This window comes from Ornithodoros turicata, chromosome 3, assembly GCF_037126465.1.
Source record: "Ornithodoros turicata isolate Travis chromosome 3, ASM3712646v1, whole genome shotgun sequence".
Classification (NCBI taxonomy): domain Eukaryota; kingdom Metazoa; phylum Arthropoda; class Arachnida; order Ixodida; family Argasidae; genus Ornithodoros; species Ornithodoros turicata.
The window spans coordinates 34,009,180-34,081,268 of record NC_088203.1 but is presented as its reverse complement, the minus strand read 5'-3'; the positions used below and the strand labels follow the sequence as shown (position 1 = coordinate 34,081,268).

The window sequence follows — 72,089 nt, the reverse complement described above, 5'->3', positions numbered from 1 at the left end:
TATGTGAACAGGGGGCGGATCTACTTATTAAGAAAAAAAGGAATGAAAGAAAAAGTATGTAAACGGATATGTAAATGAGTAAACTGGTATTAGCGAACAGCATTTACTAAGTCGACTTGGCATTATTACATCTTTCACCGCAAGTAGTGCCCAAGGTAACGTTATTGAATTGACATCATGTTGAAAAATCTATCCTTTGAAAATCTGACGGTTCTTTGTGTTTGATGCAACACGTGTCACATAGCAATCAACTTGAATGAGCTCAACAAATCACGCTCATCCAACAACATCTCCAATAAGGCAAATAGCGAATGTTTTGTGTTTATTGTTATTTTGTGTATATGGAGAACATTATGCGATGCTTCAACTTGGTTTTCCACGGGATCCAAGATGATCCAAATGAATCCTGTGCGCAGTCTGAGACAAACAAAACCTCGGGAAAACCGTTAAACCTGACGATATCGAGCGCGCTCACCGTTTTTGGTAGATACCGTCCAGGTATTAACCGACCGATCATGGTCAAATTCACATCTTCACATTCACAGAAATTCTTGGTCAAGGTCACTTGTTCAGGAATAGTCAGTATTCCATGAGTAGCGACTATTATCTCAAAGTCCGAACCGACCGTAAGCATCTTATCCAATATGCCAAAGCGCAAGGGAAACCATACAGATTCGTTTCGACAAGCTGCTAATAGAGGGAAAGATGCATTCTTGGCAAGAGAGATCACCTTGAATATGGGAGAAGGGGTGGGGGTGTGCTCATTGCCGTGAGAAACACCTTTTCTTCATATACCAGTCTCGTCTGTTCTTGAGATTGTCTGGGTGTGTGTACAGTGCGGGCTCACAAATGTACCGTTGGGAGTATGTTACCGCCCGCCGGATTATGTCACAGATTTTGTAAGGGAACTGTCTCTTGTTATATCTGATATTACTATACGCTTCCCTAAACACAAACTCGTGCTTCTTGCCGATTCTAACATTACTGGTATCGACTGGAATATACCTTGTGTCATGCCCGGTTGTTCCACCCTCGCTATAGATTCTTTTTTTTTGTGTGTGTTTGGATTTTCATCTTCACCAAATCATATCGTCCCCAACCAGGGTCACAGACAGCACTGCAAATATTTTAGATTTGGTGTTGTCCCCAGTACCATATATTGTTAGTTCCGTTACATGCATGGCTGGCATCAGCGACAATAGTGTCATTCACTTTAATATACGTTCTGAAACACCGAAGTGTCGTACCACCAAGAAGGTGATTCGACTATATGACCGTGCAAACTTCGCTGCCAAAAACGATGCTCTTTCTTCATCTCTTCAGCTATTTCTTTTAAGCCAGCCATCTCGCTCTGTCGAAAAGAATTGGCTCTTCTATAAGTCACTGTTGTCCAGCCTTGTCAAGAGATACATGTTGTCTATGACCATCATAACCTCATCCCGCGCCCCATGGCACAACAAGTCCATCAAATCATTACTGAATAAGAAAAAGACTTGTTCAGAAGAGCGAAAACTAGGAATTCCGCCGCATTGTGGGAAAGGCATATTTCATGTGCCAAGTCCTATACAAGCACGCAGTCAGAGATACGAAACGCAAGTTCTTTTTTTTGCAACCTTCCGAAGCTCCTTGTTCAGAATCCCGAAAAATTTTGGTCCACTATAAATCCAGCCAGACCAAACAATAATGAGATATTACTTCACAAAGGCAGGGGCACTGTCCCGCCTGACCAGTGTGCTAAATTGCTTTGCTATACTTTCGCGCAGGCCTTTTCAACTGAAAGCCCGTCTGACATACCAAGCTGTCCTCTTTGTCTTGTCCCCCCATGGAGCCGATCGTCATATCTGAAAGCGGTATCCTAAAGCTAATCGATTCGTTCCGCATTTCTTCGTCATGTGGTTTCGACGGCATCAACAGTAAAATTTTAAAGGACACCAGTATCATCTCCTTTTCCTATCTAACCGCTATCTTCCAGCAGTCGTTATCTTCTGCTGTCGTCCCGGAGGACTGGCGGGTGGGTAAAGTCACCCCTATCTACAAGAAATGTGACAAGCACGACGCTAACAGTTATCGTCCGATATCACTAACGAGTGTGCCATCTAAAATTCTCGAACATATAATACATTCAAACATAATGTCCTTACTCGAGTCTAATGGCCTCATTTCGCCCTATCAACATGGCTTCCGCAAACATTTTTCCTGCAAAACCCAACTCGTCTCGTTTGTTCACGACATTCATACTAATTTGGACAACAGACTACAGACAGATTCCTTGATTTCTCTCGTGCCTTCGACCGGGTTCCTCATGGCCGACGAATGACCAAGCTGCGGAGCTTTAATATTAATTCCACGACATTAACTTGGATTGCTGCATTCCTGAGTTCCCAGTCATATTATCACTCGGCAGTAATACGTAAAGATCACAAATTTGCCTAAATAGGCAAATAAAAGCATGTAGCATACAGGGTGTCCAATGCTGACTGTAGAAAGGATTTTTCAGAAACAGAGCTACAAGAAGAAAACTAATGTCTCTCCCGCAAGGCTTAAGCAAGCAAGGCTCCCGCTGCTCCATTATGAGACTCGCCTGTTTGCTTTTCAAGTCTTGCGGGAAGGTGATCAGCTTTCCCTTGGCACCTCTGGTTCTGAAAACCCATTTCTACACTGAGCACCGGACACCCTGTATAAGAGCAGTGCTGGTTTTGCGACGCATTAAAATAGACCCTGGCGCATGCGACGTGGACGAAGCTCTCGCCGAGATGCTGCATGTGGGAACCAGGCTTTACTCCGTCAAAGATGAAGCTGTTATTAAAAAATCCACGTAAAATTGTTAACAGCGACGCCGCTACCCTCTTCAGCTATGCCACTCTGATGGGAAGTCTGCCCTTGAGATAACAGCTGCGCAAGGTAGATGACAGCGAAAGGTGCCCGTACCATGGGAATTGCCAAGGACCTTTTCGAAGGGCCTTGTTCATGATTGCCACAGATACAGGTGCAAGAATTAATTCTGCTGTTTCTCTGTACGCTTATCTGTATCTCACCAGCATGACTAGCACTTTTGGTGTCCATTATGGCTCCAGTGTCTGGATAGGAGCCCAGTGTGTCAAAACCCGGCTCGGCTGGCATTCCGTGACCCTGATGACATGGATGGCAGCGTTGTGAAAAACGGCAATGCTTTTGGTGCAAATACATGTAACATACCGCACGTATAAACATAGCAATCTGAAAATCCCCTTTTCATAATACACATTGCTTTATGCAGATTATAAGGTAGTAGAGTCAATAATAACTATTCATACCTCATCAACTCTCATAGTGGCATAGTGTTGGCTGGGCAGTGGTGCATTTGTGAACATTGACTGCTCCTGAGCTGCCTGGGTCTAAAAGAAGACAGATTTTCTCTGAGAGCTACGCAATAACTGACAAAGGTTCCAGGGTGCGAAGTCAACTGAAACACTTACCAGTCCCGTGAAGGCATCTTCACTCATGCACCTTAATGGACTTTGAAGGTTTGTAAAAGTGACGGGGCTCCGTCCTTTTCCTGGCCGTGGGCTTGTAGGAATACGTTGTGTCCTCAAACCAGCATCTATGAAATAAAATATTTATGTGCGCATTATAACACAACTATACAAGATACTGTGCAGCATGTTACAGAGTTAAGGCATTGACTTGGGCAAGTCAGAACATGTTCATAAAACAAGACAGCGTACAAGAGGACACCACAGAGGACAAAAGCAGTCGTGTTGTGTCCTTCCCTCCATCCCCGTCTCTTTTATGCTGTTTTGTTTTATGAACATGTTACAGTGAGCTTTGATGTACCACAGCACAAGCACTCTCTTCATTGAATCACTAGGAAATGCAGTAACATTGTCAACAATGACGTATTACGTTACCTATCTTGTTGAGAAGAGCATCATCCAAGTGGTGGCATATTTCTTTCTCACGTTTTAAGTCTTGATGCAACTGCTGTATTTCATCCTTGAGCCTTGTCATTTCCTCGTGTGCCTCATCGAGCAACCTTTTTGGTACCAGCTCATCATCTGGAGTGTTCTTCCGCAGGATCTCCCTAAGGCCCTTATTTGGTGCTGTACGAGCACTGGCCCGCCTTTCCTTGATTGAAGGTGCTTGAGATGGCTGTAAGAATGCGCTTGTTACAATCTGTGCTTTTCAAACACCTTTTTGTTCTGATGCTGAGGTCAGGTGCAACCAAGGCAACATACCTGGCTTGGCAGATCATCAAAGAGATCTCCATCAAAGATCGTTGGTATCGGCTTGCGCTGCCGTGAAAGTGCTGCAAGCAGTTGCTTTTTTGTGTCTGCATAAATAGAGCGCCATCACATGTAACATAATGATGAGATGAACTTCGCGTGAAATATCCTTCATTTGACAAACATGCGCAAACCGGGTGCTGATCACTGATATTTATGTATAAAGGCTGGATCGCGCATAGGAGAGGGGCGCGTGGGAGAGAGGTGCGGGAACCGGCCGCCATGTTGGAGGGCCCACTGGCCCCGGCTGTCCCCATAGGAAACAATGGGAAGCGATTTGATTTGGAGTATTTATTGCGCTCTAAACGCTTCTCATTGCTGATAAGCACGCATCTTTCTTAGGAATCAGTGTGTTGATGTATTCCAAACGTGCTTCAGCCGTGTTCCTGTAGTTTTTAATAGTAATTGCCTTCTTTTTCTTCTCCGCTGCCTGTATTCCGAATAGGGGGTCGTAAGTGTCGTGCACAGAGAGTATACGCATGAAGGTGAATTCGGTGAATGTCAACCTATAGAATTAATTCTTTTGCTCAGAAAGGTTTCACAATGTTTGTTATTGTAAGGAACTTCCGCTTTTATAATCTTTGCTTGTTTTCGTTTGTTGTTCGGTTTCCGTGTGGTGTTCCGCGGTTCTCGTTCGTTGTTGTGTGGTTTCGTGTTATATGGTTCTCGTTTGACTTTTTCCATTATCGTATTATGTTCTACGAGTGTCTCTGTGTGTGTTCTACAATAAGACCTCGATCCTTGTTGTGAAGGGACTCATTATTTTATTCACCACATGACCGCCAGCAATGGGGTGGAGTATAGCCCCTGGCGATGAAACTCCCCGTTCCTCATCTTAAAGGAACTGTAAAGTGAAATTTGACCCCCCTGTTTCTGTGTGCGACCTGGTAGTGTTTGCCTGTGTGATGCCTCACGTAGAGCCTAAGCACTCAAAGCGGGTTAATTATTACACAACATAAATTAGAAAAATTAAATCGGACGGTAGGTTGCGCCCTGTAACAGCTAAAAAGTCATGATGGGAGTACTCCTGTCACGTGATACCTAAGTAATACACAATGAACTTACGACCGGCTACTAATCTCCAATAAACACTACTTTTAGAATCCCAAGAATTACCGAGACAATTCTTCAAAATATCGAAGAAACAGTATACCAAAATACAGCGCGGTCAGCGCCCTCTGTCTTCTCTCCTCCCAACCATATTGCACGGCGACGGCGTTTATTGCGGCCCTGCGAGGTTTGTGTACGCAAAAAAGTTCATTTCGTGCCGAAATTGAACAAAGCTTCACCTGAGACGATGCCAGGTATCTACTGTAATGTTCGGGGATACACCAAGTGTCCTCTTTCGACAAGGGACGTTGTGTACCACAAGATTCCAATGGAAAATGCACGGAAACGATAGCTGTTGCAAGCGCTTGGTCAAGACATTTGTGAGCCACGCCGTATTTGCTCAACCCATTTCTATGACGACTCGTACGAAATGGTAGCAGCGGACGGTCGAGAACTACTCACACGGACGGCAGCCCCGACACCAGTGTTTCAACATGTGACGTCTGAGGATGCGAACACCAGTGCAGATGAGGTATGTATTTACCGATACACAGGAATAATACATATGTGTGGTTCACTTGAAATTCAAATCGATTTTTGTGATGCCTACGCTGCGTAATGTACCAAACGCAATATCCCCCTTCCCTGGGGAGCCCTGAGCTCTCGCAGGAGAATATAAGTGTCAAATAAATTATGCGCTATAGATACTGATTGCATTCTTCATTCATATCAGCGACACAGGCTTCCATCGTGACTGACAAGAATGTGAAACTCAGAAGTAAAAGCGTGTCAACGCATGATTTACCGTCAACACCTCTCAACCTTTATCTAGTGATGAATTCAACACCTATTGTCCATACACACTCATGCTCACAGGTGGGTCAAGTTCTTCTTTTGTTTAACATTTTAACTTCTGCATGCCTTGCAGGTGCATGATATATGACAATATCTTCACCACTGCTGGAACCAGCTGTTGAGTCATTCTGGAAATCTGAAGACAACAGTTTTGAATGGCCTGCTGATACAAGTTTGCAGATACCAAAATCTATTCTACTTTGCAGTGTTGTGCTCTCTGCTTCACCAGACCAGAAGTAGTACATCAAATGTGCATCATATTCAGAACTTCCGGTGCACCTAACAAAGAGGCCACAGATGTTCGAGTCACGCTTCTCACCACAAAAGCAGAGTGCCCAAGTGAACACAATTTATCTTGGAAACGTCGGCCAGAAGTGAACAAGATGGCTGCCGTCGAGACTAGCCGTAGCCGACACGAGCCAACCCAGTGTTGTGTCTGAGGGAGTACTGAGCTTTGCGCTCGAATGCAATCTTTGAAATTCGATTACTCAAAGAAAGAAAGGATTTAAAAAGAAATATTTCGTAACTGAGATGTACTTTTCCTAGGCTTTCATAAAATCATAAGATAACCCTGGGTTGAAATTCACTTTACAGTTCCCTTAAAATAACGTTATTGTCACGAGTGCATTGCATTTGTTCAGCTGTCAGCGTATTTCATTACAGAAATTCGAAGCGCTGTGCACGAAGAGCACGCACTTGAATGACTTATCACACACGCTGCACACGCTCAAAAATGAACTTCACCGCACAGCACGCTCTTAGCCAACCATCACCTCGAATGATATCGTTACCTGCACTGATATGCTGAAAACGGGAGGTGTACACATTTTTTGTGACAATTATGAACAGCATAAGTGTCACAAAAAAGGTGTACGCCTCCCGTTTTCAACAAATCAGGGCAGATAACGATATCATTCGAGATTATGGTTGGCTATAGGTGCGTGCTATGTGGTGAAGTTCATTTCTAAGAATGATGGGAGCGACTGCACATACGAGGTTTACTTACAGTTTATTTACTTCCACCGTAGCTCACAAATTAAAAGAACAGTCGAACAAATTGGCATATTGGCGCAGGTTCTGCGTCCGCTTCTTCGGCGCACCTGAGCGACTGGGCCCTGTATAGCACAAGCGCATTGTTTATAGAAAATACATGGTTTTGAGATTGATAGGAGCAGCCACACATACTCGCTTAGTACGTAATGGCACCAGTGAAGTAGCAATGCAAGCAAGTCCGAGTTGTCATGCATGCGATACGAATAAACAAATTTTTCCTCAGAATAAAGAGCTTACCTGTGAAAAATTATCCCTCTTTCTCCGTCCGTGTGAAGTGTGCTCAAAGCTGCAAAAAACGAGCATGACATGCCCTTTAATTTAAAGGAAATTTTAAAAAATACGGGCAGCCCTGCTTGAACTAAATGCAGACGACAAGATGCCTTGCGCCCACCAATATGGCGGCCGGTGACCACGCTGTCGAGCACCCTATGCGCAATCCAGCCTATACTATAGAGATCAGTGGTGCTGATAAAAATCTGACGAAACCCCCCTCATGAAAATGAACATTGACTCCGTATTGACTCTTTATTTTAAGTCTATGTATTATATTGACATCCTATTGCATTTATCAGTTTATTAACTTCTGTAAATAGAATGTTTATGTCCTTCATATTGATTTGCTATGTATGTACTATTGTATATACATGGGCGATACAAATTCTATTGACACCCTATTCCAAATTGGCCACCGTGTATGTATTGAGAAGTGTCAATAGACATTATACAATAGAGACCCCATACAAAAATACGGAAAAGCGAGTTTGGCAGCTGCCATTCGCTACCAGACCTGTAAAGTAATTAATTACAAGTAATTGAATTACTGTAATTAATTACTTCCGGAATTACATTAGGTTCTATGTAATTGTAACTGTAATTGAATTACTTTTACAAGTAACGCGTAACATATTTTGAATTACTTTCGGAATTAACCTTGAACGCTATCTGGGAAGGCCCAATGTTTAAAGTTTGGGTCAGTTCCACACCATTTTTTTCTTGTTTTTTCAGTGATTACCCAAATACTCGATTCAGATCGGTACATTTTTCGGTACAGATTTTTTACATTTGAATGTGGAAGGAGAAAAACTTTTGCGCCATGGGAAAAGGAGTACGAATTGTGGGTATCGACCCGCACTTCAGAGTCGTTAGAGTGCTTGAAAGATATTCCTTGTGTGCTCGAGGTGTTCATGAAGTACAATGTTGGGCTGCCCAGCAGTTCACCAGTGGAGCGTCTGTTTTCGGTTGGTGGTCTTGTTATGACAAGGAGACGTGGCAGCCTTACAGACAAGAGCTTTGAGAATACCTTACTCTTGAAAGCCAATGGACGTTACAAGCTGCACTCATGATCTGCACTTTGTTCACATACCTGAAGAAAGAATGCCTTTTGACTGTGATGTTCGGTGTTTCTTTAACATGGCAAGAGACTCACTACTAGAGACAAACTACCACCATCTTTCAGAACATGTGCAATAAATGAAATCTTGAAGTTTGCACGTCGTTTGCCCGTTGCAGTCAGCTTTGTGAATGTAATTCAGTGTAATGCAATTACTTTTTTTTCAGTAATTGTAATCGTAATTGAATTACAATAGAAAATGAGTGATTGTAACTGTAATTTAATTACTTTTGTGAACATGTAATTGTAATCGTAATTCAATTACTCTGGAAAAGTACTTTTTACAGGTCTGTTCGCTACACCCTGGCATGGTTCATCTTGTGTGTGTGTGTGATGCAAAATACAAAAGCTACAGCTATGTAGTTACTCTTACTTTGTTTTATTGCACGTTCCACAACGCAGCGTTGCCGCAGATCACATTCAGGACGTATACCCTCCACGGTGAACAGGGGTCCGTGGGAGTAAGATATTCTGGACCTCGGCCACCACACATTTGCTTTTGTGTTTCTCTTTGTTCGTTTCTGACACTTCCCATAACGCAGAATGAGCGCACGTTGTTTACGGAAGCTTAGAAAGCAAAGAGCGAAAAATATAGTGAGAGAAATAACCAACATGTCCGAAAAAGTCACTTCGAAAGGTTATAAAAAATCTTCCCAGTAGTGCCCTTCTTAAGAGAAAACGGGTACTACGTATTATTTGCCACGCGAAGGGCAAATAATACGTAAACATAGGGGGGAAGGTGCTGTCAGCCTGCTCTGGAGTGGCGGCTTGGTGCACCCATAGATATTATTTGCCACGCGAGAGGGGCGGGTGATGTAGGGGAAGGTGCTGTCAGCCTGCTCTGGAGTGGCGGCTCTGTGCACCCATAGATATTATTTGCTACGCGAGAGGGGAGGGTGATGTAGGGGGAAGGTGCTGTCAGCCTGCTCTGGAGTGCCGGCTCTGTGCACCAATAGATATTATTTGCCACGCGAGAGGGGAGGGTGATGTAGGGGGAAGGTGCTGTCAGCCTGCTCTGGAGTGGCGGCTCTGTGCACCCATAGATATTATTTGCCACGCGAGTGGGGAGTGTGATGTAGGGAAAACGTGCTGTCAGCCTGCTCTGGAGTGGCGGCTCGGTGCACCCATATATATTATTTGCCACGCGAGAGGGGAGGGCGATGTAGGGGGAAGGTGCTGTCAGCCTGCTCTGGAGTGGCGGCACTGTGCACCCATAGATATTATTTGCCACGCGAGAGGGGAGGGTGATGTAGGGGGAAGGTGCTGTCAGCCTGCTCTGGAGTGGCGGCTCTGTGCACCCATAGATATTATTTGCCACGCGAGAGGGGAGGGTGATGTAGGGGGAAGGTGCTGTCAGCCTGCTCTGGAGTGGCGGCTCTGTGCACCCATAGATATCATTTGCCACGCGAGAGGGGAGGGTGATGTAGGGGGAAGGTGCTGTCAGCCTGCTCTGGAGTGGCGGCTCTGTGCACCCATAGATATTATTTGCCACGCGAGAGGGGACGGTGATGTAGGGGAAGGTGCTGTCAGCCTGCTCTGGAGTGGCGGCTCGGTGCACACATAGATATTATTTGCCACGCGAGAGGGGAGGGTGATGTAGGGGGAAGGTTCTGTCCCTGCTCTGGAGTGGCGGCTCGGTGCACCTATAGATATTATTTGCCACGCGAGAGGGGAGCGTGATGTAGGGGGAAGGTTCTGTCAGCCTGCTCTGCAGTGGCGGCTCGGTGCACCCATAGATATTATTTGCCACGCGAGAGGGGAGGGCGATGTAGGGGGAAGGTGCTGTCAGCCTGCTCTGGAGTGGCGGCACTGTGCACCCATAGATATTATTTGCCACGCGAGAGGGGAGGGTGATGTAGGGGGAAGGTGCTGTCAGCCTGCTCTGGAGTGGCGGCTCTGGGCACCCATAGATATTATTTGCCACGCGAGAGGGGACGGTGATGTAGGGGAAGGTGCTGTCAGCCTGCTCTGGAGTGGCGGCTCGGTGCACACATAGATATTATTTGCCACGCGAGAGGGGAGGGTGATGTAGGGGGAAGGTTCTGTCCCTGCTCTGGAGTGGCGGCTCGGTGCACCCATAGATATTATTTGCCACGCGAGAGGGGAGCGTGATGTAGGGGGAAGGTTCTGTCAGCCTGCTCTGCAGTGGCGGCTCGGTGCACCCATAGATATTATTTGCCACGCGAGAGGGGAGGGCGATGTAGGGGGAAGGTGCTGTCAGCCTGCTCTGGAGTGGCGGCACTGTGCACCCATAGATATTATTTGCCACGCGAGAGGGGAGGGTGATGTAGGGGGAAGGTGCTGTCAGCCTGCTCTGGAGTGGCGGCTCTGGGCACCCATAGATATTATTTGCCACGTGAGAGGGGAGGGTGATGTAGGGGGAAGGTGCTGTCAGCCTGCTCTGGAGTGGCGGCTCTGTGCACCCATAGATATTATTTGCCACGCGAGAGGGGACGGTGATGTAGGGGAAGGTGCTGTCAGCCTGCTCTGGAGTGGCGGCTCGGTGCACACATAGATATTATTTGCCACGCGAGAGGGGAGGGTGATGTAGGGGGAAGGTTCTGTCCCTGCTCTGGAGTGGCGGCTCGGTGCACCCATAGATATTATTTGCCACGCGAGAGGGGAGCGTGATGTAGGGGGAAGGTTCTGTCAGCCTGCTCTGCAGTGGCGGCTCGGTGCACCCATAGATATTATTTGCCACGCGAGAGGGGAAGGTGATGTGGGGGAAGGTTCTGTCAGGCTGCTCTGGAGTGGCGGCTCGGTGCACCCATAGATATTATTTGCCACGCGAGAGGGGAGGGTGATGTAGGGGGAAGGTGCTGTCAGCCTGCTCTGGAGTGGCGGCTCGGTGCACCCATAGATATTATTTGCCACGCGAGAGGGGAGGGTGATGTAAGGGGAAGGTTCTGTCAGCCTGCTCTGGAGTGGCGGCTCGGTGCACCCATAGATATTATTTGCCACGCGAGAGGGGAAGGTGGTGTGGGGGAAGGTTCTGTCAGGCTGCTCTGGAGTGGCGGCTCGGTGCACCCATAGATATTATTTGCCACGCGAGAGGGGAGGGTGATGTAGGGGGAAGGTGCTGTCAGCCTGCTCTGGAGTGGCGGCTCTGTGCACCCCTAGATATTATTTGCCACGCGAGTGGGGAGTGTGATGTAGGGAAAAGGTGCTGTCAGCCTGCTCTGGAGTGGCGGCTCGGTGCACCCATATATATTATTTGCCACGCGAGAGGGGAGGGTGATGTAGGGGGAAGGTGCTGTCAGCCTGCTCTGGAGTGGCGGCTCGGTGCACCCATAGATATTATTTGCCACGCGAGAGGGGAGGGTGATGTAGGGGGAAGGTTCTGTCCCTGCTCTGGAGTGGCGGCTCGGTGCACCCATAGATATTATTTGCCACGCGAGAGGGGAGGGTGATGTAGGGGGAAGGTTCTGTCAGCCTGCTCTGGAGTGGCGGCTCGCTGCACCCATAGATATTATTTGCCACGCGAGAGGGGAAGGTGATGTGGGGGAAGGTTCTGTCAGCCTGCACTGGAGTGGCGGCTCGGTGCACCCATAGATATTATTTGCCACGCGAGAGGGGAGGGTGATGTAGGGGGAAGGTGCTGTCAGCCTGCTCTGGAGTGGCGGCTCTGGGCACCCATAGATATTATTTGCCACGCGAGAGGGGAAGGTGATGTAGGGGAAGGTGCGGTCAGCGTGCTCTGAAGTGGCGGCTCTGTGCACCCAGGGGAGGGTGAAAGAGGAAGAAGAGAGATGATGGTGGCACAGGAGAGGGAGGGAATGTGTGAGCCCTTTTGTTCTGGGATTTGAGCAGTGAAGTAACTACCCACCACCGATAACATGCGAGATCCCTCAGTAGTCTTCATTTGGATGCTCCCTGTACCACGGTAACCACAAGGATCATTTGCGAAGCCACCCCACCTGCCACGCGCGCTTCCGCTAATTTCAGAGTCTTGCTCGCCTGTGACTGAAAAAGAAGGGTGAGCCATGTAAGTCGAATTCGATTACGCACACAAACAACATTTAAGCAATAAATTGTTGGGAGTATTAACCCCCAATGGGAACCTAACGTCTGTGTTGCCTACTGTCTTTCGTTTGAGCCATTGAGTAGGTCGATCTAAAGCCAAGCTTAAGCAGTGCTACAGTCGCGCATTTCTGTCGCATGTAACATCTTAGTGAACATCTCAGGGAAATCTTACACAGGATCGCCCTTTGCTCCTGACAAATCTCATTCTGTCTTCCTGTGGCATGTACCGGTACGTGCCACAGACTAAGAAACACAGACGTTACGTTGATTGAGAGTTAATACTCCAAAGAATTCCTTCCTTGACTGTTGTTTTTGTGCGTAATCGAATTAGACATAGATAGCTCGCCCTTCTTTATGAGTCATAGGCGAGCAGGATTATCGAATTTGCAGAAGCTTGCGGGAAAAAACATTATATAATACCTGTTTTCTAATAGGAAGGGAATGCCAGTACCTTTCGAAGTCGCGGAGCAGCACTGCTTGTACTAGTGGCCCTGGAAAGAATTTTCTTATCCTTTCGCAGTGAGCATTTTGGACTTCTTGGTTGTCTCTATATTTCTCTGTCTCGTTTTTCAGCTGCCGTGCTTCTTGTTTGATACGGGGATTTGCGGAAACAGATGTAGAGAAACAGAAAAGGAAATGTGATGTCCGATTATCAAAACAATGGAGAAATATCTTGCATGCCAGGGTGTACCGAATGGCAGCTGTCTGAACCGCTTTTTAGCATCTTTGAATGGAGTCTCTATTGCATAATGTCTATTGACACTTCTCAATACACACACAGTGGCCAATTTGGAACAGGAAGTCAATAGAATTTATATAGACAACCTACCGTGTTTCTTTAAACTCTTATTGAGATTTGTCAATAGTTTTTTTTTTCTTCAGGGACATTCCAGAGAGGAGAAAAAGACAAGGACGGGAGCTACCAAAAGGACCTGAACACAGATAAGGAATAGGAATACTTAGGGAACAGAGCAAGCATTGATGTCATTTCTTAAAGATCCAATAATATGTTTCAGAGACGCGCTGTATTAAAGCATCTTCTTCTGAAGCAGAAGGAATGTCAGCTAAACAACGTGGGCACAACAAAGGAGACCGCCCTTCTTTCCCTGTTGTTAATGTGCTAACTCTCTCTGTGGTGATTGATGTACACTATGGTAACCAAAAATAACCGAACTGAACACCATGGGGTACATGCAGAATGACCAATGCTTATCGTATGCAAAGTTTCGACATGGAAACAGAAGTCACCTCCTAAAAGGAGAATCTGGGCACGATAGTACCCTTGGACAACGCCGTCAGTCCAAAACGCATCCTTAGCGGCAGTCCCAATGTCACTCGTCTCTTTCGGTTGAAAATTATTTATCTTGGAGACAGGCAGAACAGCTTCCAAGCCGTCAGAGTATTTTATGTACGCATACATAGCAAACTTCCTCAAAGGTAAAAGTCGCAGATAAAAGTTACGTCGAGCACGCGGGCACCACAAACGACTGATTACTTGAAGTGAGACTTGCCTACATCTCTCTGAAGAAGTGAAAATCACATGAATCGGTAACTTGAAGCAAAATCCAAATACACATGGAGAAATAAGAACACACTGACAAATAGAAACTAGCGCCAGCGGTATCAAAGAAGCTATTTGCACGTCATGAAACAAAACTTTTCGTGGCACCATACCTGCATCTCAGATATATTACGTTATTGGACTATAAAACGACAACCTTAAATTGCATTTTAACCGTGCAGCTTAGTACTTATTGTAGTGTAGCGTTGTTAGTCCATCCCACGCTTTGTCAACTAACATGGCGGCTTCCAGTTGACGCGCTAATGGCTAGTTTATTTGTGTTTGTTCCCGTAATATCTGTAGTACCGGTTCATACATTCCTTATTAGATGAACACGAGCGTACAATGGACAGAAGGAATCGAACTGCAAAGAAGAAACTGTACATGTACAGAGGCAGACAAGTTGAAGTTCCGCGATCGACACTCCACTACAGGACGAAAAGGAGCTCACGACTTCGCGCAACAGCCAGCGCAAACGACATCGATAGCTCTAGATTGGTGAACAGTCCACCGAGCACGAGCACACCGGGCAGGGAAAAGATCAGCGTGGGAAGTTCTCTTCTTCACAACAGTCAATTTACGCGCCCTGTGGGGCACCTTCATGGACCAAGCGCCGACGACGTCTTCCTCAACGATGACGGGACTATGATGAATTATAACGGTGCTAGTGGATCCAGGAATGACCACACATCATTCAGCACTGACCACTAGCCTGTAGGAGGTTTTACTCAAGGCATCCACAACAGCAACAACTTTGGAGAAGGTTTCAACTCAGACCAGGATGAGCAAACGGTGAATGGCAATGGTGAATCAAGCACCGAACCACCAGGGCCAGGTGAGAGTCATTTGAACAGTCCACATCAGAACGATTATGAACAACAGGAAATGCCAAATGAGGAAGACGACACGCTGCCTACCTTTGAAGACGCAGAGCTGCTGGCAAATTGTTTGAGGGAATTTGGAGATGAAACACTCCCAAACTCGCCAACAAAGAAGGCTGACGCACTTGCGCTGTTAATGTCTTTTGCCGTTGGCCATAGTCTCACATGGACATGTGTAGAAGACCTGCTTAAACTTGCTCTTTGGAAGCGATGTACTGCCACGGACAAAGTACTTGCTTCGGAACTCATGCAACGCATGGTGCGCTAGTATACGTCTAAAAGACATCTAAACTTTGGCCTTACCCACGGAACAAACACGGGCGGTGAGTGCGGGAATCAGAGCTCTTATCAAAAACGAGGTCACCCGACGGCTTGTAACCCTTTCCCCCCTCGTGTGGCGTGTCAATGTAACCTCCTTTCTTCGCAGTTTTGCGCTCAAACTACGAGCCGTCAAAAAAGAGGCGGAGCCAAGGGCTCATTTCCACGGATTTTCGGCGAATTTATTTCGGCAATTGCCATTGCATTACGAGTGGGATTATGGGCTATACTAAGCAAAATTAACCACGGGGAACCCATTTCCGCAAAGAAAACGTTAGGTTGCCATGAGAAATTTCGAAGTTCAATTCAAGAAATTAACTTTCCGTCAATTGAAATGAAATAAAAATGTTACCAATATGTGGCAAAAGTTATTGCAGAAAAAATCCCTTGACCACATGTCTCTCCGGGGCCTACGTTTTTTACTATGAATTTCTATCATGGTTGGTGGACCACCCTGTATAAAGGAGGCTTCTGTGTCACCCATAGCAAACTTTGAGGCCCTGGATGTAGACCACATTATTGACGCAGTGCTTTTCATGACGTTTCCTGCTGAGGAAAGGTCATACGTGTGTGATCTACCCAACCTGATTGAACGCGACAAAGTGAGCCACGTCATTCATCACTGTGTCATCAGCTCTGCTCACCTCTTTTGGAAGTGTCAAAGACTGCATCTAGTTATGTGCCCTCACAGGATATGTTGGTGCAAGTTGGTTGTTTCATACTGTAAATAAATTGGAGCTCAGGTTGGACAGACTGGACCACAATATGTCAGAAACAGGAGCTGGTGATATTCTGAGTGTACACAACCCTTCAATGAGTGCAGCTGAAAAGCGCCCTCTGTCCAAAGTAGCCAGCAGTGCAGCATGCGCTCCCAATGCCCAGGGCAGGAGGAGTATCGCGTCCTGTAACTGAGTTGTTAATTTTCACATGCACACACATTAACTGAAGAGCATGTGTAATTTCCATTTCACTGTAAGGGGGTATGGTTCTGCCCTGTGCCACCTGTTTATTAAAAAAGTGTTCGTGTATTGTAATTATTAAAAAAAATTCTTCCATGAAACATTTTACGGGACGTAGAAAAAAAGCAGTATACCCATTATGATTTTGTTTAAGGTATCTGTTATGCCATCCAACATGTCAGTCGATAAAAGGATAAAATGATAAAAGGAAACTGGAAGCTATCTTTGTGGAACTTCAGTTATAAACAGGTGTTGTGTTTGGTATAGCACCCGCTTGTAGCTCAAGAAGCAACAAAGTAATGTCTGCTTGCATTTTATTGTTCTCTTTGAGAAGAGCTCTGTTTCGAACAATAAAAACAAACAAAAATGAAGGTCTGTTACGGAAAAAGAACCTAATTTTAGTTCCGACGCAAAGCCGCAACACAGGTTTCTGGTAGAAATGATACGCCCCCCAGAAGTCTACTCCCTGGGCCACGGCCCACAAAGACCCCCCCCACACACATTTCGACAGCTCCTGTTCCTGAGATTCGGCACCTCTGTCTGTTCCATACTGGGCATATACAAACAGAAGCTTTCCGGTGTATGCAATAAGTGAGGGGTTATGTTTATTCATGAAGACATAAATGGGGGGGAGGAAAAAATAAGTGCATTAACGGAATAAATAAATAAATTTAATTAATAATAAAGTAATTAATGAAATTATTAACAAACAATTAATTAATAAATTAAGTGCAATAAATTAACGGAATGAATGAATGCTCCCTTCCTTCCTCATTCATCGCTAGCATATAATCATTGTAAACTGTCTCACTTCACAACATTGGGAGAACACGATCTGCAGGATAGTGACGATAAAACGAAACACGCATAAACCAAAAAGCCACTACGAAAACTCGGGTGATAGACACGTACAAGCCAAAACAAAGACGAAATCACGTGCTCCACGCGAACCTTGACAGTGCCTTATAGTGGGCTTCGCCATACGCTTTGATGGACGAGGTGAAGCCAACTAGCGGACATGCCACGGCTGCAATACTTTGACATTTTTGTTCTCGCGTTGTTTCAAACGTATTTTAAGTGTACGACTGCTATTCGTATCTGTCGAATATGCGGAATCTTACTGCACTTCGAATATCCGCGCGGAACTAATTTTAACGTATCGCGACGAGATGCAGTGCAAAATTATTAAAATATAGTCGAAATAACCTTAAATTATCGGCAAACACGAAATAACACGGGTGGCAGTTCGTATTTGTTGCGTAACACGCACCAATGGCCATACATCTGTGCTCATGGGCCGTGGGCCTACGGCCAGTTCATACGCTGAATGTGCGATCGTATAGCGTCCAAACCAGTCCTTAGGAGCAGCGTATGGACACCATTCAGCGACCATATACAGTCCTTAGAAGCAGTGTATGAGCTCCGTTCAGCGACCAAACTGTCCTTAGGAACGGTGTAAGACCTCCGTACGGCGTCCAAACAGTCCATAGGAGCAGCGTATGGTCTCTGTAAATCGACCATAGCTGATTCATAGATGGCCATTCAGGTCCATTGGAATCCGTAGTAATTCCGTTCAAATCCGTACACTCCGTACGTAATTTTGTATGGATTTCGATGTTTTTTTTTCAACAGGGATATCAGTTAATCTAAACCGAAACCACAGTCTGGGCAGGAGTAGAGTCACTAAATAAGGTACTCTTCAGGGTATCGACACCGAGTTCCAAGAGCGAGCATGCGCCATCTTGTTTCGGCTTCACGCTACTAACGCACACGCGCACTGCGCACTTTAGCGAACGATGCCATCTATCGTGCGTGGGAGAAATTTTCCTTTCGTTTAGAAGTAGCAGTTGACGTCTTTGAGCTCACCTTGACATCCTCGGGACGCTCTGGTTGACAATACTTGGATAATCACACACTAATCATACACGCTTCTCTATCCCACAGCGAGCATTATGTTAGCCGTCTTTGTTCCTCAAATGGGGATGGTACCGGTGTGGTGCGGAGACAAGATGACGCTCCTGCTCTCCCTTGGACCTCAGTGGCGATAAGTGAAGCTTATTTAGTGACTCTAGGCAGGAGGAGGCCAAAATTCCCTTTTCCAGATCGCCCGCAAGAAGCCAATGCATGACGTCACCTGAAGCAGCCGAAGTACGCGTGTGTCGCGGCCGGTCATAGCGGTTTTGGAGCACGGTTCCGTTATGGGTGCAGGTCATTACGACCCTGTATGCTTTTCGTCTGAGTCGGTCGAGTGCGAGAAAGTTTCTTCGGAGCCACAGGTGGACGCGGACAGGAACCTCCGTGCCGCATGGGTGTTCGCCGTGTACGACGAGTCTTCTTTCTGAGGCCCATCTATAGTCTGTATATATTTAGTTCTATCAAACTTTTGTCAATTATCAAAGGAGGTAATATCAGCACCACCTTGTATATTGGTACCTCTTTGAGTCTTCTTTTAGCGTACGCACCCTGTTGAGTTGCCATAATATAGGGTGCATTCACATGACCAGCGACATGGCCGAGCGGGTTAAGGCGTCCCGCTCGTTTGTAGCAGTCAAGGTCATGCTGAAAACTGGGAGGTGGTGGGTTCGAATCTTACCACCGGATGTGCTGTCTGAGGTTTTTCCTGGAGTTTCCTGAGACTTTCCAGGCGAATGTCGACACAGTTCTCCCTGAAGTCGACACAGGACGCGCTTTCTCACTAGATGTTGCACGTCATTTTACATATGCAAGTGCAACGTGTCGCCACACTGGGCAGACAAGCCTTACGTGTAACATCACGACATCATTATTATTACCTGTTCCACTTATTACTAGTTCAAGGCAATAATATAATTTATCGTAAAACATGCTAAACGTGAGCGCGTATGGTCTCGTTACTAAAAGTGTTACGGTTTATACTGCACCGTTGAACATCACATGTATACGCATTGTTATACCCAGCAACGTGCCCTGAATCTGAAGAGGAAGCTGTAAGGACACGCCCTTACTGAGACTTGGAGGCCTTCCTGTCCACTGAAAATCAGAACGAGTCTCATATAATGCGCGATAAGGGCATTGAAAATTCGGACAATGCGCGGCTTGAAATGCCATGCGGGATAGAGAAAGTCGTCTCAGAGTGAACACCGAAACTCCAAGGGAAAAGTGGTCGGGATTCATGAGAATGCACATTGACTGTTCGCGAAGACGCGCGAAAAATTACAGAGATGTTGCAGTGAAATTTATGAAACGTTTTCTTCTTTGTAAGCACTGAAGTAATAGTACACAAAAGCAAATAGCGGGTCACGATATTCGACCAGACACACCCCTTCTATGCGAATGCCATGAAGAAAGTCCTTGCCGTTGCTGGCGCTCGTGCGCACGGCGTGGATCTACGTCGAGAGTGGAGGACACAAAGTTGTTCGTATCAGCCCTAAGACGAGTCGCAATTCGACCACGTATATTAACTCGTTCTCTTTCGGGAAGTCCAGATATGTTGATGGTCGCAGGCGTGCCTGTCCCTTGCGGGTTGTTCGGAGACCCCAAATAGACACCGAATGTGGCTGGTCGTGGGCGAACTTCTTGCGGGTGGGTTTGGGAGGGCTGAGTGACTTGAGGAGCGGGAGGTTGGATCACTATAAGTGGAGGGACCATGATCTGCTGATGTGGAGCGGGCAGCGGAAATCCTGGGAAATTATCTGATTGTACTTCGGGTGGTGAAGGCATATGGCTACAATAGTAAGGCGACATGGCTGTCGGCGGCTGCTGAAGATATTGGGGTGGCGGATGACATAGTTGCAGTGAGGGGTACAGCGTCTGTGCGTGGACATGCTCCGGTGTTACATGACATTGATGCTCCTGCAGCCTGGGAACCATGCACGGCGGAACACCGTCCCGACAATGATCGAGTGTCAGTCTTAGTGCCTCCAAACCGTGTGAGTCGTGAGGGAACGATGTCTTAATGCTAATAACTGACGGCTGGTCTTTCTGGGTCTGTATAGCAGCATTGGCTGTTGCTCTCGTCCTTTTACCCGACGCCACAGATGAAGAGGTGGCACTGCTAGTGGAGGAGGGTGTACCGCTTTCTGGCATGTCTTCCTGCGCTGAATGCTTTTCTGCAGGTTCTGTTTTGAAGGTGAAGGATCGTGTACCTGAAACAAGTGGAAGTGGAGCAAGTAACGTTGGCGACGGAAACGGTGGCTGAAGCGACGGATACGCCGATGAGTGTGGCAGACGAGAGTGTGTAGTCGGAATGAACGTGGCATTTAGTGACGTTAGCAACGTAGGTGGGTGCATGAAATCAACCTTGGATTTGATTCGGCTGGGCTTCTCTATGTGCGTTCCTATAGCGATGCCCTTCTCTCGTACTAGTGTACTGCTCGTTCGGATGAAGTATTTGGATAGCGCCAAAATCAGAGGTATAGCTATGAAGCTGATAGGAAGAGAAACCAGGTGAGCAAACCAGTGGCCGACGAGGTCTGTTATGAACATCCCGCATGTCACATCCATGACAGCTGAGAGAATATTGAGGAGAATGAAACAAGGGCCAATTACATCCATGGTGCCCTGAAGTATCTGTTTCGCCTCAGCAATAACCCTTTCTAAAAATGCAGTATAATAGGAAGACATCAGGGGTCCTACGATATTCAGGGTGCTGCTCCGGCTCTGTGGCTGAAATTCCATAGTGTCGACGTTCAACCATCTCTTATAAATGTCTCTCACAACGAATTGGTCTGTGGTTATGTTACGCACTCTGGACATATTGGTTAATCCCCACTGTAACGTCCGCACGAGCTTGCTCAGTCTCTCTGCATCCCGCCTTGTTTCTCCAAATTCCATGTAGGCCATGCAGAAGGGGTGAATGCGTACCTCCGAATATGCCACATATTCTGAAGGGCTGGCACCAATCGGCCTCAGGCTGCCCTTAAGGTCTAAAATAGATACAGATTCGTCGTTGCATTTCGCGTGGATCTCGCTGGCCGTCAAGTGCGCAAACAGGTCTGTCCTCTCGTTCGAAGGCCACAACATGGCGAAGGCATCGTCCGTGATATTATACCGTCCTGTATGATACGGGCGGCAAAAATAGCAGTGTGGTAAAGTGCAGTAGGCAGCGAGAAAAGTCACCCAAAAGACTGTCAGTATTACGTACACAGCCACAGCGAACGCTGTGACAAGGAGGATATGTCCCACAAGGTGGGAGGACCTGCTCCTCGTTTGAGGTTCGACGTTTCGGTCGTGGACGCACAATCCAGTTACCAAACTAGTGCAAATACCACTGACACAGCTACCGAGACTGACAATGTAGACGTGCAAAACATTTATAAACGTCCCGGAGAGAAACCTGTAAACCCCGTGTTTCGTTTCGTATGTGTCTAGCTTGCTCTCCAAGGAATTAATACTGCCGAGAGCTACGTTCTGTCCATCCTTCTGTAGTAACCTCTTTGCACTTAGCGACAGGACGACCCTCGCAATGCGAGACCTTTCGGCCGTCGTCGAGCGTGCGAAGTGCTTCGAGGCGCAGTTGAAAAGTCCGTCATATCGTTTCCGCAGCGAACCGCATTCTTCGCTGATAGTCATGAATATATCACCTAGGTCGGTCGTTGTCGGATCTCGCAATATTCTACCAAGTCGTGCAAAGTCATCTTGGCATTCGCGCGATGCGCTGTAGAGCGGAATAACGCGACCAGCCGCAAAGCTTTGTCTGATAAACTTCGGGAATTCTTCAGTGAAGTCAGACGTAAACAATCGGTTTATTTTGCCAGATAAGCTGGCAGACCTGCTTGACATTTGATCTATTTGACGGTAGGTGAGTGCTACGTACGCTCTCAAATTCGCGAACACTAACCTCCGCATTTTGGGGGCCTTGTCTTGAAGCGATCGCACGATGCCGTCTCGGGTGTTGATGATGGAAAGTAACATAGCCATAAGGGCTATGGCTAGAACGCCGAGGAAGGTCATGTAAAATATGTAGGCAACCATATAATTAGACGTGGCCTTTTGTGTAATGCTTCCACCGCAGCGTCCAAGAAGACGTGCTGTAGTTACGATGACGGCAATGACGACGATGACTAGTAGAAAGACATACATACAAGTAACAAAGGAGAAGACGTCTTTCTGTTGACGCGATATGACCTTCATGAACCCACTGTAGTCAGGCTGCTTCGCTGCGTCCGCCAAAGGGTGGGCGGATTGCGGGTCGTTTGACAGAAAGTCGAAAAAATCGCTACCAGTCGTGCAAGCAAATGGGGAGGAACCGTTGGGCGCTACGCCATACTTGATCAGGTGGATAACGTCTTCCTCTGCGTGTTCACCAGGCTGACTGTATCCGTCAGAGTTGTGCACCAGGACATGTAAAACAAAGGCTGCAAGTCTCTGCCGACCGTTTATAATATCCATTAAATGCCCATTAAATCATGCGTCCCGTCTGGTACAACGAACAAGCGCAAGCTGTTGTGATGTTGACAACGATTATCATTCCCTGGTATATGTTTACCTTTGACACGCATATGTTCACCTTTGACACGTGCGTATTGCCAAGGTTCCGCGACGAAAAAAAGAGTGTTATAAGTAAACTCGACAATGAAAGCTGGGCGCTTCCGATCTCTATGATATCTGAAGCGTAATCGTTGAACAACAACATTTTAAGTGGTGATGGTGAATGCCGTGTTTCATCGTAAGAAACCATATTCTACGCCGTTGCTGCTAGAGGCCAGTTGTTCAAAGTACCCCATAGTGGGGAACGACTTCCTACATTGTCCAGAAAGGGCAGCACAGCTTTTAGAGCGGCGAGTTAATGAGCTGAGTTTGACCATATCAAATAAGGCAACACTTCGTCAGAGGTCGTGGGATTTGAAAGTGTTTGGATGATTTACAGGCATTGAGTGTAGTCCTTCGTTGTTGACGTTGCGGTTCAACGAAGATATTGGACAAACATCTCTACAGAGACAGGGATAGAAAGGGGGCGATGACCACCCGTGCGCTCTGCTGATATATTGAAGACAACTAGTTCGATTGAACACGTCCCTGACGAAGAACAACGTGCCCAAGATTTTCCAAGCACAGTGGCGACAGCTTAATCAGTGCACCTATCGCAATCAGTATCATAGCTAATCCGTAAATGCATGCATTGAGCCACATCCAGCGGATTAACGCTAATGGTATTGTTATCACAACACACCACACTCTGCATGTCTAAGGAGCATGTACAATGAATCAAACTTATTCTCATGTGCGGAAGGACAAGAGCGCCTGCGAGCTGGTGCATGATTACAACATAAAACCTGAAACACGGAGATCGTGTAGTCTTGGCTTTTGCTTCGTGTCTCGGGTTTCATGTTGTTACTCTCATGTGCAACTCATTTTGCCCCCGTGCTGTGTAGCATGGGCAACAACAGATGCCATTGTTTTTATCCCAAGAAGAAGTGTGAACATCGTCTGTTAGTTCTAGACAGCAATACTACGTCATGTGATCTAGTAGTTGTTCATGTTCAGACATCTTAACAATGAAATTTATCCTGCATGCCCCACACCCACGCCGGCTCACTGCACTGCGCCGCTACACGAAAACGGACGGAAATAGGACAGAAGTGGCAGAACTCGAGTACCACGATGCTTGCATGATACACAGAATACTTCTCGTGTTTCGAAGATTATAGAAAATAGTTTGACGATGGGTTTTCCCCGCGGACCACGAAGCACCCACAGACGCATACCGCGATACGGGACACTTCGCCCTGTTTTTCACATTCCATAACTGATAAACGAGAGACTGGGGGAGAAGAAACGACAACACAGACAAGGTCTCAATAGATGTTGTCGTTTTTTCTTTCCCGGTCTCGGGTTTTTAAGTTATGGATCTATACCACCAGGTCGCGTGCTGTATCCCGTCGTTGTACTTCATTGGTCAGTTGAGCGGGCAAGTGTAAAGTTTACATCGAGATCCGCTGTACAACGACACGCTGGTGTAGTCACAGCCGCTACGACCCCCCACTGAGATACGCTGTGTTACCCTTTCACTAAAAGCAGGCACCTGCTTTGGTTCCTATGCATTCTTAGCCGCATTCTGAGCCGCATTGAGTCGCATACGGTGAATTAATGCAGCGTGTTGACGAACGCTCCTTTGGCGTCCGGAAGCGAGCGTTGGATGAACTCTTGTACGCATTCAGTGTGTGTGTGTGGGGGGGGGGGGGGAGATGTCCTTTGTCCCTTGCCAGGAAGCCAGTGGTGCCATTATATGACTTAATCGCTTAATAAATCGCTTTCACCAACGTAAAATCTGATGACTGCATTACATTTAACACAAAGGGGAGCTCTCGCACCAAACGTAACCAAGCATTAAAACAAAAACTATATACTACTATAAAAACTATAAAACTATAAGCTCTCGTCTCAAACTTTTTTTTTTCCACTGGCTATAGGACTCGAAATTGACTACCACAGGAAATAGTGTAGTGTGTCACCTCGTCACGCTTCTTGCGCCTCCTTCACATGAAGTATTGTTAGATCTAGGCATGTTGTATTGGGGCAATGAAACGAATAGTGTCGTTTGCTTTGTGTCAGTATACAAACATGCGCAGTGTGACTTCTCCTGACTGTGAGTTTGAATTTACACATCTTTCTATCTGTGCTTCCCGCTCGAATGCATGGTATAAGGAAAAAAAAAACTGGTCATGGAATAAGAAAACAGGGGAGCCGGCCTGGGTGTCTTCCAGTGCTCTTATTCAACAGCTTCACGGGCCTTGTAACAGTAACCACCAATGCCACAGGAGTACTGAAATGATTTTGATTAGTTTTTTGCTGCGGCGCGCTGTGCAACGAAAATTAGCTCCTACGAAAGAACGACGAGCGCAGGTGACCAGGAAAGCGCAGGCAAGGCCACTGTTCCGCACATCTTTAAAAGTGTGGCGGCCCGTGGAAGACGACGACGACGCGCCTCTACTGCCGCGCGCTACTGCGCCTGGCAGCCAGTTCTACCGGCACCATCCTAGCGTGACGCACGACCTACTACCAGTGATGGCCACTAACTACTTCTACAGTAGTTTAACTATAACTACTAACTACTTTGCGATTGAATAGTTTAACTAGTAGTTCAACTACTTTTCAGGGGAGTAGTTAAAACTACTTCTTTAACTACTGCAATGTAGTTTAACTACATCTATAACTACTTAACGTTGTCCATCAACACCAATCCCTCGTAGTGTTCTTGGACAGCTAAATATGAATCACAAGCAATGATAAACTTTGGCTCAAGCCATTGCTACGATCCTCAAATACAAAGCTTGCGGCGAAATTCTTTTTGGCTCTATGCGATAAACTAAATTGCAGAATTATTTCACAGCAAATGAGGCTTCACTAGACAAGCATTATTTATTTATTTATTCACATACCCCAAAGGCCATACCCTGGGGGACACCAGACGATACGTGACAAAAGGACGAGGAATGGTTGTTCACGAAAGTGGACTGGAGGCGGTCAGTTAAGAACATATGAATCGAGGAGAGAACATGTGCATCAAGGCCTAGTTGTGAGAGTTTAACCATTAATCTAGCGTGCGGTATAGAATCAAAGGCTTTAGCAAAGTCCAGGAACACGGCATCTGTTTGAGTAGAACTGTCCATATTTGAGTGGAGGTCGTGGATAGAACCAGCTAGTTGTGAGAAATTTTTACGGAAGCCATGCTGGCAGGGGGAAAAGTAAGCATTTAACTCTGGGAAGTTGATTACCTGCGAATATATAATGTGTTCCATGATTTTGCAGGGGACGCTGGTAACTGAGATTGGTCTATAGCTCAACGGTGAATGAGTGACACCACTTTTATGCACTGGTATTATCATTCCCCGACGCCAGTCTTCTGGCAGAACTGAACTATTAAGTAGGAAGGGAGTTGCCTCAGGAGAGAAGCCGCCGATATTTCGAACAGAGACTGTTCTTTTTCTGGACACCGTCCTCATCATTGGCATGGTATATAAAGGGATAGGTGTGACGTGTTTAAAGGTTCATGCGAATTGTCCCTTTAAACCATGCCAATGATGAGGACCGTGCCCTGAAGAAGAACAGTCTCTGTTCGGAATATCGGCGGCTTCTGTCCTGAGGCAACTCCCTTCCTACATCTGTACCGGTTCGCTGGATTTCTACCAATCTATGAACTATTAAGTTATTGTTGGAATATTGCAGCAAGAAATCTGCTCGAGTGAGCCTTTGTGTTTTTAAGAATTTTGCTGTTTATTCCATCGAAACCAGCAGAGGAGGAAGCCTTGATGGAAGAGATAATCTTTTCAATGCCAGCAGGAGATATCGCTATCGGTGACATGCTATTGAAGATGAATGTGGGAGGCGCGGCAGGGGGAGTTGTGTCGTCGTTGGTGAACACGCTTGCAAATGCGTTATTGAAGATAAGAGAACATTGGTTATCTCTAACAAAATTACCATCACGATCTTTCAGTTGGATGTTTGCCGATGGAGATTTTGGGTTTATAGCTTTGTAGAATGCTTTGGGGTTGTGCTTCAAGAGGTTAACGAAGCCCTCGCTATAGAACATGCGTTTTGAAGAAGTCACCAATGATTTTTATTTCCGGGCGCACTCTTGATATTTTAGCAGTGATGATGCAGACTTACAGCGCTTAGCAAGCCTGTACAGACGTTTCTTTTTACGGGCGAGCAGTTTGATTTCATGATTGTACCATGGGGCATGGCAATGTGTCTTGATGATAATGGGGGGGTATATAGGCTTCAATAAGTGCATTAATCTTGTATTTGTATAAATACCAGTTTTCCTCGACTGTCCGTACTTCAAAATTAGCGAGAAAGTTAGCCAAGTAATTGGATAATTCAGAATTTATTTGGTCGTAGTTACCCTTATCGTATAATCTTATGCGTTTGCACGAGGAACGACGGGGCACGCTGGGGACAGATATTGTAAAGTGTAGTACTTTGTGATCACTCAAGGCGCGTGGAGAAAATACAGAACCTACTATATCTGAGTCGTTAGTGAGGATTAGGTCTAGGATGTTTGATGAGGTGGGAGTTACATGGGTGGGTTCATGAACCACCTGATGAAGGTCAAACACATGACACAAATCAATGAAAGAACGTTCTTCACTGCCAGAGGCTGAGGTGGATCTCCAATTAATTGAGGGGTAGTTGAAATCACCAAGAAGAATAACCTTTGAATTTGGGAATTTGTGAAATATATGATGTAGTGATTTGTGTAATTCTGAGATGAATGCATTGCTTCAGGGAGGTCGATAGCATGCACCAACTAATCTACACGTGACGCAGTCAATCAATACCCACGTTACTTCGATAGGAAATGTACAATGAGCAGCATATGATTTAAAACAGTTTTTAACGACGAGTCAAACACCGCCTCCTCGTCTATTTACGCGATCACAGCGATAGAAGGTAAAGCCAGGACACTCTGGTAACAGCTCACTGTCTCTTATATCTGGCGATAACCAAGTTTCAGTAAGTGCAACAGGGTCATATTCACAGGATTGCAACAAACTACACAAATCCTTACGCTTTGGAATCAAACTGCGGACATTACAAAAAACAACAACAAAAAACAGATAAAGCATGTGCGGTAGTACAGTGGTGGGAAACAGAACAGATCAGCTATGGTGTACGTTCAACAACCTGTTTTAAACATTAGGAAGGGAGTTGCCTCAGGACAGAAGCCGCCGATATTTCGAACAGAGTTTTAAACATTGTTTTTCAAGCAACCTGTTTTAAAGCATTAAAAGTGAAGATTTAGTACACATGCACGACACAACTGCTCTGCACCTCCGTTCTCATCAAACAAGTAGCTCAAGGTAAAAGTCGGAAGCACAATCGTGCCGTAAAGGTTACGGCAAAATCGGAAGTAGTTGGCGCCTTCAGTAACCTAACTACTGTAGTTAACTACTTAAAATAGTAGTTTAACTAGTAGTTGCCACTACATTTCTGCAAGTAGTTGATAACTACTTTTTAACTACAATCAGGTAGTTTAACTACATGTAGTTAACTACTGGCCATCACTGCCTACTACTATACTAGAGACCTGGACAGCTGGCGATCCCCTATGGGAGAGACGAGTCACGGGTTAGTTACGTTAGTGACCGCTGCAAGCGCCACATAGCATTATTGGGGAGAGGAATCACCCTCGCCACCGCCTTTAGTCTGCTACGCAGGGATACACAGGCTGTTGCTAAGCACGCGCTATTATCTCTCTTATACTGCTTCGTCGTTGTCAACACAGCCTACCATACATCGCCGCGGTTTCGACAAGTCACGTGGTAATGAATAGTGCGAGCTAGCGCCAAATCCCATAGCCAAGCGGCGATTGCAGGAACTACTACCCCAGTGCTGGGAGCATTGCGGCTGTCCAGGTCTCTAGTATAGTAGTAGGTCATGGCGTGACGCCGCGCACATCTGCCCGCTGGGACATTCCATCATCGCCGGTCAGGACTCATGTAGGGGAACACGACCTCCTCTACATTTGGTGACCCGAACAACGAACACCATGTTCGGCGTAATTCGGCCATTCACCATCCTAAATTTTTCGGCGGCAAACCAGCGGCGAACCACCCTCTACCAGGCAAGGCGCACCGGGACCACTGTTCCACCGGGGACTCGCAGGGACACCACAGTAAGCTGACTTTCCGGCCTCCACCTGCTTCATGATGGTCCTCCCCGGCACTTCTCTGGCGGCAACCGGCATTCACGCTGTCGTACCGGCCGCGGTACTGTCGCCCACTCAGCAACGCACTCACCCATCAACAATCAGCACTCAGCAACTCACTCACTCAGCAACAATCAACGCTCGGCAGCAATCACTCAGCAAGCATTCAGCGCACTCAACAAGGGCTCATCGCACTCCGCAGACACTCAACACAATCAGCAACCACTCAAGCACCCAACCATTCAACCAATCGGCATTCACATCCCATCACTGGAACCCGCACGGATCGCAACGCTCTTGTACCCGCCATCCCGCTGCTGCTGCATAAACAGCCCCAAGCACAAGCCGTGTGTCCAGTCATCCAACATCCACGAGTGGTCCTCATTCTCCTCTTCATGGTATCTACGCGGACCTCAACCCCATGCACCGCTCCGCGTCGAGAGGGGGAGTGATGTGGCGGCCCGTGGAAGACGACGACGACGCGCCTCTGCTGTCGCGCGCTACTGCGCCTGTGCGCTCTCAGCCAGTTCTACCGGCACCGTCCTAGCGTGAGGCCACGCACATCTGCCCGCTGCGACATTCCATCATCGCCGGTCAGGACTGATGTAGGGGAACACCACCTCCTCTACAAAAGAAATATCATCTCGTGAAAAAAGCTTTTCGCAGAAGAGGGAGGTGTCGTGACGTACAATAATCCTGGGGCACGTGACTCGTGACTTACAGCGGCACAACTCAAATATGTGCATGCGGCACGTGAGCTGAGAAGGAAACAAAGAAAAAAAGAGGCACGCGGACCATTCCACGTCACGTGAGAATCCTGTTGGCCGTCGGTGACTGCTGGCTAGTTCCATCTCAAATCGAACAATCCGGTACACTTGATGTCTCGAATGAACGGGGAAAAAATATATGTTGAAGCCATCTGTGAGTTAGGAGAAATAAACGCTTTCCGAATTCTCTGCGCTGCGGGGTTCGGGAAATAGGAGAGGAGGAAAAAAACTGCCTCTCATAAGGCGACGTCGTCGCTAGCGGGTTTGAGCGTTCGCTACAAAGCCATTTCTTCTCGCATTATAGTAATTTCTTGATCTGGCTTTAGACCACCACCCGTTGGCAGTGCTGTACCGGTTTTTGTTTGTCTACAAAAAATATCAAAGTTGACTCAAATTGCCGAAAAACACCATATTCACTGCAGTTTTGCGGACGATGTACAAAACGGATAAGACTGAGCTTTATGCCATTTAATTACTCATTCATAGGGGTATCGGATGATGTATAATTTGTTGCTCTACTCTATAAGGAACGTAAGCGCTACCTCTTTTAGTAGCACCATACCACCGAAAAATGACGAATTTCGGAAGCCTTTATCTTAAAAACCCCACCAAAAACTTTCCTCGAAAATTTTATATGTTGTAGGTAGTTCCTTAGACTATGCACAGAAGCAAAATTAAAATTCGGACTTGATCGGTAGGCACACTGTTAATTTTTTGCCAGCCCTATACGCGGAGCGTATTCAAGCTGAGGCACCGTGTCCCGCGTGTTGCAAAATCGAATTTTCCAAAGAGACTTTCAACTTCTGTCTTCATATAAAAAGTAATTGCTGTCATTTGAGACCATTCTGAGGTTTCAAGGTTTCCTTTTCAAGGTTCTGAGCGTTTGCGTTCATAAAAATGGTGTAATCGCTGAATCTAGATTGTGGAGCAACCAGATGTGCTCGCATTTTTTGCGGGATGTCACACATGCATTGCAAGTGCTGGGAGCCCGGGAAGAACAGAATGATTTTACATCTTTGTAAGAGGCATATCTGTTCAGGGTTATTCTAAACAAGCATATTTACTGTACGCATTATGGCAAGAGGGACGCAGTGACTTCCAGAATTCTTTGAAACATTTCCTTTCCTACGGCCCCATGACCTCGGACGGGGGAAATTGCACTGACGAAAATGTTGTAGTGTCATACTCACACACTCAAGGCTAATTCATGGTGCCTTTTGTGAACCTCGCCGAAACGGCTCGACTGGCGCCGCTGCCCAATATGTTATTCGGCTCGACATGCTGCGACAATGGGAAGGTCCTGATCGCATTTACTCCCTCAAGACACCTTGCGCAAAGTTTCGCCTACACACAGAAGACGCTTCACTCACTTCTCGACTACAGAAGTGCATGGAGTGCCCTTATACAGAGTGTGCGACGACACCTGCATTACTGTAGCGTGTCGTCCTGGTATCACACCTACCTCAATGGCCTCTTCGTTGTACAGTGCTGATCGTGTGGATTTCGCTGACTACCGCCTCATACACAAGAAAAAAGTGCTATAGACAAAGGTATTTCGCTTTGCTTCGGAGATCGGCGTAGCTGCCATAAAGACTGTGGTTCCATCAGATCAAGCCGAAGACGTAACAGAAATGGGGCCAGCTGTGCAGAAGCTGCTTCAAGTACTTCACAGCAAAGGTGGCTGAATCACAACACGCAGCAATGTTGTCCACATTTGAAAGAAAATCTGACAAGAACCTGCCATCAAAAGTAACATTAAGGAAAGTGGCTTCCACAACTGCCTAAAGCAGTTCATGACACGAGCACTCTCATCCACCCGGAATGCTCTGCATAACTTACTTTACCTACTTACCTTCGTCACCTTGTCTTGTGTGTACTGTAAATATGCTTCGATATGATCACCGTGGACAAATACACCTCTTATAAAGACGCAAAAGTATTCTAAAGCATTCTGTTGTTCACGGGCTCCCAGCACTTGCAATGCATGTGTGTCATCCCGCAAAAAATATGAGCACACATGGTTGCTCCACAATCTACATTCAGCGATTACAACACTATTATGAACGCAAGCGCTCAGAACGGTTTCAAATGATAGCAATTACTTTTTATGTGAAGACAGAAGTTGAAAGTCCCTTTTGGAAAATTCGATTTTGCAACGCACGGGACACGGTGCCACTGCTTGAATGCGCTCCGCGTATAGGGCTGGCAAAAAATTCACAGTGCGCCTACCGATAAAGTCCGACTTCTGATTTTTAGTGTGTGCATAGCCTAAGGAACTACCTATAACGTATAAAATTTTCGAGGGAAGTTTGTGGTGGGGTCTTTTAGATAAAGGCTTCCGAAATTCGTCATTTTTCGGTGGTATGGTGTTACTGAAAGAGGTATCGCTTACGTTCCTGACAGACTAGAGCAACAAAGTATACATCATTCGATGGCCACATGAATGACAAATTAAACGGCATAAAGCTCAATCTTATCCGTTTTGTACATCGTCCGCAAAGTTGCAGTGAATATGGTGCTTTTCGGCACTTTGAGTCAACTTTGATATTTTTTTGTAGACAAACAAAAACGAACACAGCACTGCCAACGCAGGATCATATTGTGCCCTAAGTGGTCTAAAGCCAGATCAAGAAATTTTTATAATGCGACAAGAAATAGTCTTGTAGCGAACGCTCAAACCCGCGCGCGACGACATCGTCTTATGAGAGGCAGTTTCTTCCTCCTCTCCTAGTTCCCGAACCGCGCAGCGCAGAGAATTCGGAAAGCGTTTATTTCTCCTAACTCACAGATGGCTTCAACATATATTTTTCCCCGTTTATTCGAGACATCAAGTGTACCGGATTGTTCGATTTGAGATGGAACTAGCCTGCACTTTCTCCGACGGTGTTTGTAAATTCGATTCTACAGCTATAATACACCGCAGAGAGAAAATATTTTTCCGGGGCAACTGCTCCTGGATAGCATATGGTTTCGAGCCATGTTAAGTGGCAACTCATTGCTACTTTAATGCATCGTTCCAATTCTAGCTTGTATACTCCTAGTAGGGCGTCCATAATCACGACCTGGCACTGTAGGTCGACTAGAACACATGCAAACTTCCCAGCACAGGAGTAGTAGTTGAGTCGACATACGCTTCGTAAAGGGTCTGGTTTTCGTTATAGTCACTAAATAACCTTAGCTTCAGTGCAGCGACAGTGAATTTGACGGGCGAGCAGCAGAGGCCACCCTGTTTCCCCACCACGCTAGTGTCGCTAAACCGCACTCACGATAGTGGTGTAGCCACGGGGCCACCACCCATATCCGAGGAGAAAATAATATATGGGGGATGGGGGGGGGGGAGTGTGAGGATCGCGAAAGTTGTTGCAGTGCCTGGCGTCCATCTAAGCACAACCCTTGAATAGTTTTGAAATTATGAGCTTCTCAAGTTTCTCTCATTTCCAATCTCGTGACGCGGCCTCACCAGTCACGACAGCCCATATGGGATCGCATTTTTAACGCATTTAACGTCAAACATTCTAGGTTTTCATCTCTCATTTTGTGTTTGTTGGCGCACATATGATCAGTGGGGGATGCTGAGGAGGTCTTGTATCGAGCCCCCATCTATACTAATAATGTTCGTAGTGGCTTCCACTGGCTCACGATGCCATCTATCGAGCGCGCTCCGAATTGTTGCTCCCGTTGCAAGCAGCTCACTTAGGCAAAAGCTTGACAACTTTGAGCTCATCTTGAGCTCCTCGGGCCGCTCCAGTGGACACAATAGTGCAATACAAAGATAATGCCGCACGACAATCGCAAATACCTCCCTAACCCACGGCCTCCACGGCGAGCATTGTTATGTCAATTGTTTCTGCTTCATAACTGGGGATGGCTCTAGTGTGGAGCGGTAGCAAAATGGCGTTTCCTGCTCGCACGTGGAACACAGCGGCGCGATTGTGAAGCGAAGCTGATTTAGTGGCTCTGATTTGCCTCTAGCCGTCATGTGACGTCACCGGATAACGAGGTTGACGGAGCACAATATAGAGAATGGCGGGACCCAGCGCAAGACAAAGGAAGACTCCGAACCACAAAAGCACCATTAAACAAGGGTTTAATTACCCTGGCTATTTACAGACGGTATTTACAAATCGGATGGGACAATAAGGCTACACACAAGACAGTCTATGGCGTGTGAACACGGCGCTCGGGGAAGCTCACCGTCTTGTAGTTTTCTCTCGAGATCTGAGGCGGGATGGCAGGTTGGGCCCGAGTACCAGTGCAGAAGCTGTCGTATAGGGTCGATGGCGCACCAGTGCAGCGTTGAAGTCTCGAAGCCCGTAAACGCCTTAGGGAACGACGAGCCGATCACAAAAATATCAGTAGCGGACAGTAGCAGTCTTCCGGCGCCGAGCCTGACAGACTGACTGGTCAAATTCCTCTCTCCTCAGTCCTTTGTTGGGAGTCGGCTTATGTAGCCGTTGATGACCTCGTTCATGGTCCATTTTCGCCTATGGCCTTCGGGACTCCGGGAAAGCGGCCTTCGCCCTTGCTTTCATCCAGAGGTATAGGAGAGGGACGCTTCCCCCCCAAAAATCCCCGCACGTTCTTGTGTTCCTGCGCACTCAAAAAAAATGGCCAGTCCGAAATATATCTGACCGTCACAGTAATCACGTGACCTCCGAAGCAAATCTGAACGCAAAATCAATTGGAAGCTGTGGGAACGGCGGCCCACAAACCCGGGGGATTCCGATTCCGACCCGCCTTAACCCCGAAGAACATGAACACACCAACTAGCAAAGAACGAAAAGGTTTATTCCTTACATGAAGGTAGATGGGAAGCCACCGACTTTCCTGTACGTGACTGTGTTCGACGCGGTCCGGAACTCATGACAACGTCTCCTTTGACTAGCCGACAACTAGCCCTTTCCCGAGCTCCGCTCGACGCTTAAATTCCCTTGGGGGCTGAAAGTAATGTTTACCTCCCCCGCGTTTCTATCCTTCTCGGCCGGGATCGAACACGCCATTATGAGCCCAGTAAGGAAGCACACGACCGACGGAGCTACCAGAGACAGTCTTCTTCAGTCCATGGCTTCGTCCATGTCCATAGTCCATGTCCATAGTCCATAGTCCATGGCTTCGAGAGTCGTCGATCGTCGTTAGGTCCACGCGACGCAATGGTCAATATCTCTAGTAGCAGTGTTTTATCCGTAGCGCGCCTTGTTGGTGTTGTCCCAGATGCGTAGCGAATGATTAAATTATTTGCGAACTAAATTACGTATACTTGTTCATGTTACCTCCTTGTGTGTGTCTGTTGTTTGTTCTCGCACCTGCGAATGTTCAGGTGAGCGTGTCCCTTTTCTATGTGTTCAGCCAAACTGTTGTTGTTGTTGTTTTTAAGTGTTGAGAGAGGTCAGCCAATATTTGGCTTGCTGCTCTCCAAAAAAAAGAAAAGAAAAAGGAAAGGTTCACCGGGACAAAAAGAAAAAAAGAAAAATCGCACACACAATCACAAGAAAGATAAATCAAATATCAAGAGAAAGAAAAATCACAATCTCATGCAGTTGCCCTGCGGCAGTGGTGATGCCTGAAGTTGTACCCCTTCCAGAGAATTTGACTTTCGTTGATGGAGGTTTCTCGTGGGTAAGGTAGGTGGCACTCTTGGGCCTGACGATTGACTCGGCTGGCTGTCCCGCGCTCCGTTCGAGTCCGCCATATCCTCCGACCTACCTAGGTCTTAGTATCAGTATCAACGACCCTACCTCTAGCAAGATGGCAAGTTTAGAGTCCGTTAGGCATTCCCGTGTTTCTCCTGCGCTAAAAGTGAATCAGATGGGGCTGTTGAAATGCATATAAAAAAAACTTCTAATCCACAGAATTTTATCATTCTTACATTTTTAGGTTCAGTATATGACATCCTTCCACTTCTATGTAATATTTACCTTCCTATAACGCTTTCACTAATTTTTAAAAACGAGTGTACTCTTAAAAGGGAACTTCTCCACTTCTCCACATAGCACGCTCCTGACCAACCACCATCTCGAATTATATCGTTATCTGTTTTGTTATCGTTATCGTTATGATATCGTTATCGTTTGGTATCGTTATCTGTTCTGATTTGTTGGAAACGGGAGGCGTACGCCTTTTTTGTGACAATTATGAACAGCATAAGTGTCACAAAAAACGCGTACGCGTTCGCTAGGAGCGCGCTATGCGGTGAAGATCATTTTTAAGAGCGCTGTCCCGATATGGAACTACACCCGAATAGCCCACCAAGGAGACGTTCTACTGCAACGTGAGAGAACGACATATGGAGTACGCGGAAGATGCTGCGATGCCGTTCGCACCGCTTTAGGGCTACCGTATGTATCGTGATGGCTTCCGTCATGTATCAGCTGTGGAGGAGATGTCCCTATTCGTCACCTTGGTTCGGACAGGGACAGCGTTCGTGTCCGCCCCCTTGTATCCCTGCGCTGCCGCGATGGATATGCTGCGATTGAGCATGTGCTCTTAATTTTGGTGTGAGGGATACTGCTCCGACGGAGGGCGCTACCACATGTTTTCGAGCCCACAAGCAAACCGACTCGAGGAAGGAGTTGTGGTCCGAGCCTAACAGCGCATGCTTTCGTTCTCTCCGTGCCTGCCCGGCTCCTGTTCCACCGTTCCTCTGCCTCAGCGCCATCCTTTCCAGTTTCATCATGAGTGAGTACAAATTACTCAAGGTAGACGTTAAAGGGTACGCGTTTGCCTCTGTACCCTGTCAAGTACCTTTGTTCGAGAGACCGTGGAATTTTTTTGTGTGCTACTTACGGACCTCATGTCACACTCAACACTCACTCATATCATGTTCTTTTGCAGCTGAGATGAATGAAGTTTCCCTGATGGGCGAAGCTTTAGAGATGAGCGTAGAAGGTATTTATTTTCTCATTGACATGTGTGCCTATCTTATGCAGATGTCAGTGCGATATATTTTCATTTAATCTTTCCTTAAGAATCATCGCTGCAAGCGACAGGGGACGGCAAGGAGGGTAAGTCTTACTTTACACTTTCTTACATCCGAGTGTTACAGTATATGAGGGACTTCCACTGATTCCCTTATGATTGTAAGGCACATTGTTGACTATAGACTAGACGAACGACTAGGAAAATAGTTTTAAGAGAACCATGGGACCTTAAAGAAGCGTGGAAGGCACTTGGATATCTTTTTACTGCGTCACATGAGGATACACCTTCAGGAACCGTCAAGCAAAATATTTCACTTTGGGAGTGAGAATTTGCTGAGAAAATTGCTTTGGAGGAGAGTGCGCGGCAGAGACGATCTCGCCCAGCGGCTCCTCGCGTCTCGTGACGTCGGGTGGTCGTCTCGTGCGTTTTTCATTGGCCACCGAGAATCATCTGCTAGCGAGAGCCGACCAGTCGAGACGCGGGAAAGGCGGCGCCGCAAAAAGAAACACAAAAAAGAAGGCGCTCGCCTCAATATTGTAGGGGCACATGACGTTGCAGACAGCAGTGGTTTATTCAGAATCCCAAACATGGAGCGGTGTTGGAAAAATTCGGGGGGGGGGGGCATTATTATAGTTACGTCATTGCAGCTTAACATATCATTAACGACATGTGTCTAAACCTGAAATCAAAAACACACCCCCTCTAGGGGGTACACAGTTGAAAAAGTTGGGGAGGAGTCATTTAAGATTTGGGTGGGGATGTTAGGGGGGTGTAGGGGGGGGGTCTGAATAATCACTGGCAGACATGCAGCCGATGGGAACAGCTTTTTTGACACGCGAGATTGAAAGCCCTCTTGCGCTGCAAGATCCCTACGCGCTATAGTGGCAGTTTTTTGTGCGAATGTGTGTCACAAGGCTTGTAATCCTAACCTCTACACTCTAAAACCTGAACTTCACCGCATAGCACGCTCTGCGCCAACCATTGCAACGAATGATAGGGTTATCGCTTCTGATTGGAAGGGAGAGGGGCGTACGTTTTTTGTGTCAATTTGGATATACGATAATTGACACAAAAAAGGCGTACGCCTCCCTCTCTCTTCAAATGACAAGCGATAACCCTACACTCTTAGAAATTAACTTCAGCGCATAGCACGCTCCTACACTCTTAAAAATGAACTTCAGCACATAGTACGCTCCCAGCCAACCATGATCCCGAATGACAACGTTCTCACCCCCGATTTGTTCAAAACGAGAGGAGAAGCCTGTTTTGTGCCGTACATAATGGCACAAAATAGGCTCCGCCTCTCGTTTTAAAAAAATCGGGGAGAACGTTGTCATTCGGGATGATTGTTGGCTAGGAGCGTGCTATGTGGGGAAGTTCATTTTTAAGAGTGCAGGACAGGGCAAAGCACGTACCTTCAAAAACTCAGCATGAGAGTGGCCGTGTGCCCTTTATTTGCCCCGTCACTCATTAAACAGATGGAAATACTGCAACAGAAGCAGCATGTATGCGTCATGACCCCTCGGACGGGACCAACAGAAGCACGTACCTTCAAAAACTCAGAAGAGTGTAGGCATCTTCATTAGAAATGTTCAATCAGCCAATCAGTCAATCAATAAGTCACAAAAACGTCCCATAAGTATCACAAAAAAGGCATACACCTCCTGTTTTTAACAAATCAGGGCAGGTAGCACTATCATCCGATGTGATGTTTGGCTAGGAGCGTGCTATGCAGTAAAGTTCATTTTTAAGAGTGTATCATTCGTGGCAATGGTTGGCGCAGAGCGTGCTATGCGGTGAAGTTGTTTTTAGAGTGTAGATCTCCCTACATACTTGTTTTCGAGTCTCTCTATGCTCCTTTCACGACAGGCCTGAAGCTTTCCTTACAAGGCTAGAAGGGAAGGGCGAGCTGCTACATGATGACAAAGAAGATAGAAACCCGAGACTATAGGACAATTAAGGACGAAAAAAAAAGAAGAAAGAAAGAAAGAGAAACATTAAAAACGCACACAGTCCCATTCTGTGTTTCGTCTTTAGATCATTGCAATACGGGACAAGACTCCAGAGACAGACTCATTGTCCTGTGTTGTACGTGTTTGTTCAATCTTCAAACTCAAGGATATGCTGTTTATGCCTTGTTCTTCGACATGTCCAGGAGGAAAAAAAAATCCTCACAAATTGCCGTTATCTTTCAGATCAAGGGAAAGGGTAAGTGCTATTCATTCTGCCTACTGTTCTTTGCTGTGCCCCGAGTTTTGAAAGTACGAGGCTATCCCGTTTCTCGTGTACCAGCGCCAGTAGTACTGCACCGTTACGTACAACGACATCCTTTTTCTAATCCAATTCTAAGCCATAATTCAGTTCTAATCCAGCACAAACCAAATACAAAGGCATCTGATTGGCCGCCATTAGCTCCGCCCACTTCACCTTGATTGGCCCATGCTAAGCCTACTGATCTTTGATTGGTTGACGGTAGCTCCGCTCCTTTATGCTAATTGGTTGGCTTGGCTCCGCCCACTTCACGCTCAATGGCCCATGCTAAGCCTACTGATTATTCATTGGTTGACTGTAGCGCCGCCCCTTAATGCTAATTACTCGGCTCCGCCCACTTCACGCTGATTGGCCCACGCTAAGCCTACTGATTGGTTGACTCTGCCCCGTTATGCTAATTACTTGGCTGCTTCACACTGAATGGTATACGCAGATTGCTGAGCTCTGCCCCTAATTAACCGGCTCCGGTGATTGGTCCTACTCATCTTCCAGACTTTCTAAGCCCTCTGATTGGCCGTCCCCAATCGAAGCCTTTCGATTAGCCCTCGTTCTAAGCCCACTGATTAAGCCCGCTGAAGATAGCCTTCGTTAGCGCCTGCCTGCTCGGCAGCGACGCCGCTGTGGCTTTATCTCAGATGCCCAAACTTACCTCGTGGTGCAACTGGCTCCACCCACTTCATGCTGATTGGTCCATTCTAAGCCTGCTTCTAAGCCGGTCCACGCTAAGCCTGCTGATCACTCTCTCAGCGCTCTGATTGGTCGTCCCCAGTCTAAGCCTACCAATTGGCCCTCGTTCTAAGTCAACTGGCACCAGATGGCGCAACTCTTTACTGGCTCCACCCACTTCATGCTGATTGGTCCGTAAGCCTACTGACTTCTAAGCTGAACCACGCTAAGCCTCCTGATTGGGCCTTCATACCGATTGGTTCATTATAAGCCTTAATTCATTGGTTCATTATAAGCCTTAATTAAACCGATGGCTGGCCCCTGATTGGTGATGATGATGATGATGATTGGTAGGTTTCTGGCCCAGCGACAACGAGGATCATAATGCGCCAAAAACTACGGTGTGATGAACTAGTTAAAAATTAGCAAGAATGGGCTAGTTAAAACATTAAAATCATGTAAAATGTGAAACCCTAAAGTTCTTTCAGATATCCGATATCTTATAAACAAAATACAGAAGCCGACACTGAAGATTTTTGTTTAAGTTTAATTTGTACAAGCTTTCGCGTGGAGGTCCACGCTTCCTCAGGTACAAAGTGAAGTGGTGACACACATAAGTATATATAGTATACACGACTAAACACACTGCTGTACAAAGAAAGGGAAGAGGAGAGGAGATATGGTGCCACATGTCTGTGTACAATGAATAGCTGGGCAGACGGATAGGTGACCTCTAACCGTTTAAGAACGTTTGTTCATAACAACACCTTTTACTGTTCTTAAACGGTTAGAGGTCACCTATCCGTCTGCCCAGCTATTCATTGTACACAGACATGTGGCACCATATCTCCTCTCCTCTTCCCTTTCTTTGTACAGCAGTGTGTTTAGTCGTGTATACTATATATACTTATGTGTGTCACCACTTCACTTTGTACCTGAGGAAGCGTGGACCTCCACGCGAAAGCTTGTACAAATTAAACTTAAACAAAAATCTTCAGTGTCGGCTTCTGTATTTTGTTTGTGATCTACAGGACTTGACTCCCCTCTTCGTATACATATCCGATATCTCTAAAAAAATTGTAGACTGCATTAAATTTTACCAGAGGCTCATCCCCCAGTAAGAGGGCTGGGTACAGAGGAATTCTGTGTCGATACAACTCTTGAAAGTGGTGGCGACGGTGATGCTCATGTGTAGGGCAGGTGATCAAAATGTGAAGAACAGAAAGTGGTTGCCCGCAATGTGCACATTCAGGTGGGTCCCCTCTACAGAGCAAGTATCTATGTGTAAGATTTGTGTGGCCGATCCTCAGGCGGGACAGCACCACTTGGTGCAAACGATCTGTAGGAACATGTGGAGGACGACCTATTCGCCCTTTAATCAAATGGAGCTTGTTGTGTTGGCGCATATCCCAGTTACTCTGCCACTGCCTGTTAATTAGTTTCCTCAAGACTACCCTGAGGTCCTGGTGCGGAATCTCAAATGGTGTTGTGTCAGCTGATAGTGCTTCAGCAGCTGCCCTATCTGCACGCTCATTTCCAGCTATACCCACATGACTGGGGACCCAACAAAGACCTAACTGATGGCCCCTGTTTATTATTCTACAGCATAGGTGTTGGGCCCGTTGTACCAGGAGTTTTTTTTGCGATCGCATGCTGCAAATAGCCTGGAGGCAACTGAGGCAGTCTGTGTAAATTACTGACGACTGAATGCTGTATTGTAAAATGAAGTTCAGTGCTACGATCACAGCATAAACCTCTGCGCTAAAGATAGAGAAGGTACTGGAGAGACGATGGGATCTGGTGCACATGTCAGTGACTGCCGCACACGACACACTGGAAGCCGTTTTAGAGCCATCCGTATAAAAGGCAACATGGTCTCCAAACTGTTCCCTAACTGATAAGAATTCCTGTTCCAGCACTGCTGTGGGGGTTTCTCGTTTGTTGTATTTCAGTAAAGATATATCTTTCCTGGGCAGCAGCTGCCATGGAGGGATCCCACCACTTGCTTCAAGGACCATTGTGCCCTCAGAGAAGCCATAAGATTCCATCTCCTGTGCGAGCCGTATGCAGAAAGGAGGAGTTACAGAGGGCCTCTTCTCAAAAAGGTGTCAAAACCGGGTTGCTGTGATGCAGGGCTGAGCCGGGTGGTTTGGATAAGATTTTACTTTTATTGCATAGGTAGAGGCAAGATAAAATCTGCGTTTCCCTAAGGACCACTCATTGCTCTCCGCATATAAGCTCTCAACTGGGGATGTGCGAAATGCTCCAAGCACTAGTCTCAGACCCTGATCATGAACGGGATCCAAAGAATCAAGGACAGATTTACTAGCTGATCCGTAAACAATAGCACCATAATCGAGTTTTGAGCGAATGCAAGACATGTAGATGCGGTGTAGAACCTCGTGGTCTGCGCCCCATGATCTGTGAGACAAGACTTTGAGTAAATTGAGGGACTTCATACATTTTCCCTTTAGGTGCCTTATGTATGGTCTAAAAGTCAGCTTGCTGTCAAATATGAGGCCAAGGAATTTGTGCTCGTGTTTGACAGTGATGTCCTGACCATTCATTTGGAGTCTGGGATCCGGGAAAGCACCCCTTACCCTGGAGAATGGCACGCAGACAGTTTTGTCAGGTGAAAACCTGAAGCCGTTCTCCGAAGACCATTTTGTTAACTTTTTTACAGCAAGCTGAAGCTGCCTTTCACATCTGGGCAGGCTCATAGAAGAACAGGATATTTGGATATCATCTACGTACAAGGAATATGTCACAGTAGGTGGGATGGCATTGGCAACAGAGTTCATTTTGACAACGAAGAGCGTAACACTAAGGACTGATCCCTGGGGAACACCATTTTCCTGCACGAAAGGTCGAGAGAGGGTTGTTCCAACCCTGACTCTGAATGTTCTTTCCCGAAGGAAGTCAGCGATGCAGCGGAGCAGACGGCCACGTATTCCAAATTCATGCAAATCCCGGAGAATGCCGTATCGCCATGCCGTATCATAAGCCTTCTCAAGATCAAAGAATATGGAAATGCAATGTTGCTTTCTCACAAAGGCTTCTCTAGTTGTTGTCTCCAAACGCAACAGATGGTCTGTGGTGGAGCATGCAGTTCTAGATCCACACTGGTACCGATCTAAGCACTTATTTTCTTCGAGGTAGTGTATTAGGCGGTTGTTCACCATGCGTTCGAAAGTTTTGCCCAGGCAACTTGTGAGCGCTATAGGCCTGTAGCTGCTGGGGTTAGATGGATCTTTTCCTGGTTTTAAAAAAGGAATGATTATTGCTTCCTTCCAATGGGACGGGAGACGGCCTTCATTCCAGATCGAGTTAAAGAGACGAAGCATGCATTCTTGAGCTGCTAGTGCAAGATGTTCTAACATGCTGTAAGTGATACGATCTGGGCCTGGGGCAGTCTGTTTTGATGCAGACAGGGCTCTTGAAAGTTCTGTCATGTTGAACAGTTTGTTGTAGGCATAGCAGTCACCAGTGCCGTACATAATCTTGCGTTTTTCAGTGGAGTTCTTTATCTTTAAGAATTCATTGGTGTAGTGGGAACACGACGACACATTCTGGAAGTGTTCACCCAGGGCGTCAGCCTGTTCTTCTAAAGTCTCACAAACAACGCCATTTTTCTGAAGAAGGGGGACAGAGAAGCTGGTATAATCCCCTTTGATTTTTCTGATCCTGTCCCATACCACTTTTGCTGGCGTACTTGCAGTTAAGGAAGACACAAACCTACTTGCAGTTAAGGAAGACACAAACCCCTTCCAAGAGTCCCGTTTTGCTTGTTTTCGTGTCCATCTCGCCTTAGCTCTGGCTCTGCACAGCAGTAGATTTGCTGGTGTAGGATACCTTCGGAACCTACCCCCCCCATGCACGGTTCTGTTCCTTTCTACCCTTTTCGCAGTCATTTGTCCACTAGGGTTTGCAACGCCTGGGGAGGTGACCTGTGGTCTGCGGAATAGACTTAGTGGCAGCCTTTATTACCATGTCCACAAAGAAATTATTGGCCTCGTCAATATCCATTCCCTGCAACGATTCCAACAACTGAGAGGTTTCCTCTTGAAAAGACACCCAGTTTGCTAAGGCAGTTTTCCACCGGGGCGGTCGCATAGTCAAAGATTTAGATGGAAGGCGGAGTTTGAGCACCACAGGGAAGTGGTCGCTACTGTAAGGATTGTTGTCCACACACCAGTCTATATCCTGGAAGAGAGATGGAGTACAGAAAGAAAGATCAATGGCTGAAAATGATTGTGTAGCAGTGTTAACATGAGTCATTCCTCCTGTGTTAAGGAGGGAAATTGGCAATCACAGCAGTATTCTCTCCAACAGTTTCCCTCTGCCGTCTGCTCTCGTGCTGCCCCAGAGAAAGTTATGTGCATTGAAATCTCCTAGCAACAGGAACGGCCTTGGAAGTTCATTAATCAAATTTTCAACATCCTTTTGACTAACTTGTAGAGATGGTGGCAGGTATAACGAACAGACTGTTACCACACGGTCGATACATATTTGAATAGCGACAGCCTCAAGATTTGTGTTAAGCGAGAGAGATTTGACAGGGAGCATTTTTGTGGTGAGGATGGCCACACCCCCGCAAGCACGTCCTGTGCTCATCCGGTCTTTTCGATGAATGTTCCAGCGACGTAGTTGGACCGACGTTTCTTGACTTAGATTTGTTTCTTGGAGACAAAGGCATATAGCGCGGTGTCTCTCAGAAATATCATCGATATCGTCAAGATTATGGAGAAGTCCTCGACAATTCCACTGAATAATGCTCTTGGCACTCATCACCAGCGTAGAGAGAAAGAGGAGGAGCAGGAACTGACATATACTCCGGCGACGTAAAGACTGTGAGAATGATTTGTGCATCAGTGTGCAATAATTAGGGAGGCTGTATCCTTGGTGGAGGAACCCTCTGCTGTTCTTTTGTTTTTGAGCCCCTACCTCTTCCACCATTCTTCTTTCCTCTCTGCTCTTTACTAGGAGTGGACCCTGGCAAACTTGATGATGACTTCTGCGATAGGCAGTCGTCGTCATCAACATCCATACTCTGTGTTGCATTTTGAGACGGGTGCTTTGAAAGCCCGTCCCAAATGCAGGGAGTTGTGGACACCTCCTCAGAGGCTCTGGCAGTCTCCCCCTGGCTGTTTTGTTGCGTGGTCACTGAAGAGCAAACCTCAGTGACCTCTTGGTGCTGGGGAGTGTGGAGTGGAGGCCCAGAGGTCTGGGTCTCCACTGAGACTCTGAGTGGTGCCACTCCCCTGCGCGCCACCTCAGAGAAAGTTCCTTTCCTCTGGAACTCTAATTGTGCTCTTGCCGCTCGGTATGTAATGTTCTGTTCTGTCTTTATTTTGAGTACTTGTTTTTCTTCCTTCCAGAAAGGACAGGATCTGGAATACGCTGGGTGGCTACCCTCACAGTTTGTTCATCGTACATTATTAGAACACGTCTCGGAAGAGTGATCCTTACCAGCACACTTTGCACAGACAGCCTGCCCACGGCACACCTGTGAACCGTGGCCAAACCGCTGCCACTTGTAACAGCGTCTGGGGTTGGGGATATATGCTCTGACATGGCAGCTTACATATCCTGCCTTTATGGTTGTTGGAAGACTGTGAAGTTGAAAACAGAGTACAATGTGCTTTGTTGGAATCATTTCTCCGTCCCATCTCATCGATATTCTCTTTGCTGAAATGACACCCTGCTCCTTCAGGCCCTCTTCAAGTTCCTGCTCAGTGCACGAGAGCAACTGATCTTCCGAAATGACGCCTTTGATTGTATTGAGGGTTCTGTGTGGAGAAGTGGTCACGGCAATGCCGTCAATGTTCCTTAGTGAAAGAAGTGCAAGACTCTGCTCCTTTGTCTCAATCTGAACTTGTAGATCACCAGTGCTCAGTTTTTCACATTGTATCTTTTACCTATTGTTGTCTCTAGTGTCTTTGTAACAACGAATGGTGACATTTTTCCAAGTGGCTTTGATTCTACATCAGAGTGAACAACAATAACCTTCGCAAACCATGACTCTGAATTGGTTTCGAAGAAGTTGAACCTTTTTGTTCCATCGGTGCAGAACCGTTTCCGGTTCCGATCATTGTGTTTTGAGTTGTCGTTCTCCATAAAAGAAACCTTGCTGTTCAGTGCAGAGACCCTGTCGCCTACCACGGAGCCCAACAGGGGACCATGCCCAGCACGGTAACAGGTGTGTCTGCACGATACCCAATTGCAGTTTCTAGAGGGTGAAAGACTGCCCAAGGTTGACCCTTGCCGCCAAAGATGGTGAAAGAGGAAGGAGGAGTAGAAGAGAAGGTAGAAAGAAAAAGTAATGAAAAGGTGGATGGCGACTAGCTGAATAATCCTGACCGCGCCTTCCAGGACCACCCGACTATGGGAAGCAGGGGCCAAAGCGGTGTGTTGTTTTCCCGGAGGGGCCCCGAAGGGTCCAAACCAACCCCCAGGTCCACTCAACCGCCAGGATCCCCCTTTCCCCAGACACGGGACAGCCACGCACAGCTATACGTGGGGGTCTCCCTCCTGCGGCGACCCAACCGTGAGTGCAGGAGGGAGCTACTGCGGCTGCTGCCGGGCGATGGGGGCGCCAAGTTCCCGACGCCGGGCCCCTGATTGGTCCACGCTACTTACCTTGTGGCACAACTCTTTACTGGCTCCATCCACTTCATGATGATTGGTCCTACTGATCCAGACTTCTAAGCCGAACCACGCTAAGCCCACTGATTGGGCCTTCACACCGAAGCCTACCGATGGCTGGCCACGATTGGTACACGCTAAGCCTACTGAACAGCGATTCGCTAGCCTGAATTCGTAGGCACCAGGCAGCCGCTTCAGACGAGACACAACAATTGTTGATTTCAACATTTATTTGGTACAACAGCCTCCTGGTCCACATGTGGGTTGGTTCAGCTGCATCAGAGTTCAGTGTTTATCATGCAGAATGGAGAGGAAAAAACATCAATAATGCTATAGAGTGAAGCTGAAGAACGGATTTTGTCGCAGATAGTGCGCTTCAACAACAACAAAAACAATTTCAATGTTTAATAAGGAGAGCACAAAAAAAAAAGAAACTCATCGTGACGCCAAGCAGTGCAACCCACCAGCTTCGCATGCGTTCGTACTACAAAGCTGAGCAGGAAGACGCACATGATAGAGAAACGATAGTTGATGCTGTACAGAGAAGCTCGTTTTAGAGAAAAACGATTTCAATGTCGATTGAGTAGATCATCAAAAAACCCTGTTGAGCTGTACCTGCAAGGAAGCTTAGGATCGTTTTGTTTTAGACAGTGAACGTGCAACACAAGGAACTAATTAAATCAAGCAGAATGGCGAAGCATAGTAATGCAATGCAGTGAAGCTCAAGATTGTTTCTCTCACTGATGATCCAACGCTTATTAAACAAAGTGATCGAGTAGACTCATAGTGGTTGGTGCTATGCAGTGAAACTCCGCACGTACGCATTATTAAAAAGAAGACTGAACCCAAGCTGAGTAGCAAGAAACACAATTTCAGATTGCCTTCAGAGCTCTCATGGAGATATTCTGTGGAAACGTATCCAGCATATATTTCACGCGATACACCTAGCACGCGTTCCTTCAAAACAGTAAGCAAGATCACTATTAGACGGTAAGAAGCACCATTAGAAATATAAGTTAAGGGTGATCACGCAGATTCAAAATGAATGAACTCCATGACATTATAAGCAAGTTCATCTCAGAATAAAGAATAAATGTGTTCACTTTAAGAGTATCACAGTTACAAATATGACAGGTCTTAAACCACATAGATTCACCACGCGTCACGCGACACGAGCACCACACAGCCCCCAAATATTTGAAGGGCGTGGACAGCTCACGCGATTTTAGCCTACCCATATATTTCACCTGACACACCTCAGCCTTTGCACGAGCACTACTGAACAGTAAGAAGCACCATTAGAAATATGAATTTGCGATGACCACACAAACGCACTCATATGAAGAAACACAATTTCAGATTGTTCTCCCAGAACATTCTGTGCAAACATTGCCAGCGCACGCAACCCACATCGCACGCAGAGCACTACTAGAAGCACCATTAGAAATATAAGCTCAGGACACAACGTCGCATTATGAACAACTTCATCTCGGAAAAAAAATGTGCTCACCTTCGCAGACGGACAGATAGATTCACGAGCACCATGCAGCAATATCTGAAACACGAATTTACGACGGCGCACGGGCAGCTCACGCGACCTGCCCATGTCCACGTATATTGCAGTTTTAGACAGTGTGTGTTCAATATAAGAAATTAACTAAATCAAGCAGAATGATAGAGCACAGTGATGCTATGTGATAAGGCTCTCACTGACGCCCCAATGCTTATTAAACAAAGCTATGCAGTGATGCTATGTGATAAGGCTCTCACTGACGCCCCAACACTTATTAAACAATGCTATGCAGTGAAGCTTCGCACGTACTCAATGTTAAAAAGAACACTCAACCTAAGCTGAGTATGAAGAAACACAATTTCACATTGCTCTCCCAGAACATTATGTGCAAGCATAGCCAGCGCACGCAACCCACCTCGCACGTGTTCCTTCGAAACATAGCACAACTGGAAGCACCATTAGAAACATAAATTTAGGATACTCACACGGCGTCGCATTATGAACAAGTTCATCTCATCAAGAAAATGGGCTCACCTCATCACACCGGTATGACACACGTAGATTCTTCTCGCGTGGCACGGTACAACAGGGTAGGGAAAAACGGGCGCGTGGACAGCTCACACGATTTTAGCCTGCAGGCACACACCTTACAACATGCGCCGACACACCAAAATGTCGCGCACCTTCCAGGCACCCACATGTCGACCCTTACCGTGCCAGCCGCACGGAAAACTAGATAGCTGGAACACAGGCTCGTAATATACCCCTCCGGTTGGGGCAATCTGTTTTATATCAATGCTCGCTTGTTTCCCAACCGTTTCAAGTACGAGAAATTGGGTCACCTTGAAGATGAGTCGGTGTTCGAGGCATCTGTTTTATATCAAAATGCACTTCCACCCGTCATGGACAAACTGAGTACTCTGCGGCGGACCCTAGCGGAAAAAAGTGTTGCGTCAAGGTGATGTAAATAGGCTTTCTCAGGGAAACTGGGTCACCTCGTAAATCATGTTTTCCGAGTCCTCGAGACCGCGCGTATTTTTTTTCCGATATGAAGTTGTTCATAATGAGACGTTGTGTCCTGAGCTTATATTTCTAATGGTGCTTCTAGTAGTGCTCTGGGTGCGAGGTGGGTTGCCTGCGCTGGCTATGTTTGCACAGAATGTTCTGGGAGAACAATCTGAAATTGTGTTTCTTGATACTCAGCTTGGGTTGAGTCTGCTTTTTAAGATTGAGTGCGTTTTTGTGTGATCGTCCTAAATTTGTATTTCTAATGGTGCTTCTTATGTTCAGTAGTGCTTGTGCGAAGGCGGAGGTGTGTCGCGTGAAATATACGCTGGCTACGTTTGTGGTGTGATGTAGACTTGTAAACCTGGAAGGTGCGCGATAGTTTGATGTGTCTATATCGGCGCATGTTGAGTCCGTGCGTCGCGATCATACGCAGATTACGCATTCAAAATTTATTGTATGCATAGCTACGTGATAACGTGTGTGCATGCCTCTCAGGTGAAAAATTGCAAAAATTGGATATGGGTAGCGAAAATCGCGTGAGCTGTCCACGCCCTTCAAATATTTGGGGGCTGTGTGGTGCTCGTGTCGCGTGACGCGCGGTGAATCTGTGGTGTAAGACCTGTCATATTTGTAACTGTGTAAGTGAACACATTTATTCTGAGATGATGAACTTCGTTCATTTTGAATCTGTGTGATCACCCTTAAATTATAGTTCTAATGGTGCTCCTTACCGTCTAATAGTGATCTTGCGTAATGTTTTGAAGAAACGCGTGCTATGTGTGTCGCGTGAAATATACGCTGGATACGTTTCCACAGAATACCTCCATGAGAGCTCTGAAGGCAATCTAAAATTGTGTTTAATTGGTTGTGTTAATTGTGTTTAATTTTGATTTAATTAGTTCCTTGTGTTGAACGTTCACTGTCTAAAACAAAATGATCCTAAGCTTCCTTGCAGCTACAGCTCTACAGGTTTGTTTCATGATCTGCTCAATCGACATTGAAATCATTTTTCTCTAAAACGAGCTCTGCACAGCATCAACTATCCACGTTTCTCTATCATGTGCGTCTTCCTGCTCAGCTTTTGAGTACGAACGCGTGCGGAGCTAGTGGGTTTCTTTTTTTGTGTGCTCTGCTTATTAAACATTGAAACCTTTTTTCTTGTTGTTGAAGCACACTATCTGCAACAAAATCCGTTCTTCAGCTTCACTTCAGCTTTTTCTCTTCATTCTGCATGATAAACACTGAACTACATTTTGATGTTGAAGTGCAAAGGCACACTATCACAAAAACGAAAGCTTGTTCCCAGAGGTGGGCTTCCCCCTACGCATGCATAACACGTGGTTAAGGCCACTTTACTCGTGTTCTATGGAGAGATGGGTAGAGTGTGTTGTAAGATGTGTTCATCGTACCCTGAACATTTCTTTAAAATTTACTGTTAGCACACCGAGGCAACCGTGGCTATGAGGGGCATGGATAGCATGAAGGAGGCTGACTTCAGATGGCAGCACCGAACATATTGATGTAAGCTGTATTAAAAGAGAGTATACAACCGGCGCCATCTATTATATGTGTAGGGAACCTTCTTCGGCGCCATCAGAGCATGTGAAAAAGTATCATTGTGAACCGGTGAGCAGCTGGATGCAGGCATGGGCTGATGGCAGTTGGTAAAAGTTCCAATATCGCACAGTTAAACTTATATTATCTCACCTAGAGGTTAGAGGGAGTAGCAGTCGGGTCTAGCAATGAGTGGAAGTGACCATTTCCAGTTCGAGCCTGTTAGGGCGCCCTAGACATAAGTGACCAATGAGAGGCCTGTAGTCAGATGGGCCAATGACCACAACCACTTGCATTTAGATGAGCTAGATGGCATCTACCGAGGGAGCTGAGTGACCAATGAGCGCAAGAGAGGACCGGGACAAACAATCTCTCTGATGCAGCTGAACCAACCCACATCTGGACGAGGAGGCTTTTGTACCAAATAAATGTTGAAATCAACAATTCTTGTGTCTTGTCTGAAGCGGCTGCCTGGTGCCAATGAATTCAGGCTAGCGAATCGCTGTTCAGTAGGCTTAGCGTGGACCAATCTGGGCCAGTCATCGGTAGGATTCGGTGTGAAGGGCCAATCAGTGTGCTTAGCATGGTTCGGCTTACAAGTGTGGATCAGTAGGACGAATCATCATGAAGTGGGTGGAGCCTGTAAAGAGTTGCGCCACAAGGTAAGTAGCGTGGACCAATCAGGGGCCAGCCATCGGTAGGCTTATAATGAACCAATCGGTATGAAGGCCCAATCACTAGGCTTAGTGTGGTTCAGCTTAGAAGTCAGTAGGCTTAGAACGGACCAATCAGCATGAAGTGGGTAGAGCCAGTAAAGAGTTGCGCGATCTGGTGCCAGTGGACTTAGAACGAGGGCCAATTGGTAGGCTTCTACTGGGGACAACCAATCAGTGCGCTGAGAGAGTAATCAGCAGGCTTAGCGTGGACCGGCTTAGAAGTAAGCAGGTTTAGAATGGACCAATCAGCATGAAGTGGGTGGAGCCAGTTGCACCACGAGGTAAGTTTGGACATCTGAGATAAAGCCACAGCGGGGTCGCTGCTGAGCAGGCGGGCGCTAACGAAGGCTATCTTCAGCGCCTTAGTCAGTAGGCTTAGAACGAGGGCCAATCGAAAGGCTTAGATTGGGGAAGGCTTAGAAAGTCTGGAAGAGTGAGCAGTAGGACCAATCAGCGGAGCCGGTTAATTAGGCGCGGAGTCAGCGATCGGCGTGCACCAATCAGTGTGAAGCAGCCAAGTAATTAGCATAACGAGGCAGAGTCAACCAATCAGTAGGCTTAGCGTGGGCCAATCACCGTGCAGTGGGCGGAGCCTGAGTAATTAGCATAAAGGGGTGGCGCTACAGTCAACCAATCAATGATCAGTAGGCTTAGCATGGCCCATTCAGCGTGAAGTGGGCGGAACCAAGCCAATCAATTAGCATAAAGGAGCGGAGCTACATTCATCCAATCAAAGATCAGTAGGCTTAGCATGAGCCAATCAACGTGAAGTGAGCGGAACTAGTGGCGGCCAATCAGATGGCTTTGTATTTGGCTTGTGTTGGATTAGAACTTGATTATGGCTTAGAATTGGACTAGGATTGGATTGGAATTGGATTAGAAAAAGGATGTCGTTGTACGTAACGGTGCAGTACTACTAGCGCCAGCTGCGGGGTGGATTACGACGCCACATGCTTAATGCTAACTCGCATGGTACCAATCTTTTTCTCCTGCAGCGATAACAGAAAAAGACTGATCTTGATTGCTGGCAGTATACTAGTACTGCTTGTAATAGCTGGAGTGGCTGTTACAGGTGAGTTCTCAACCGGTTTTATGAAAAAGAGTGTCACTTGATGGGGTGTCTGTTTCACTCTCATTAGTAAATTGCCTTTTGGGTGAGAGTCTGATCATAATAAAATTGCTAAAAAGCGGGCGTAAGCAAACACAATTAAGCAAAACCTACAGACACATTTGCTTTAATGTATATACTTTTATCTGATGGCAGGATTTTCCATTTTTCGATGCTAAAAGTTGATGGTCTAACTTTAGGACCTGCGTGACCATCAGTTCTTTCCTGCACTTTGTCTAGAGGAGTGTAGCGATCTCTCCAGCTAGTCTATCGCTAAAAACTAAGCCACTATTCTATGTAGACACTGTCTTTCCGTTTCCATGCCCTGTAACATACAACGCAACGTGTACTACGAAGATGAAGTGGAAAGCTAATCGGACACTTCTTTTGATGGCCTGTCCTGTTACACAGGCTGTTGGGTCAATTGACGGGACAATTCTTGTTATCTTGAGCGGAACTGTGGCAGTCCAATGGCGTTGTCGCAAACCCGGGGGTAAGACAGTTGACGCCTTCGTTGTGCTGAAGGATTTCATGGGTCGATTAATGATCATGGCTATTAACTAAAAATAAAGCTGAAATAAATAAGAGGTACATAGCAGCACAGAGCTGTGCTGACACAACACCCAGTATACGCACCCCCACCCACCCGTATGTTCACATTGGTGTCAGAGAGGAACAAAACAGGCTTCGAAACATGGGGTGTGTTGAACGAGACAAAGTTGCGACGTACAGGAAGGAAATACGCCTGGAAACTTAGTGGACGAGAGGCCGATGCACACGTCACAATGGTGCCACCCAGTCATTGGCCTATCCGACGAAACGCCCGCGTGACGTTCTCTCTATGAGAGAGGGATTCAACAGCTCAACTGCTATTGCGGCATGTTTCTGTAAATTTCTCGAAAACACGACTTCGTTGTTCTGAATCCATAGAATCCAATCCAATCCAATCTGCTAGAGTCCTCTGTATAAGGCAAAAGAAGCTTCACCGACGGCGGGCCTTTGTTCTGAATCTCTAGAATCCAATCCAATAGAATCCAATCTGCTAGAGTCCTCTGTATAAGGAAGAAGCTTTACCGACGGCGGACCTTTATGCCGCCTACATATGCATACTATTAGAGTCGTGACAGACGTGCTATTTATGTTTACTAGTGTTCGGATCGTAAGGATCGGGAAATGACTCAGATTCTGATGGGGATGGGGACGGCGATGAGAACTTTGATCCGCCTTCTGGTTCTGCTGATTCCTCGGCACCTTCATCGGTACCTTCATCGGCAACGGACGAGGCAACTGGGGCATCGGTGAAACCTCGTAAGTAGCTGAAAACGTTTCTTGCACGTTGGTTTACACGTGGAGGTGGTGGAAGGGTCGTTCGGAGGAAGGCTTAAGAAGATGGTACGAGTTGGAATGCCACGAAGACATCCTACCAACAATAACGATTTTATTTTTTGTAATGATCTGTAAGATTCTGTCCAGTTGCTCGCGGTTACTCTGGGAAGATAACAATAATAACAGCAATCCAGCAGTATCCAGCAATAAGAGAGCGACAGACTAGCTGAGCAAAGAGACTGGCAGAACATGGGCGATGGAGAGGGATATTTTCGTGACTTTTCAAGCGACCGCAGCGGGAGAGGTGCTGAGGTTTTCGGCGAAGAATTCACAATGGTGAATTCCATTTTATTCATTAAAGCTCAGCTACGCCGATTTTCGAGTGTTACAGAATGGAATGGTACTCACACGATGTGTTCATAAGGGAACACTGATTATGTATGCAAAATATTTATCCCAAACTCCTCGCGGTTTTCCGAAAAAGTGAATTTTTAGTTTCACTGACATCCCGCCTTGTGGCCCGCAAACCTTGTGTCGACGACACATTCGTGGTCTGCCCGCGCTCCGGCTTGGCATGACTTTTGGCTTGGATTCTTCCGCCAAGCCGGCAAGTTTCTTCTACCGAGCCGTCTGCTGCGCAGATTCACATTGGGGAGTGATAAACAGTTCGCTATTAGGGAGCCAGTATGTTTCTGGACTTCACTAAACCCACGAGGAACGTGAGTTTTGCTTCCTTCGACTGCAAAGCATTTGCTAGGCCAGTACAGACTTCCTGGTGTGATTCGTGTTCTGTGCTGCGTGCCGAGAATGCGTGAGCGTTTTGCTCCCGTCTGCAAGAACACTTCAGCATGCAGTTCCAATGTTTCAAACCACAATTTTCCGAAAGGCGAAAGAGAAATCTATTGACTGCAACAATCGGTTACAACTCCGACTGGGTGCCACCTTCGAAAGGAGCGATTTGATCTGTTCATCTGGCTCATACGAATGTTACGGAAGCAATGCGCAACTTGTTTCACAAGAAGCCGAAGATGTCTCGTCCGGGATGCTGTGCGAACCTTATCTGCAGCAGGAGATTGCAGGGGCAGGACTAGGCAGCAGATAAAGGTAAGACGCGTAATGTTAGACAAGTCAGTCATGCGGTGTGTCGGATAAAAATGGAATCGTAATCGGAAAGTGGAAGAAAAAGAAACGAAGACAAACGTCTGACATTGCCAAAGGTGTAGCGTCGAATGCCTCCGACGGAAATCTCAGTGTTTCTTCCCGGCCGTCTCGCCCGTCTCGGGTGTCGTGCCCTCCTCGCTCTCGTGCGCGCGTACTTTGACCGCTGCGCTAACACGGCCCCGGTGTAAAACATTGCGTCCTCGCAATCTTCGCCGGTGACGTAATCCAATAGCCATCGAGGTGGGCATCTCCTGCGTTTGTTGCTTCCAACGTTGCTCTGAGCGGTACTTCCGAGGAAGCGGGTTCTGCTATATCAGGGGTCAGGGCTGATGGATCCTCGTCAGGTTGGCTGTCCGAGGGAAACTCGTCAAATATCTCGCTGAGGTCGTAGTCATGCTCCATGTGATGAGGTTCGCGGTAGGCTTTGATTTGCATGGCAGTGGCGATTTTCTTTTCAGTTTGCCCATTCGGCAACGAGCGTTCAATCGTGTAAGCGTTGTCCTCGTCATTCGTTATTGTGTAGGGTCCCTCATAGAGACTTCCAAGCTTGCCGTTTCTCATTTCGTTGTAAAAGAGGATCTTGTCTCCTATCTTGTATGTTGGTGTCCGGTGTCGAGAGTCGAAACTCTTTTTCATGGCTTGTAAATACTTTGTAAGGCTGACGTGTGCGTCATTACGCGCATCTTCAATGTCGATGGCTGGATTGTCAGGGCTGACATGAAGTGCGTTGTCGATGTGCCGTCGGGGTGAGTAATTAAAGAGCAGCTGGAATGGCGATGTTCTTAGTCCTGCATGGTCGGTGACGTTCACTTGGAATGTTGAGCGTTTGAGATAGGCGCTCCAGTGATCGATGTCACCGTCGATGTTTTTCCGGAGTACTGGCAAGATTTTGCCGTTGGCTCTTTCTACAAGCCCATTAGTCTCCGGTGCGTAAGGTATGGTGGTCCGTCGTTCAATATATCGGTCGGCGAAATATCGTGTTGCTGCTGCAGATATAAGCACCTTGTCGTTGTCTGTGATGACCACTCGAGGTGTTCCGTACGTATCAATAATGTCCTCCTCAAAGAATGTGAGGAAATGCTCAGTGGATTTGCTGGGAACAGCGCGTGTTACAATGAACCGCGTGGTGAGGTCAACAGCTGTAATGAAATATTTGTTTGGATTCTCCGTGTTTATTGGACCAACGTGATCAATAGCGACGTGGTCAAATGGTGTCGTAGGTGGTGCTCGGGGTTGCAATGTGCGCCTTTGTACACCGGGCACGTGGTTATACTCCTGGCACTTCGGGCACCCCTTCACGTATGCGTGTGTATCTTGCGACATTGTCTTCCAGTAGTACCTTCGCTGAATTTTTGAAAGTGTTCGTGGAGCATCGCTGTGGCCATCTTTGTCGTGGTAGCATTTGAGGACAGCGTGCTTGAGTGATCGTGGTATGACGGTGCGCATTATGCCAGGTGTCTCATTTGGAGAGATTGACATAAGAGTGCCGTTTACAAGGGAGTAGTGTTCCTTCGCTGCGGATGGACAGTCAGTTTCGAGGTCGTCTATGATAGGTTTAAGTGCTGGATCTTGCCTTTGTGCGTCGTTGAGGCGAGAGTCCGCTGCACGAAGAACTAGGAGATTGTGAACTTCGTCGGGTATTCTTGACAACGTGTCGGCAACGGTATTTTGCTTGCTGGGTGTGTGTCGGATGGTAAAGTTGTACTCCATCAGGTATGAGCATAAGCCGTGCGAGGCGTCTGTGTGGCGTCTGTTTCGTCATGATATGTGTAACGGCCCAGTTGTCGGTGAAAACATCGAAGTGAGTCAGTCCTTGAAGGTAGCAGTGGAACTTGTCAGTCACAGCCCAGTGCAATGCGATGGCTTCAAGTTCAGTTGAATGCTTGTTTTCGTCCGATATGGGAACCTTCTTGCCGGCGTATTCTACAATACGGGCAACTTTACCCTCTCGCTGAACCAAAACAGCTCCAAAAGCTTGGTGTGATGCATCAACATGGACTTCTCTGGGAAGCTCAGGATTGAAGGTTGCAAGTATGGGCGCTTGGATTAGACATTGTTTGAGCGTGGTCATTGCGGTTTCGCAGGCGCTAGTCCATACGAACTGTGCGTCCTTCTTTGTTAAGTCGATAAGAGGACGGGCACTCTTCGAATAGTCCTTGATGTACTTTCTATAGTACGATGTTAGTCCCAGGAACGACCGAAGTTCCGTCTTGTTACGTGGTGTAGGGTACCTTTCGATCGCTTCTGTGCGTTGAGGATCGATAGAAAGTCCCTCGGGTGAAACAATGAGACCCAAAAATGGAATGGCGGAACTCATAAAGATGCACTTGGTAAAGTCAGTTCGCAGTCTAAGTTCACAAAGAGTGTGCAGCGTTTCGGAGACAAGCTCAATGTGGTGATCAACGTTATCAGTGAAAATGCAGATGTCGTCAATGTAAACTTCAACATGTCCCGTGCTCGTAAGGTGTCTTAAGCCGTCATTCATGACACTCTGCATCGTTGCTGGCGCATTACATAGTCCGAAAAGCATACGGTTGGGCTCGTAATGTCCATTCTCGGTTACGAATGCAGCCTTTGACTTATCGGATTCCTTGAGCAGAATGTTGAGGAAAGCCTTCTTGATATCCAGTTTTGTCATATAACGAGATCCTGCTATCTTGCGGAGTACAGTTTCAACGCGGGGCATGGGGTATGCATGCTTCACCGTCTTTGCTTGAGATACCTGTAGTCAACACAGAGGCGTTTGGGTGTGGACACGTGGTGTGGCTAGTTGACCACGATGACCGGCGATGCATATGGTGATCGTGACGGCCTTATGATGCCTTTGAGAAGCCAGTTGGCAGTCTCTTCCTTGATGAATTTCCGGTTGACCTCTGAGGTAGAATAAGGTTGCATGCGTACCGGTTTGTCATCAAGAAGATCAATGGTGTGTTCGACGTGTGGGCAAAGTCCAAGTTCCGTACTCGGTTGCGTAAACGCTTCCAAGTTCGTTAGCAATGCGTTCTTTAGCCTCTCAAGCTCCTCTGCGGTTACGTTTTGTGAGCCCTGGAGACAGGATATTTTGCTGGCTATATCATCTTTTGATGGAAGACTTGGAATGGGTCTGTCGCGAGCTTGCCCTGTGTCGTTTTCCATGATCAGTTTTGTGAATCCCCCGATGTTGATAGCGTCAGGTTCAGTGCCTGTATCGGTGGTGTGGCTGATGCTTGCAGTCTTGGGGTCGCTCAGTGGCGGAGTAGCAGAGAGCTGAGACGATTCGGAGTCTACAAGCTCAACAGCAGGCGAGACTGTGACCAGCGTTTCCGTGAAAGCGCTCAATATAATCAAAAGGAACTGCGCGTCGCCAGTCCAAGCCGACAATAAGGGGGTAGTTTAAACTGTCGACAACTCGAAGTTCGACGGTAGCTGTTGCCGATCCAATTGACACTGTCCCCTGGGCCAGGCCGACAGGGCTGTTGATTCCACCAAAGGGTCCCTTTAACGTGACGGTCTTATTAGGGATGACGTCAATTTTGTGGAGCTTTGCGATGTCGTGAGATAGCAGTGTTGCAGCAGAGCCTGGGTCCCATAGTGCTAAGACATCTATGCCATTTATACTGGCTGGAACAAGAATAATGCCATGTGCAGGTGCATGATAAGAGGACACAACGTTATTGATCGCGTTTTCAGTGAGGGGCGGTGTTTGGCTTTGGAACTGTCCGTCACGGCCCCGACGACGTTGCTGAGCTTCGGCCTTTTCCTCTTCTGTACGCGTGTCAGGGAGAGAAGTCCTTTGCGCGGTGTCCGACATTGAAGCACCTTGCACACATGTCTGGTGGAACAGTTGCAGGTTTAGCCTTCCTTTGTATTTCGGGTGGTTGGCTTCGCATGCCGTCAGAAGGTTTCTGGTCCCGAATTCCTTCTTGGTCATTTCTGCTTGTTGTGAACGACTTCGCTGTTCGTTGTTTGGAGTGGTCGGTGGAGGGAGTTTTGTGCACTGTGTCCGTAGACTGGCGATCAATTTCCCGAGCGTACTGTACCACGTCGTTTACAGAACCTTGCCGGAGCGTGTAAAAGGCAGAGAGCATAGGTTTGTGCCTTGAACACCGTCGATAATCCAATCCACTATGTCAGGGTCAGAGAGTTGGTACTTTCCTTTCTTGATCCGTTGTAATCGGGCGTAAATGTAATCCACAAGGGGTTCCTTCTCGCGTTGGCGTCGTAGGTTGACGTGGTTCACCCACTGGCGAAACAAAAAGGGAATATCAAATTCTTTTTGGAGAGCGGTGATCCAGTCATTCCATTGTGTTAGCTTAGTGCCCTCGGTTTTATGCCATTCCAATGCGCGTCCTCGAAGTCTTGATATAGCAGAGCTGAGCGTTGCGTTGCCGCTCCATCCGGACCTCACTCGTAAGGACTGCACAGCGGAATGCCAGTCTTCGAAACAGTCGGCGTCGTTCCCGTAGTAGAGTGGTAGCCTAGACGTCAAGTCTGGCATCGTAGTTACCTGCAGTGCGGTTGCGTGTTGCTGTTCGAGAAGTTTGGTGATCGAGCTCAATGCAGTTGCCAGCATGCTGATGACGGTGGGGTCGTTAGGGCTAGCGTTGGGTGTGGCCCCAAAAGGTTCCAGAAGAGGCGGTGTCGTAGTGGAGGTAGCGGTTGTAGCGATGGTGGCAGTGGCCGATGCGGTTTTCCTCGTCGCCATGTCGGATGAAAATGGAATCGTAATCGGAAAGTGGAAGAAAAAGAAACGAAACTTTAATACGTAAGACAAACGTCTGACATTGCCAAAGGTGTAGCGTCGAATGCCTCCGACGGAAATCTCAGTGTTTCTCCCCGGCCGCCTCGCCCGTCTCAGGTGTCGTGCCCTCCTCGCTCTCGTGCGCGCGTACTTTGACCGCTGCGCTAACACGCTAACAGGTGCAATTTGCATCACGTAGAAGAGAAAAATACGCTATCTGTCGGTTACTGCTTCATCCTTTAGAGATTACGCCCCAGCGGGTGTATTCTCAGTACAGATTTGGAATTGCCTTATTTGTTAAATGATTTCGCAGGCATTCTGGCACCACTGAAAAGCTTGCACTCCACGTCTCAACTATCACCGTCTTGGTTTCAAGCTGAAGGCTGTCACCAGTGCCAACCAGACGCCCCTTCAAAGTTCATCTGTTTTTGTTGACGGAACAGTGACACCTGGTACTGAGACATTTCATTTTCTGATTAATCAAGTGCATTCCATCACTTGTGCTCGACTTCTTGTGTTCGTATACCCTTGCTGTTGCTCGCTAGCTCAGAGCAACCATGCCTGAGGTGCCAGCGCTTTCAGAGTACATTTAAGCAGTATCATCGCATCATATGCACGGCAGCAAATCTTGTGTATTTTGAGTAAGGTATAAATTCAATGTTGGCTCAGCTGTTGTATTTTGGTCACAAATAAGGTGTTTTTCCAGAGCGCTCAAGGGCAGTTCAAGCAGTTTCATGTGTGCAACAGCACACACTTTTTCTGAGTTTTGACTAAGGTAAATCGAAATCTTCCAGTTGATGTCTTTCGGTCATAAATTATGTTTTTCGAGACATTCAAACAGCATCATGTGTGCAACAGTACATACTTTTTCTGAGGTGAAGTAAGGTAAATCTGTCCGCCGTGGTGTTCTGGCAGTGCAGCAGAAGCTTGTGTTGCGTTCAAGTGGTATCATGTATACAAAAACTTGTTTTATGCCTTTCTGTAGCTGCTGTACTAATATTGTGAGTACAGAGACATTCCTGCAGAACATATCGGAGCATCATGTGTGATATTGTTTGTATGATCTGCAGCAGTATATTGATAATGTTAATTATGCAATGACTTCAGCTAACATTTACATTCTTACTTCCAGGTAAACCTGTCACGCAGATGCCCTACCCCTTGGTATGCATAGTTCAAGATTGTACCGAAACAATCCACCTGGAGCATTATTCTTCAATTGGCAGTGGCATTACTATCACAACACACCACATACTGCATGTCTATGGTGCGTGTACAATGCATCAAACCTATTCTCAGGTACAGGCCAGCTGGTACGCAATTACAACATGAAACAACTGACACAGAGACCGTAAAGTCATGCCTTTTCCTCCGCGCCTCGGGTTTCATGTTATTATCCTCACATGCAGCTCAATTCGCCTGTGCTGTGCAGCATGAGCAAAAGCATATATTGTTTGTGGTCACATGACACGGAACATAAATACGGTGAAACCTTCCTATGTTGGACACCCGCGGTGCAGCCGAAGCGTCTCCTACTTATAGAGGTGTCCGAGTTACAGAATATGATGGCAACAAAAAATGGAAGAGATCACAGCTGTGAGAAATGTCCCCCTACTTCAATTTAAGGTCCTTAGTGGTACCTGGTGGTGGTGCCTGGTAGTGGTACCTCTACCCACTCTTCACTGATAATTATTACTGATTTTAGTATATTCAATTCCGTTCAGATTCTACTCAATGGCATTACCTCTGGAGCTTTTCGAGCAGCAAGGACTTGTCTCTGAAGCGTCAGCCCACTTCTGATAGCTTTGGTGCAGTGCTCGTTCAAAGGCTCTAGACAAACTGAAGACAAGTGCTCACATAAAGAATTACAATGTAGACTGACAGCACTTGTTTTTGGACTCTAAAAACTAAAGCAACAAAATGCTGTGACCAGTATAGGGGAAAAAGGGGCAAAAGTCAAGGCCACTGGCTCATTTTGGGTCTTTTTGGTGCAAAGATGGGCCCATATTGAGGTAATTTGGCCAGGGTTTTGTCCGACTTTGCAGGGAAAATCCTCTCCTACTTCCAAGATAGGGAGGTGTCCGACATAGGGAATTTCGTCCCCATGCAGTTTCAATGGGAGCCTGCCCGTGCAATGAAATCATGGGGAGTTGTCCGAGGTAGGGAGGTTTTTGGAGGTTTTACTGTACTATAGAGCATTCTACATCATGTAATCTAACAGTTGTTCACGTTTGGATATTTTAGCCATGGAATTTACCCTGCATGCACCATACCATGTTTAAACACGAACAACTGCTAGAGAGCAGCATGTACTGTTTCCGTATAGCACTTATGGCTTGCGTCCTGTGATCGGAAACAGTGATGTCTTTTTTCTGCTACAACCAGTAAACTACAGTAAAGATTTAGAAATACTGTGTCATACCATAAAGCACTATGGAAAATGGCAGTTTGAAAAACTGGAGAAGACTGTCATTAGAATGGGGGACATGTTCTACGGTGAAATTTTTTACAGTGTGTGCTGTACCACGTAATGCACTGCAAGCCTACCACAGTATGGTAACGCTCTGAATACTGATTTGCTCAAAAAAGGAATGTGTGCGGTTCTTGTACTAACTTTCCCTTATGCAAGGTTGTAGAAAAATGTTTTCAGCTAATGGGTAGGGAGAGGACATCATTCTGGAGTCTCGTTGACCTACAATGTGTCGTGTGTGAAGGTCATTTTGAAGAGTGTAGGTGGTAAAAGACTGTGTTCACACATTCTTGCCAGTGTTGACTAATAACCATAATGAACTAGAGAGTACATTTGTTGCTTCATATATTTGTGTCATGGCAAAGTATGTAGAGATACATCTGTCTCAACACGCAGGTGCCAAAACTGCTTTTTGTGCCTAAAATATGACAAATAGTTGTCTGTTCAACACCACTAATCATGTGCCTGCCTCCATGACATGTCTGTGACATTCCAAAGTGATTAACATGTCCCATAGATGTGTGCAATGCTGAAGATGATTGTGTACCTTCTATGGATTCTTGTTTCAAGAAAAGTACTGTGTGATTTGCTAACAGCACCTAGCTGTACCTTCACAGTTCTACTTGAAAATATGTCAAGTTTCCGGAAGGAAACATCATGAAGGTCCATAGCGAAAAAACCTGAGACGAGGGATAGGAAGGGACATACACAATGTCTCAACATAGCGTGTTTATGTCCCTTCTTGTATCTCCTCTTCAGGTCTCGCCATCACACTATCACCTGGACACTATCACCAGCTCGCTTGCTGTTGAACCGTTCTTTCAACGATAAGGGTCACTTTCATGGACTGGATGGCAGCCAACATGCTGTCAATAAAAAGAATAATGGAAGGAGCTCATTATGATCCTTAGGCTGTGCATGGTCATTGCTTTCTGACAAATGGTGACTTAAAATTTCAGGACAGTGCCTGCAGTGGTAGTATTCTTGTGTTCTCACCCTTGACGCCCATTGTGTGTCATCGGTCACCTGTAATCTGCTAATATGCACATAGCTAAAACAAAGTATATTTGTATTTCTTTGAATACAGTTGGTACAGCACATTGTTTTTTACATGTTCTATGGAAAATATAAATAAAAAATTCTCTACTCTGCAAGTCTCCTGTTAGCTCCTAAGAGCAGCTTCGAATTTCACTAGAAGCCACGTGTGAAACCTAGACCAAACTAGTGGTGAGGGTCCATATAGGTCATAGATAGATACTATTATTATTATTATTAGATCATAGGTCAGGCTTAGGTCCTGGTTGGTAGCAACGCATTTGAATCGTATTAAAAATTGGTGCAGGAGGTGACCAACATAACTAAATACACCAACTGACTCTCACAAATTTTGTGGTGTTATACTTTTGAAACAACATTAATACGACGCAGTGGTCTTTTCTCCTTTGTTCCTTTTAACCTAGAAATATCAGGTCTTCGGCATCACTAGCCTTAGTTGCTGAGCATGCAGTTATTTACGTTGAGCACTGCAGTTTCATATTTGTTTCTCTGGACAAACAAGCACGCTTCCCCATTTTGATAAGAGTCTTTCAGCTTTGACAGGGCATTTCTGGACAAGGAAAACATTTGGACTACTGTGTATTTTGCTATGAAGTGCACCGTACAAGGCAGAGGACACCATCAACCATTTCCACCAAGGTTATTAAATTTGTGATAAAGTACATATACCTTTTGTCACTGACTAATTTGGTGGCAAAGTTACCTGAGTGGCAGTAGTGCAATTTTAAGCACATGTTTAAAAAAATAGGCTATGGGAAGTGCTGACTGGTTGAACATGTGGAGTACCCAATATAATAATTGGGGGTTTACGTCACGAGACAACTGAGTGTGGAATACACAGCACAGTGTAATGTTCCTTATTCTGGCAGTGTTAGCATGGTTCAAGAAGTGGGAAATGTTGCACTACCCTTAATAACATCTGTTGGGCCCAGCAAACAGGATACACATACCCTGATCTGAAGACACTATGCCTAACTCAAAAGCAATATGAGATCGACCCGTACGTGTTTATTTGCGAAACTATTATGAATGAAATATGGCCTGTGTGGTATAGAACAATGCGCACACTCAAGTAAACATGCAAAAAATACGTATAAGGGCTCTCGTCCTACATGCCGCGATGCGCTCTACGAGATAAACAACACACTACAAAACTACATCCAACACTTTTTGTGCGGGGCAACTCTAATGAGCACTTTCATATAACCGACGAATGGTTTAACGAGTGCAGTTCGAGTGGTGACGATACATTCCTACGTCGTTCATTGCAGTCGCGCTATGATGATGCACAATATATGTATCTCGTGTAACAAGCCTGGCAATCGCACGATGTGCATGGGCAGAAATACGGCCTTCTTTCTTTGAAGACCAGTCCTCTGCAGGTATATGCTCAAACGATCACAAAGTCTCACGTTGTTGCTCAATCGCTCCCATTCCTGCACTTGTAGTAAAAGCAGCAAACGGGTTGACGTGAATGGCAGCTGAACGGTTGAACTGCGAAGTTCTCTAGCACATAATCACAATTTCACGCCGAAAATGATGTTGAGGTGAGTTCGCGGTTGTTCTTTCCATCGTTCAATAGTTCTCGGGATTACCTCGGACGAAACGCTCATCGTAGCCGGCGGCCATAACTGGATTTCCTCGCAAACGGGAGAAGACGCCAGGGAAGTCAGAGAAAGCCTCAGCTTTCATCCAATCAGACGCGCGATTCTCTATCTACGTAGATGGAGCAGGTTTATCCCATGTACGTCACAAAAATGGCTGCGCCCATGGCTTGTTTTGGTTTCTTTGATGAATTAATTTTCGTAATACGAAGACAAAATTGAGAAACGAAGGTGCGTTTCGGGGGCAGTTGGATGTGCTCGTTCTGAATATCACAACCGTTTCAACGCATCGGGAAATCGGCGTAGCTGACCTTTAATGAATAGAGAATTAGTAATTGGAAATACACTAATATAATTACACTTAATTATTGTAAACGAACGGAAGGACGCAAAACATCGCCTGACAACACAGACTACCATTGGAATTCCTACCATGATGTTTTATTCTGCTTATACAACTGCGGTTTCAGTCGTTGAGTCAACGTTGCTCTTTCGTACTTGCGGTGATCTTGTATCCTGCTTTTTCAGCTCTGAATCCCAAAATTTTTATCTGGACGGCTAACCCGACCAGCGATGCAGCAATGCCGAGCGTTCCCGATGGCCTCTGCGATTTGCTCATGTACAGGCCCCTTTCGAATCCGTTCACGTCAGCATCCCACGAAGAATTGCGAGAATTCATTGCCATTACATCTAAATTGAACAGCACATGGTGTGGCATCGATATAAGGCAGGAGTAAGTAGGGACGTTTACCTTCGATACTCAGCGCGTTACACTGATGTGTGTGTGTCTTTGGTCCAGGATCAGAAAAGACGTTATCTCGCAATTTGACAAACATTCAAACACTTAAATGGCCCACTGTCCTACGGGTGATCTATACGTCGAGAATGTGCAGCACTACAGCACATTGGACTTGGATTTCGGGAACGCCACATCAGATGCTGAGGTCCAAGAGTTCACCAGTCTTTTACTGGTAAGTATATTGATCATCATGATAAGGGTGGTTTCATGCCCATTTCATTCGTTGTTACTGACTTCATCAGTACTTAACGGATCAGTCTTCATTGCCGAACTGTATGGTACTTGACTGACGACGAGGGATCCGGGGGAATTATCGGTTAAAAACTCTCGGATGCTTGAGAAAATTCTGCTAGTGCGCCCTCGAACTAAAGTGAACAACCTTTCTCGTAGCGCTTCGTTAGTGCGGAGGACTGTTTGTGTGCGTAAGATAGGCGGGTTGCTGGATTTTCCATGGTCCACGATGTGTAATGTTATCTTGGGAATGTATACCTGCGGTTACCCATAGATGCCCGCGGAGTCTGGCGAGTACAGATTGAGTGTGCGGAACAGAGCGGGTATGTCCAATATTTCCCACACCCACTATACTCTCATTTCCGGCCATTCTTTTGAGAAGTTACCGGCTTTCACCTCTATAAATATTAACCAACACTTTCTCTTTGTACTCAGAAAATTCGCATGTGCCAGGAACGTGCCCGAGGCACATCTGACCGTTTCGGCTACTTGTTCCTCGGCGTCTCTCCCCTTGCACACAATGTCACGGACGCCGACGCTGCACTGAAGAATATGGCCAGTCACTTTCAACGTCTGCTAGAGTGAGACCCGTACGTCGTTGATTTCAGCTGTCATTGGCTTAAGTAACGAACGGGTGATATAGACTGTTTCTTTCTTTAATTTTTTATTGCTCTTCATCGTTTTCTACTACATACATAGAACAGAACAGGACTGTGAGGGCGAGCCCTGTATGACAGTCCAAACTACAAATACAAGAAGTGTTATAGGTATAGAGTGAGGAGCACCAAGCAGTTTAACCTGCGACACTGCAAAAACGCAACAAACGTTAAGAAAATGACTTCTAATGTTTCGTTTAAAGGGCAACGGAAGCGAAATTTGTCCATTGCAAAAAAGGGCCCGAACAAGGTGTAAATATTACGCAGAATTATGGTGCCGCTAGTATTTTGCGAGTACGCTGTACGGATGGGCATATTTTTGACGATTACGAGCGCGCTGGGCTGCCCACCCGACACGATCGCCCATGGAGCGCGCCCGCTGCCGCAAAGCATTGCGCGAAAATCTGAGTAGCGCGTGACGTCAAATATCTCTCGAGCTCCATGTGTGGCTGCCCGATGAACGGGATAAACACGGCGAATTTCGAATAACGCCTGAAGGTGTTCGATTCGGAGATCTCGTGGAAGTGTGAAGGCGATATATCCTATGAGAGATGGGTTCGTACATGCTTCTTCGTCTCCGTTTTTTCCTCGTAGCGGGAATCAGACGTACGCCGAAACGCCAAGTGGAGGTAAAGATTTGTGCCTTCCGTTTTCGTGAAAATACAGAAGGGGCCGCTCCTTCTTTCAGTCTGATGTACTTCGTTGACAAGTCAAGGCCTATGAGCACCTCTGGATTTGTTTTGAACCATACGTCAACAATATGTCTGCGCACTACTTGTCTTGTTTCACCTGTCTGCAAGTAGGCATAGACGGATTTGCGGCGAGAATAAGATTCCTGTCTTTCGGAAACAATTGAAATATGACAGTCATCAAAAAAGTCAGACATCGGCAGAATTTGAACTTCGCATCTCTCGATTGCTAGTCGAGCGCCAATGGCCAATACGGCCACGGAAACAACCACAGACTGGTAGAGCGTGTTTGTTGTGAAACATATCCTGGCCGAACGCAAGGTAAGACATCCAGCAATGTAAGCAGCAAGACTCTCACCCCTAGAGAGAATGAGATCACCTTCCTTCGGATAGATTTTGGGGGCCAGCCTCGGTAGTGTTGTCTTTGTAATAAGCGTCACTCGATGTTTGACGCTGTGTTTTTGATGTCTATCCGTGTGTCGTTCGTGCAAGGAACACTATGTCCTCCGGTTGCCGAAAGGATGTCGGCAACATGCAGTAGCACAGCCAGGAAAGACTTCACAAGCATGTACAATTTTTCGTGTCGCGAAAATCAACCTCCGATCGCAAAACAACCGCGAAATGAAAGTCAGGAACTCCAACAGGAGAGACATCGTGCGTCACTTCCGTGGTCTGCTACTGCGGCGCAGCGACGCTCGCCAGGGGCTCAGAGTGCTCCGTGGCCGATTTTTATATCGCGATTGTGGCGGCATTTCAACTAATATACGTAAATCTAAGTCGAATTCCGGATTGTTTTGGTACACATCGCAATATGAGGCAAACAGCTTTGCAGCTTATTTTCGCTTCCGTTGTCCTTTAAACTCGCTGTAATTGTAACCGGAAGCTTTCTGGTAACTTATTCCAGATCTGACATCCAAAAGTTATCAACGAGAAGTACCCATAGTTAGTTCGTGAGGTGGGTTACCGAAGTCTGCTTACATCGTGTCGAAGAGAGTAAGGTGTTTCAGAGACCTGCATTAGCAGGTGATATCTACTGGTAGGGACATAAAACAAGTTGTGCATCATCAAATCGACCTTGTAGTTTAAAAGGTTATATAGTGAATGTATCCCCAAGAGCCGGAATTCATCTGGAACTGACTGACGGGGTTCCAGATTTAGAATAGTTCTCAGGGCCCTCTTCTGAGCGAGGAGGAGAGGTTGAAGGTTACTAGGATAAGTGAGGCCGTAAACCTCCAGAGCATACTATGTAATGTGAGAATGAATGAAAGCGAAGAAGCCCATAACCATTGAAACCAATGAAACCAAAGTAGACCATGACCATTTTTATCCGCAGCAGAGTTTCTTTCTTTTCCTTTTCTTTTCTTTTTTAGAAAACGCTGACAGTAGGATGGATGCCGTTTTCGCGGTTGAGCTATACGACCAGGCAGATATCCTTTCGAAGAATGCATCTAAATAAGAGGTGAAGAATTATCTAAAACCTTCGCAGGTTCACAGGGGCAGGGGACTTGGCCCAGGAGGACACATATTAACCCCCCCCCCCCCCTTCGCGTCTGTCTTCTCCTCATCTGTCCAAGTCTGTACGCCGTCCAGAACAACAACAACCACAACAACTCAGTGACGATGAGTGGGGAGAAAAAATAAAGGGAAAGGGGGCACACGGCTTTCTCCTGATCATGCGTAATTTGCGCTAAGTTTTTGTAAGCGTCTCTATGTGCTCATTGGAAAACACGACAGTGCTAGACAGTGAGGCGGACTATGCTACGAAACGCCTGATCACAAAACCTTTGCATCGCAATCTTAGCTCCATAGAGAATATTTTGATATCACTCATTAGGAATATGATAGGGAGAATCATGAGAAATTGATACTTTCTATGGAGAAAACTGATTTTCTACGGAGTACCCATAGACTCAATGAAAACATATTTCGTTCTCAAGATGAGATACTCATTGTCTCTCATTCTGCTATCTCGCTTCGATTGAGAGCTCATCAATCAACTAGTTAATTATGTAATTAGTCACATACTCTCTCAAGGAATGTGTACCGCTGGCCGTATCACTGCAGAAGCCGGCATCCATGCTGTTCCCATAGCTTTTTCGCCAAAAATACGTTGTGGATAAGTGCAAGGAAACGTTTCCTGTGCGGAGTTTCTTTTCGTCCCTCTGCTATATAATGTAGACAGCCCTATGGGCCGTGTCTTAGCTTGTCGTATCTAGGTCGTACCTTGTACTATGGTAAATAAGGCCTCTTGCCTCACAGATGCGCATAAAAAACCATACAGCCCATAAACGGCGTCGCGTCACACTGCTGCAAACAATCACCCATAGATAAGATAAGATAATGTTTATTTTTCTATCTGCTTCGATGAAGGGAGGATCGACATCGAAAAAAAATTGCCCCCCACCCCAAATTGAACTAGAACTAGAGTAAAACTCCTCCACTACTGACAGAATTGAACTACCGTATTCTGCGGTGTATTACGCGCGCCCCTAAAAACGGGCCGAGTTTGAAAAAAAAGTTCCATGTATAACGCGTACCGCAGTGTTGTTACAAGTTTCTGTACTGCCACCGCCATACAATATAAACCGAGGCGGTGTATAATATATGCATAGATTGAGAAGTTATCCGTCAAAAAGAACTCGTTACAAGTTAAGTTACCGTGTGCAAAATGTAACTAAGTTAATAACGAAGTTCTTCAGCCTGAAATGTAACTTGCAGTTACTGAGTTACTTAAAAAAAGAACGAGTTACTTCCAAGTTACTTTGGACACAAAATAGCATTACGCAGGTGCAACGCGCGTAAGCAGTTGAGTTAGACCTTGAGTTGCCGGCGGAGGAGTGCAACACCCTTAGAACGTTTTCGTTTATGTCCAACAATAGACCTCTCCCCGTTTGTAAACAAATGACGTCATAGTGTTTGACAGCGCCATAAATTTGGCAGAATTGAACTACGCTCGAAGCTAGAGGTGAACGAGGTCGCGCCCGAAGGCCACGGTCTTGAGGGGATTACGATATGGTTCCTTAAAGGGGCGCGACCCTCGGTTCTGCTTTTCTTTCAATGGGAGGCAGCGAACAAGTGCCCGTTCGTGGAACCCAGCCCTCTCCTTCCGATTTGTTTCGGTTCCAGTCTGTCTACCAATGTCATGATGACGTTTCTCTGGTAGAGGTCTATCGAACGCTTTGCATCCTACTCCCTGTGGGCACACAATGGTTCAGCTTCATTTCAATGGCAGCGGTTCTTACTTCCTGAATAAAATACTGTAATTGATTGAATATCACGTTTTATGGCAAAAAAATGCCATGAAGGAACCGGAGAGAAAGGAAGAAAATATGTGGGCGTGAGTGAAAAGCGAGTTAAAAGTAACTTTGAACTTAACTTAACTTACTTCGGCAAAGTTACCTGAAAAAGGAACGAGTTCCTCTGAAAGTTACCACGGCGCAAAAGTACCGAGTTAAGTTACAAGTTACCAATAAAAGGAACTTAGTTACAGTAACGAATTACTTGTAACGAGTTACCTCGAACTCTGAATATATGCATATGCTTTATTTGAAACTTCTCAATCACGCCAGCCTTCTGAAATTTGATTATTGACTGCTCAATAGCATCCTTAAGCAGCATTAATTTTTATTAAGCCCGACGCCCTTTCGGCGGCTTTGTCAACTGACCCTAAGAGATTTGTGAGAAACTCGCAGCACACCCTGGAAGAGACTAGAATTTGTCACCGACCTGAAAAGGAACTCTGCAGGTGTATAACGCGCAGTGTTAGATAACGCGCAGGACCTCTTCATGACACTTTTTTACTGTATAACGCGCGCGTTATACACCGGAAAATACGGTAGAACAGAACTACTATTAACTCACAGAACCAATAGAACGAGGAAGTAGTTGCAAAATATGCTCCCAGGAGGTGTTTCAAGGCACCCGTAGAGGTGGAAGATGCGATGCGCCGGTCTCGGTAGCGCACTATAGGTACACTACTGACTTGAGGTTCGATCCCGGCCGTAGCAATGTGGGGCGGTAATATTGGTGTTGTGCAAAGTCCTACCTTTCGGCACGATGAGAGTGGGGAGTTTCGTCGCCATGGGCGCTACCGTACCCCATTGCTGCCGGTGATGTGGTTGAGCAGACATGTACTTAACATGTACTTAATTATTACGTAGGTTACGAACTCGGAGCCTGGCCTTATCTTCAGGCACGAATACAGAAGTCTGAGTATAGCTTGTAGAAGTATGGTCTCAATGTCTATAACGATCGATGTATTCCATGAATCGTCACGTATTCCATAGAGAATCGTCCGTCAAACTGCGCCACTATTCGTGTGGGATTTTCGGTAAGCTGGTCTTTGGTCAACAAGGAATGAAATCCGTCCATGTCATCTGCTTCGTGGCTACCAGTGACCGGCACTAAAACATGTGACGAAAATGTTCTGCGAACCGACGACGATTCGTTTTTTGTGCATTCATCGCGTATACATAGTATATGCTGTACATTTTGTTTCAGTGACGTGGAACCTGACGCTGTGCTTTTTCTTACGACATACCTCCGAACTCACTTGCTAAACCCCCAGTGCAGAAAAAGCTGCACAAAGCAGCTTGATCAGTACTCCATTTTACTAGGCTTTTTTGCAAGCAAAAGAAGTAAAAGTGGGTCAGACAGCGCCGAAACCAGACAGCGGTGTGGCTCGGAACCTTTTAGTGTGTATTCCCTTAGGGGTGTTTTCTCAATATTTTTTTCTATGTAGCTGATCTGTATTCATTGTTCAACTAAGCGATCCAGAATATCGGCCATTCGTCACAGGCACTTATGAGATACTGTTTTCACATACCTGAGGCCGTCTGTACGCACTGAAGGAAATCTTTCCATTTGTCTAGAACGGATCCTCTGCTATAACACGCGAAAATTTTTTCGTTACCCATACTCAGCTCAGCGGCAGCTCATTCGATAGTTGAGGCTGTAAAAAGTAAAAAGTGAGTAAGTCTAAGTAAGTGTGTAAGTAAGGAAGTAAGAAGTGATGCCTCTGTGAACCTCTCCTGTGAAGCGAGATCCTGGCCATTTTAAAAACCAACATGTGTACTTGTGTAGTGTTAAGAAAAAAAACTCTTCAGCGCATTCACATCCCGTCTGTAGCATTATCACACATTGCCAACGACTTCGTCGTCGTTTCTGGTTGTTTTCACATAACTGGAGTCGACTGAGAAGCGAAAACAAGCGCACCATTTCACGAACAG

At 46.4% G+C, this 72,089-nt stretch overlaps 3 long non-coding RNA genes across 3 annotated transcripts; all 3 read left to right on the top strand.

Annotated features, from left to right (window-relative positions):
* The first annotated feature begins 35,912 nt into the window (after positions 1 to 35,912).
* Positions 35,913 to 38,667, top strand: LOC135390189 (uncharacterized). The gene is made up of 4 exons (XR_010421759.1): positions 35,913 to 36,425; positions 36,582 to 36,635; positions 36,716 to 36,751; positions 38,538 to 38,667. It is a non-coding gene; the product is annotated as an uncharacterized LOC135390189 (long non-coding RNA).
* A 195-nt stretch (positions 38,668 to 38,862) lies between these two features.
* On the top strand, positions 38,863 to 65,026 carry LOC135390188 (uncharacterized). The gene is made up of 3 exons (XR_010421758.1): positions 38,863 to 38,876; positions 52,037 to 52,113; positions 65,015 to 65,026. It is a non-coding gene; the product is annotated as an uncharacterized LOC135390188 (long non-coding RNA).
* Positions 65,022 to 66,100, top strand: LOC135390187 (uncharacterized). The gene is made up of 3 exons (XR_010421757.1): positions 65,022 to 65,219; positions 65,286 to 65,457; positions 65,952 to 66,100. It is a non-coding gene; the product is annotated as an uncharacterized LOC135390187 (long non-coding RNA).
* The last annotated feature ends 5,989 nt before the right edge of the window (positions 66,101 to 72,089 follow it).